Source organism: Chiloscyllium plagiosum, unplaced genomic scaffold, assembly GCF_037043375.1.
Source record: "Chiloscyllium plagiosum isolate Xiang-an unplaced genomic scaffold, Cpla_swu_hap1 HiC_scaffold_28, whole genome shotgun sequence".
NCBI lineage: Eukaryota > Metazoa > Chordata > Chondrichthyes > Orectolobiformes > Hemiscylliidae > Chiloscyllium > Chiloscyllium plagiosum.
Genome location: NW_028270166.1, coordinates 17,618,017 through 17,678,030, shown reverse-complemented (window position 1 = coordinate 17,678,030; position 60,014 = coordinate 17,618,017). Strand labels below are relative to the sequence as shown.

Sequence of the window (60,014 nt, the reverse complement as noted above, 5' to 3'; positions counted from 1 at the left end):
TGTCTGCACTGGCTCTCCAAAATGAACATCAGTATTAATTCAGAATAGTAATGGAAGGAAATAAAGAAACATTCTGGTTATCGAGAGATGGCTGTCTATCACTACCGCGAACCTGTTTAATGAGGGAAGGTGAAAAATTAAAAAGGCTGGGACACTAAGGGTAAACAGTGACCTGATTGAGTTTTTAATATTATGTAAAGATTTCATAAGACCTATGTAGAGAAGGTGTTGCCACTTCTCGGAGATACCAAAACTAGGGACCACAAGTATAAGATACTCATTGAATAAATCAGGAGGATAAATCAAAGCATAGACCTCACTACAGTTATGTACTATAGTTGGTGTATGGTATGTTAGGACAATATTCCTATAAGAGGTGAGTCATGTGAATGTTCAGACAGTGCTCACCAGCTTGTTCAAACTTGTATGAGCTTTTTCAGTGGTTTGGAATAAAAACCTCCCTATTTGTTGGACAGATTTTATGTTCTTAGTGCTGACTGGAGCCGACTAACTGCCAGAATGGGATAACTACAACATTAAGCAGTGAATTCGAAGGATATTTGATTGGTCTGGATGAGATGGTTCATGGTTGGAGCAAAAACACCAAATGGATATTTTTGGGCAATTGGTTAAATTGGCTTCTTTCAAAATATAAATATATTTGTTCTGAAAGGAAGACATCCAAAAAGGAAGGGATCCTTTTGAAACTTATCCTTTTGCAACCAACTGAAGGAGTGGAAGAAAGAAGGGAGCCAGTTTGTCTCTCCTCTTCTGCATGTTTGACAATCTGCGATATCCCATTTAAAACTGTATGAAATTGGGGAACCTCACTCAGGGACTGGTTATAATATGGCCAATGGCAAACATCAATTTTTAATGGCACCTCATTCCTAATGGTGGAACTGGAAGTGTGCATTGTTTCTGCTCTCTTGTTTCTTATTTTGACAGTACTGACACTCTAGGAGAAAATGAGGACTGCAGATGCTGGAGATCAGAGCTGAAAATGTGTTGCTGGAAAAGCGCAGCAGGTCAGGCAGCATCCAAGGATCGGGGAATCGACGTTTCGGGCATGAGCCCTTCTTCAGGACTCATGCCCGAAACGTCGATTCTCCTGCTCCTTGGAAGCTGCCTGACCTGCTGCGCTTTTCCAGCAACACATTTTCAGTACTGACACTCTGCCTTGGGCCTTTCAATTTCTTCTAATCACACCCAAGATGCCAGTCCCTTTCATTTTCACTTGTCCATGAACTGACTCCCACCCTCTTTCATCCCCTCTCCTTCATTCCCTGGTGCTGCTGATGTCCACCCTGAACAACTACTTCACTTGACCATAAGATATAGAAGCAGAGGTTTGAGAATTTGAGCTATAAGGAGAGGCTGAATAGGCTATTTTCCCTCGAGCGTCGGAGGCTGAGGGGGGACCTGATAGAGGTTTACAAAATCATGAGGGGCATGGATAGGGAAATTAGACATGGACTTTTCGCTGGGGTGGGGGAGTCCAGAACTAGAAGGCATAGATTTAGGATGTGGGGGGCAAGATTTAAAAGGGACCTAAGAGGCAACTTTTTCACCAGATGGTGGGGCATATATGGAATGCGATGCCAGTGGAAGTGGTGGAGACTGGTACAATTACAACATTTTAAAGGCATCTAGATGGGTATATGAATAGGAAGGGTTTAGAGGGATATGGGCCAAGTGCTGGCAAATGGGACTAGATTATGTTCGGATATCTAGTTGGCATGGACAAGTTGGACAGAAGGGTTTGTTTCCTTGCTGTACATCTCTATGACTCTAATTAGACCATTCAGCCCATTGAGTCTACTCTGCCAGTCAATCACAGCTGATTTGTTTCTCAGACCCATTCTCCCACTTTCTCCATGCAACCCCAGATTCCCCCTTACTAATGAACAATCCATTTATCTCTCTCTCAAATACATTAAATGATGTGGTCTCCACGGTCTTCTGTGGCAATGGGTTCCACAGAGTCACCACCCTCTGGCTGAAGAAATTGCTCCTCATCTCAGTTCTCAAGTGTCGTCTCTTCACTCTGAGGCTGTGCCCCTGAGTTTTATTCTCTCCTACTAGTGGAAACATGCTCTCCACATTCATTTTGTCCAGACTTGATGGACTTAAGCCTCTATATAAACAGCCATTCTTCTGCTTTCCATATAGATCGGTAAAGAAGACAGAGCTGCAGAAAGCTGACTGGTGCACACCACTTTTACAAATTCATGAACCTGGTACAATTCATTGCTGACTTTATCTTCAAGGCAGACTTTATAAGAAAAATGTTCTTCGTTAATTAGTGCTCATGATGTGCAAAAGATGCACCCATCACAGGCTGGCATGAGACCTCGCACACTTCAAACACAATACTGACCTTATCTCTGCGTCTCATCCCACTTTCAGGAAATTGAGATTTCACAACCCACCAAATTCAATCACTCTACATAATACCTTCATGCAGTTGCAGTTTCCATAAAATCCATGTCCCACTCAAATTGGTGTTCTCAAGGTGTGCCATTTTTCTCTTGGAAGAAAGAAGGCTGAGGATTGACCTAATTGATGAAAGTTTTGATGAACTGCTTGCACAGAGAGAAGATTTCCTTTTCTGGGGAAGATGGGGAAGCAAGGAGATCATGGTGGACCTCTATATAATGGTACATCCAGAGTACTGTGTGCAGTTATGGGAGCCACACTATAAGAAGGATGTGATTTCACTCGAGCTGCTGCAAAGGAGATTCACCAGGATGTTGTCTGAACTGGAGCAACTCAGCTATGAATAGACACTAAGTAGGGCTGGGACTGTTTTTCTAGCAGCTGGCCGAACTCTGTATGTGTGTATCCTGACTGAGACATACAAACTTATGAAGGGTGTAGATAGGATAGATAAGGATGTATTTCCCCTTAGGTAAGGGGTCAATAACCAGAAGGCACAGTTTGAAGTTGTGCAAGAGGAGATTTACAAAGGATTTGAGCAAAACATTTTCCACCCAGTGGATGTTGGGTATCAGGAACTCGATGCCTAAAAGGGTCGTAGAAGCAGGAACCATCAGAACATTTAAGAAGAATTTAATTGAGCACTTGAAATGTCATCGCATCCAAGCCAAAACAGGATTAGAATGGATAGATGCTTGATGAATGGCACAGACATGATGGGCTGAATAGTTTTCTTTGGTTGAAGAAAACAGTATGTATGCATTTGATGGAAAGCTGGACAAGCATTTGGCAAATATGGAATAGAAAACTGCACTGGCACATTATAAATGGTGAGAGGAGCCTCAAGTAGAGCAACAAACATCATGAACCCGTTGGGCCAAATGGCCTTTTTCTGAGCTAATCTTACATGAAATCTTTTTGACCCTGCCCAAGCAACAGGATTTCAAAGCCAGAATCCATCAACTACCCACTGATGTGGAAAATCAAAAGATTTGGACAAAATTAACAGAGGCTATTTCTCTGCAGTTAAAGGTATGATAAGTGATGGATTGGTGCTGTTAGTATAGCTGAGAGATTTCTCAGACATTTAGACGACATTAGAGATATAGGGAAAGGTGAGGCTATTGAAGGATCTTAGCATATGAATTAACATTGTAAATTTGACGTGTTTTTATATGGGGAGCCAGTGTAGGGCAGCAAGTACTGTGATGATGAATGAATGGGACCCGATGCAGAAGAGTCATAGAGTCACACAGCATAGAAACAGGCCCTTCAGCCCACCATGTCTCTGCCAACCAACAAATACCAAACCACACTAATCCCATTTACATGTATTTGGTCTGTGGTCTACTATTTAAGTACTCATTCAGATGCTTCTATAATGTTGTTAGAGTATCTGCCTCTATCACCCTCTCAGGCAGCGTGGTCCATATTTCGACCACCCTCTAGGTGTAAAAATTCTTTCTCAAGTCTCCTCTAAAGCATTTGCTCCTCATTTTAATTTTATGCCCTTTTGTCTTAGACACATTTACTATGGGGAGGAGATAATCATGATCCACTCCATCTATATCTGTTATAATCTTGCATATCTCAATCAAACCCCCCCTCAGCCTCCTCTGCTCAAAGGAAAACAAACCTAGTCTATCCAGTCTCTCCTCGTAAGTGTGAATTTTCATCTGGGACAGATCCTGATGAATCTCCTTTGCACCCTCTTCAATGCAATCCTGTCCTTCCGATGGTGTAGCGACCAGAACTCCATACAGGATTCAAACTGTGGACTAAACAATGTTTCATAAATTTGTAATGAGACTTCCTTGCTCCTATGTTCTACACCCCAGCTAATGAAGGCAAACATCCCATGTGCCATCTTCTTCCCAGTGTTACATGTGCTGATACCTTTAGGGATCTATAGACTTGTACACCAAGGTCCCTTTGTTCCTCAGTACTACCTGGGGACCTATCATTCACAGTGTATGTGCATCTCTTGTTGGCCCTCCCATTATGCATCACTTCACATTTATCAGGATTAAATTGCATCCATATTAAGAAAGTGAGGACTGCAGATGCTAGAGATCAGAATTGAGAGTTTGGTGCTGGAAAAGCACAACAGGTCAGGCAGGATCCGAGGAGCAGGAGAATCGATGTTTCGGGCATAAGCCCTTCATCAGGAATGAGGTTTGTGGGTCGGGGCTGAGAGATAAATGGGAGGTAGTTGGGGTTGGGGGAACGTAGCTAGGAAAGCGATAGATGAATGAAGGTGAGGGAGAAAGTGATAGGTCAGAGGGGGCAGTGATGGACGGGTCTGGAGGCCGGTGCCAAGTTGGAGGCTTGGGACTGAGATAATATGGGGGGGAGGGGAAATGAGGAAGCTGTTGAAATCCACATTTATCCCATGTGGTTGCAGGGTACCAAGGCGGAATCTGAGGCGTTCCTCCTCCAGGCGTTGGGCGGTAATTGTTTGGCTGTGGAGACAGCCACAGGTGGTGGGGTTGTTGGGTGCAGATGTCCCAGAGATGTTCTCGGAAACACCCACACTCACCAACCCCACCGCCCTGTGGCTGAACTCCGTCAAGGATATGCAGGTCCTGGGCCTCCTCCACCGCCAAACATTATCCCAGTCCCTAGCCCCTAACTCAGCACTGCCCTCTGGACCCGTCCATCACAGCTCCCTCTGACCTATCACCTTCTCCCTCACCTTCGTTCACCTATTGCTTTCCCAGCTACCTCTCCCCAACCCCACCCCCTCCCATTTATCTCTTAGGCCCGACCCACAAACCTCATTCCTGATGCAGGGTTTATGCTTCTCGGATGCTGCCTGACCTGCTGTGATTTTCTAGCACCACACTCTCGACTCCACCACTGATATGCCCCAATGTACCAGCAGATTAAAATCAAACTGTAGCCTGGGGCCATTTTCCTCAGTGTCAACAACCTCACCAATTTTTGTGTCAACTTGCTGCAAACTTACAATTATACCTTATACATTCACATCCAAGTCATTAATGTAAATGACAAACAGCAAGGATCCCATCACTGAATTCTGTGGTACATCACTGGTCATAGACTTCCAATTACAAAAGCAAACCTTCACACCTCTTTTTACCTCCTATTTGTAAGCCAATTTTGGATCAGGTTAGCCAACTTGCTTTAAATCTCATGGACTCTTACCGTTTGCACCTGCCTTCCATGGCCTTGAAGTCCATGTAAACAACATCAACAGTACTACCCTCATCAATATATTTTGTCACCTTTTCAAAAACCGCAATTAAATTAGATAGGATAACCCTCAAACAAATCTGTGCTAACTACCGATGGTCAATCCTTGCCATTCCAACAATTGATAAGTCATTGAGTCATAGAGATGTACAGCATGGAAACAGACCCTTCAGTTCAACCCATCCATGCCGACCAGATATTCCAACCCAATCTAGTCCCATCTGCCAGCACCTGGCCCATATCCCTCCAAACCCTTCCTATTCATATACCCATCCAAATGCCTCTTAAGTGTTGCAATTGTACCAGCCTCCATCACTTCCTCTGGCAGCTCATTCCATACACGTACCACCCTCTGTGTGAAAAAGTTGCCCCTTAGGTCTATTTTATATCTTTTCCCTCTCGCCCTAAACCTATGCCCTTTCATTCTGAACTCCCCTACCACAGGGAAAATACTTTGTCTATTTACCCTATACATGCCCCTCATAATCTTGTAAACCTCTATAAGGTCACAATTTCCCCAAAACTGACACCAGACTAACTGGCCTGGAATGACCTGGCTTATCCCTGCTCAGGAGAAAGTGAGGACTGCAGATGCTGGAGATCAGAGCTGAAAATGTGTTGCTGGAAAAGCGCAGCAGGTCAGGCAGCATCCAAGGAACAGGAGAATCGACGTTTTGGGCATTCCTGAAGAAGGGCTTATGCCCGAAACGTTGATTCTCCTGTTCCTTGGATGCTGCCTGACCTGCTGCGCTTTTCCAGCAACACATTTTCAGTGCTTATCCCTGCTCAGAACAGGGAACAATCTTAGAGGAAGAGCTAAGTTATACAAAATAGAATCAAGAAGCCGTTTTTCACACAAAGGGTTGTGCAAGTCTTGAATTTGCTCCATTTTTCAAGACAGTTTTTTTAGGCAGAGGGTATCAAGTGGCATGGATCAAAAGCAAGCAAGCTGTATGGAGGTACAGATCAACTATCATATAATTGAATGGCTGCTTGATGTCTTATGTCTATAAATGACCTGTGTTGATTTGTTGGTTGGTTGGAAGTAGACACATTACCTGAGGCATTGCCATAACTAATGCAATGGAGAACTATAAAACTCCTCAAGCATCATTTGAAATGTAGGATTCTTGGATTTTGTCCTGATATGTGCCAAAGGAAAAGCTTCAGTTACACATCTCCCTCTTCTCAAGTATATTCAATTATGCTTATGATGATGTGTTTAACACACTTGCTTTTCATGTTGATTTGGTTAGTTGAGTTGTCATGTTATACCAAACCCTTGCTGTTAGAACTTGATTTAATAGATATACATAAAGTATGTGGGTCAAATTATTTGCCTCATTTACAGGATATATGACACAAATCACAATTCTGCTCATATTAATAATATTGGAGTTACACATAACACTGAATAAAGATTTTACTGTACTCTGCCAGTCTTTGGAGCCCATTCAAGAATCACTGAGTTAGAATTTGATTTATCTCAGATGAGTTGATGAGTGAATTGCTTCTCATTTTGGGATATAAAATGGAGGTAGACCTTACTGTCTTTTTGGTACAATACTTGATTTTTCTCATCCACCGAAGCATTCCAACTCGAACATGAAAGTACACTTTTAAGATAGTACCTGCTATTTAAAAGGATCTGGCATGCTTCAGTACTAGATAGAATATACTTTGACAAACCTGAGATAATGACTAGATCTTTTGACTGGGACATGAGATGGAGTCAAAAGTACGAGCTTTCTGTTGAGGCCATTCCAGTTCAGCCTGCCACATTGCCAACATTTGCACATTTTTTTTCAAGAGCCCTTTGTCTTCAATATGTCTTATTCCTTGATGCAAAGAATCAAAGGAATTTGTTCTGAATGGCAAACATGTACATCTATACTTGTGTATGCCAAACATTCATCTTCTTCCAGTCATAGTTCAAGAAATTAAATATCTCACTAACCTGCCAAGTCTTTCTTACTTTTATGTAACCAATTTTTGTGTAAGGGACTGAAAAATTAAACACATTTCCGATTCATTTGCAACCCATTGCATTGGAATTGTCCGACATTGATAACTGTGCTGAGAGACTAGAATCCTTGGCTTGACTTTCAAAAGCTGCATTGTTCCTTTGGCCATTATAAAATGTTCCGTACTCTCCCTTTTGCTGTGGAAATTTCCAAATTTAGATTGACATATCACACATCTATTAATGGCTAATATGTAATGCTCCATACCTTATAAATTCAGCTTCATTTATATATTGTAAATAAATTACTGTACAAATAGGAGCAGATTTCACATAGCTCACAGCTAGTCACTTATTTTATAATGACAGAAATGTCACGTCACATAATGTACAAAGTATGATTCTGCTGTTAAAGTGGAACCGGGCTTCCTCTGGGCTAACTGATATTTATGATGACAAACATTAACTACTCTGAATGCTTGGGAGATATTAATATTGCAAGGGCAAACTTCCAGGTTACAGATGATTTTAAACCATACCTTTCCTCATCCATACACCGAGTATGGTTTAACCCATGAGGTGCCGGTCCCAATGTTCTGCTTGTGTGTCATTAGCCAGCACACCCTGAATTTAATGTTTATTGTAAAGTCATGATGTGGAGATGCTGATGAAAGAGCAGGGCTCCGAAAGCTACTACTTCCAAATTGTTTATGGTAAAGGGTGAGCAGTGACCAAGATGGACATGAGTGATCACAGAGCAAGAATTTGTCAAATCTACTGTCATATTGCAGCTCTGTGTGAGGTGTTTACAGGGTTATCAAAATAATAACTCACATCAGAAAGTTCACAAGACAGAAAATCCTGTAAGAATTCAACATCAGGATTCTCCAGCAGCAGAACTTCAAAAAAAGCACACAGCAGAAGGATTAAATCCTGGACATCCAGGTACAAATGAAATTGGTTGAAATCATAGCTAAATTCCATTATTAATCAAGTAGTAACTAAGTTGAGGCTTAACTTGCTTACTTGAGGGGTCCTATTTTAGTTGGTACATGCAATAAAGTTCAAGTTATGGTTTCAGTACATGATTATCTGTGAGATTCTTAACAAGTATCCAAAGTAAACATATCTTGTGCTAATTTAAACACAACAATTAGTATCCCCTGAGTGACCCACAATAAGGAGTGACCTTAGATTGCTCTAAAGTCAAAGCTACCAGCCTTGTATTCTCAAAAATCTAGCCTGAGCCTGCATTAAGACGGAAGTTGCCCCACGTGACGACGAGGATCCAAGTAGGTGGATTAGAATAGAGGTAATCGAACAAATACCTTTTCAGATTTCATTAGACCATTTAAATTTCTGTATAATTGAATTTTGCTTTGAAACTTTGCTGTGAAATCATGGCAGATAATCAACCTGAATGGGAGAACTTGACTAAGGAATATTTGAATAAGAAACTGCCAAAGTGGATTATGTATTGTGAAGCCTGTGATGTTATGAGTCCGGGTACATCAAATAATTCGTTAAGTCAGTTAGGAAGTCCTTAGGAAAGCCTGCAAACAAAGAGGATAGGCTGATAAAGGACTATTTGTTCAAAAGACAATGGAAAAGAGGATAGGGAGGGCCTATTTAAACCCTTTATCAGTGGCTCATTTATGGTAGAAGATGGTAAAGGAAGACAGGATGTAGCATTTATGTGGAAACCTGCCTTCTTGAACCACTCCAATCCATTTGGTGTAGGTACACCCACAATTTAGGGAGGGAGTTCCAGGATTTTGACCCAGCAACACTAACAGTTATATATTTTCAAGTCAGGATGGTGAGGGCTTACGGAAGAGCTTGCAGGAAATGGTGTTCACATATATCTGCTACACTTGTGCTTCCAGTTGGTTGTGGTCAAAGGCACCGCCTGAGGAATCTTGGTGCATTTCCCTCGATAGTGAGTACTCCCCTCTGTGATCTTCATCCCACCACATTTGCCTCCAGTATCCAGCAATGACCCTATGGTGGAGGCTTCAAATCAGTGTGTGGAACTTGCATTACCTACTGTAAATTGCAGTTTTTATCAGTTGACTTTTCATGTGGATGAATTATCTCATGCCCTATTTTAAGGAAGAGTAAAGTTTTTCCTCCTGGTATGCTGGGCAACATTTACATTTATTCCTCAACTAATATAACCGAAATAGATAATCTGGTCATCATCACACCACTCTTTGCAAGAGTTTGATTGGTTGTCACATATCCTGCGATTAAATGGTAACTATATTTCAAAAGTACTCTATTTGCTGTAAGGGGCTTTGGAATATCCTGAGACCATGAAATGAGTTATGTAAAAATACAAATCTTTCTTCTTTTTTGTTCTTAAAATGATCCTGTATATGGAACACAGACATTTATAGGGGAAATTAAACAAAATAAGGAAAAACCATTTACGTTTCCTCTCTAAAATAGGGTTCAGCTTCAGTCTTTATTAGTACAGAGTAATACAGTCAGTCTCCACTGCTAACATTGCTTTTCATTTGATCAGAGCTGTGTGCATTATTTATTTCTTTATTGGGGATCACATCAGAACAATAAATGTTACATGGTAACTTGGGTACTATTAGCTTTCACATAGTGGTCACTATTATCTGTTAATTCAAATGGTTGTGGGTTGAGGTCCCAATGCAGGGATGTGAATATATAAATCTAGCTAAAAATCACGCAACACTAGGTTATAGTCCATCAGGTTTATTTGGAAGCATTAGCTTTCAGAGCACTGCTCCTTCATCAGGTAGCTGTGGAGCAGGACCATAAGACACAATATTTGTAGCAAAAGGTTACAGTGTCATGCACCTGAAATTATATATTGAACAAACCTAGATTGCTGTTAAATCATTCATCTTTAAGAATGGGTTGCAGGTTTCAGTTCATTAATATGTGAATCACATAACTTCTTTTAAATCACATTCTCAAGATAACTTAAGGTTTTATTTTTAAAAAGTCATGATGTGGAGGAGACTGTTGAACTGGGGTGGACCAAGTTAAAAATCTCCATAGCTACCTGATGAAGGAGCAATGCTCTGAAAGCTAGTGCTTCCAAATGAATCTGTTGGACTATAACCTCATGTTGTGTGATTTTTAACGTAAAAAAGGTGATATCTCAGCTCAAAGGTGCGAAGTTAGAGTCTGTTTCCCAATCTTGTGTCAGACTGGTTCTATTTCCAAAGTGGAATTTATAAAATAATGCATGGATTGACTGCCTGCAGGTTGTGCGCTTTTTGAGCAAATGTAAGTTCACCACATAGACTTACGTGTGTGTGTGTGTGCATGAGAGAGAGAGAGAACGAGCGAGCAAACACATGAGTATCAGTGTGCCTGAGTGTGTTTGCGTGTGTTCATGCTTGGTAAAGTGCGTGTGTGTGATGGAGTATAAACCTGTGAGAGGGGGTGTATATGGGAGCGTGTGACTCTACCAGTCTGACTCAAGACTGGGATACATACAGCCTGTAAACTCACACCTTTAATGCAATGTCTGAGCTGAGATGTCACTTTTTTTAATAAAACCTTAAGTTATTTTGAGAATGTGACTTAAAAGAAGCTCTTACATATTAATGAACCGAAACCTGCAACCCATTCTAAAAGATTAAAGACTTAACAGCAATCTAGGTTTGTTAAATATCGTATATATTCAAGTAACAGTCGAATTTTTTCACTACTTTTTAAGATTAAATTATGGGATTGATTATTACATGGATACTACTTTTGAGGGTCTGAAATTCATGCCTGTCAAAATTCATACCGTATCATTAGCAGCCACACTGTAGGGAATCTAATCTAAAAGAAGCCCAACTGATCTGTAAATAAATAAACGAAATAAAAAGAATTACGGTAATTCCGTAAACCCGGAGCAGAACTCGACAGCCAGTGGACTGGAAGACTGGGAGTGGAGGAGAACAACTGGCAGACTGGAAAGCTGAAGCGGGACGTGATGGCCGGCATACTGACTCATTAACGTTGATGTGTTATCTGTGAAAAACTAGTGTCGATTTTTACACACGACGTATGGAAAATTCCAGGTTATTTGGACAAAAATAGGGGGTTGACTTTTACTCTGGTATATACGGTAAATTGTTTCAGTTGCATGACACTGTAAACTTTTGCTATAAATTCTGTGTTTTATGGTCCTGCTCAACAGCTACCTGATAAAGGAACAGCGCTCTGAAAGCTAGTGCTTCCAAATAAACTTGATGGACTATAACCTGATGTTATGTGATTTTTAACTTTGTCCACCCTAGTCCAACTCCAGCTGCTCCACATCATATATAAATCTAGGCTGACATTTCAGTGTAGTCTGAAAGTGGCAGAGGGTCTTCAGGATATATGTGCATAGAGGACAGATTGAGCAAACAATTAATAAAACACACTGTGTTCTAGGTTTTAGACACAAAATCATAAAATAACTACAAGAAGATAATTACGAACTCAGAAAACTAACTCTCAGCAATCCACTGAACTCTATCACTATATCTTGTTTGGAATTGCATCCTTTATTTTGCGTTATTTTTCATCATTCTTCTTGATAAATTGAATCATACTTCACACTTCTTAACTTCATGTCATGCGCCCATCCATTATGCCAGACTTCCAATGTGCTCTTGAAGTCTCCGGTATTATCTTTCTCATAGTGCACATTTTTCATAAATTTTGAAATTGTGTCCCGTACATCCAAGTCTAGGTCAGTAAAATTGATAAGAAAGGAATAGCTTTAACATTATACCCTTAAGAAACCCCAGTCTATATTTTATCTTTACAATTTGAAACAAAAACTTGTCTATACTGCTCATCTCGCTATTGATGATACAGGATTGATGAGAATGTTTTCAGCATTGAGTGGTAAATTGGAGAAACTAAGATTTATTTTCCTAAAGTAGACTGCAAAGACATTCCATAAGATTTTCAAAATCATAAGGGGTCTGGTCTGATGGTGGAAACTTGTTCCCATTTTCCAATAAGGGTGAGAACCATAGCCTACCAGTTTAAGGTGTGAAGCAACAGCAACATAGAGGACAAACCCTAGGGGTTATGATACTGTTCAAGAAGAAGATTTAATTACGGCTTTCCAATGAGAGTTGAATTTATTTGGAGAGAGCAAAATGTAGATACTACATGCAGAGAAAACACAACCGGGGAGTAGAACTAGGTGAGTTACTTTTGCAAAGTACCAGCATTTTCTGCAATTCCTATTCTATGACTTGAAGAATCAAATCAGACTTCAAACATTAATAGTTTCTCCCTCCATGAATGTTGAAACTCTCCAGTATTTTCTGTTTTGATTTCAAATATCCAATGCCCAAAGCAATTCACTGAAATCATAATAAAAATATAAGGATACTGGTAATCTTGTTTGTTCTTCACTCGTGAGTCATAGGCATAGCTGGCTTCCAGCGATGCCTGTCCCTAGTTGCCCTTTAGAAGGTAGTGGTGAGTTGTCTTTTTGAACTATTGCAGTACACATTCTGTAGATTGACTCACAATGCACTTAGGGACAGAATTCCAGAACTTTGACCCAGCAACAGTGAAAGAACGGTAATATATTTCCAAGTCAAGATGGTGAGTTGTTTGGAGGGGATCTTGTAGTTGGAAGTATTCTCATGTATTTGCTATCTTTGTCCTTCTAGATGGAAGTGGTCTTGAGTTTGGAAAGTGCTAAGGATCTTTGGTGAATTTCTGCAGTTCATCTTCTAGATAGTACACATTGCTGCTATTAAGCAATGGTGGAGGGAGTGTATGCTTGTGAGTGTGGTGCCAAGCAAGCAGGCTGTTTTGTTCTGAATGGTGTCAAGCTTCTTGAGTATTATTGGAGCACACATCCAGCCATGTCTGCTTAGAGTCGGTGGACTGGTCCATATTCAAGAACTCAAACAGCCAACCTAAACGTGCATGCCACTACCATCACAGACTTCATTAGTATGCGTGTAGAAGACTGTATGCTAAAGAAGTTAATCCCAATGTTCCCCAGCCAGAAACCATGGATGAACCAGGAGATCCACTCCCTACTGAAATCCAGGTCTGTGGCATACACATTGTGCAACCTTAACCTCTATAGAAAATCCAGATGCGTAATGAAATCAGAGATGCCAAGAAGCAATACCAAATTAAACTTGAGACCCAGACCAACCACACAGCTACCCGTTGTTTGTGGCAAGCTTACATGACATTACAGGCTATAAGGCGAAAGTCAGGACTGCAGATGTTGGAGATTAGAGTCAAGATTAGAGTGGTGCTGGAAAAGCACAGCAGGTCAGGCAGCATCTGAGGAGCAGGAAAATCAATATTTTGGGCAAAATCAGGAATGGCTCACATCAACTCCAGCCTACCATATTGCCTTGACACATTGCAATTTGCTTACCAGCACAATGGGTCTGCAGCAGACGCCATCTTCCTGGTCCTACACTCATTCCTGGAACATTTGGATAACAAGGATACCTATGTCAGGCTCCCTACTTATTGACTACAGTTCCACCTTCAACACCATAATTCCAAACAAACTCACTTCTAAACTCAGAGACTTAGATCTTGGCTCCTCACTCTGTTACTGGAACCTCAGCTCCTGATCCATAACAGTAACAATAGGTAATAGCATCTCCTCCATCATAATCCTCAACACCTGTTCCCTGCAAGGCTGCATACTTAGCCCCCTATTATAGTCCTTATACACTCATCATGGTGTGGCCACATTCCGCCTCAAATCCATTTACAAGCTTGCTGATGACATCACCATTGTAAGTCGGATCTCAAACAAAACCATGAGACAGAATAAAGGAAAGAGATTGAGGCTTAGTGTAAAGACAACAATCTCTCCATCAATGTCAGCAAAACGAAGAAGCTAGTCATTGACTTCAGGAAACAGAGTGGAGGGCACACGCCTATCTGTATCAATGGTGCTGAAGTGGAGATGGTTGAGTCTGTCAAGTTCCTGGGAGTGATGATCACCACCAATATGTCCTGGTCCACCCATAGTCAATGTGATAGTCAAGAAAGGACACAAGGACTCTTGCCAGCTTTTATAGATGCACCATTAGTATTCTATCTGGATGCATCACAGTGTGGTTTGGCAAATGCTCTTCCCAAAACCACAAGACACTAAAGAAAGTCATGAACATAGCTGAGTCCATCATGTAAATCAGCCTTCCATCCATTGCCACCATCTATACTTCCCACTGCCTCGCGAAACCAACCAACATAAATAAATACTTCTCCCACCCCAGTTATATTCTTTTCCACCCTCTTCCATTGGGCAGAAGATGTAAAAGTTTGAATACTTGAATGAATAGATTCAAGAACAGCTTCTTCCCCACTGTTACCAGACTTCTGAACGGGCCTCTCAAATGTTAACACTGATCTCTCTCTCTCTCTCTCTCTCTGCACCTTCTCTGCCAGTGAGCCTGACGTAGGTAGTGGGAAAGTTGTTGGAGGGAATCCTGAGGGACAGGATGTACATGTATTTGGAAAGACAAGGACTGATTAGGGATAGTCAACATGGCTTTGTGCATGGGAAATCATGTCTCACAAACTTGATTGAGTTTTTAGAAGAAGTAACAAAGAAGATTGATGAGGGCAGAGCAGAGGATTTGAGCTATAGGGAGAGGCTGAACAGGCTGGGGCTGTATTCCCTGGAGCGAGAGAGGCTGAGGGGTGACCTTAGAGAGGTTTACAAAATTATGAGGGGGATGGATCGGATAAATAGACAAAGTCTTTTCCCTGGGGTCAGGGAGTCCAGAATTAGAGGGCATAGATTTAGGGTGAGGGGGGAAAAGATATAAAAGAGATCTAAGGGGCAACGTTTTCACACAGTGGTGGTACAGGTATGAAACAAGCTGCCAGAGTAGGTGGTGGAGGCTGGTACAATTGCAACATTTAAGAGGCATTTGGATGAGTATATGAATAGGAAGGGTTGGAGGGATATGGGCCGGGTGCTGGCATATCTGGTTGGGTTGGGATATCTGGTCGGCATGGACGGGTTGGACCGAAGGGTCTGTTTCCATGCTGTACATCTCTATGACTCAATCAGGAAGAATTCCAACATACTCCTGACTTGTGCCTTGTACGTGATGGACAAGCTTTGAAGAATCAGGATGTGAATTACTCATTGCAGTATTCTTAGCCTCTGGTCTGCTATTGTAGCTACTGTGTTTATGTAGCATGTCCAGTTGAGTTTCTGGACAATGGTGTCCCCAGGCTGTTGATAGTGGGGGATTCAGCAAGGATAATGCCATTGACTATTAAGGAGCGGTGGTTAAATTGCCTCTTTTTTGAGATGATCATTGCCTAGCACTTGAATATTACTTGCCCAATCATGGATATTGTCCAGATCTTGTTGCATTTGAACTTGGACTGCTTCAGTATTTCAGGAGTCATGAATGGTACTGAACACTGTGAAATCATTGGCAAGCATCCCCACATCTGAGGGAAGACCATTAATGAAGCAGCTGAAGATAGCTGAGCCATCAGGAATAGTTCCCCCAAAAAATACTTGGATGTACTTAAAAAGGTAAAACAGCAACTGTGAAGAGTGCCACAGCTCCAAATTCAGGACTCTCCTGACCATAGGGTAGAACATATAAAATCATAGAATCACTGCAGGCCATTCAGCTAGAGTCCACACTGGCCGTCCAAAGAGCATCTCACCCAGAGCCACTCTCCTACCCTGTCCCTGCATTTCCCATGGCTAATCTACCTAGTCCGCACATCCCTGGACACCATGAACAATTTAGTGTGGCCAAACCATCTAACCTGAACTTGGAGAACCCAGAGAGAACTCACACAGACACAGGAAGAAATTGCAATCATTCTTGGGTCCCTGGTCTTATGAAGCAGAAGTGCTAACCACTGAGTCACCGTACCGCCCACCTCTTAACCTTTCGTAATTTAGTTCTTCTCCCTTCATAGATACTCCCTAAAATGTCGAACATTCCCAGCGGCACTGCCGGTTCCAACCACAACAATAGCGACAAACTTCTCGCTACGCATGCGCTGTAGCCCCAAAATAGATCGGGCTCCAGAGGTGACGGTTTATTTCAAAAACGTCCGTCCGCCGCGCTTGCGCACTGCCGAGAGTTGGAGTCGGGTACGGGGAAAGGAAAATCGATGCGTTGCGCCTGCGCACTGCTGGGAGTTTGTGTCTGTTCACGACGAGGGACTCGGAAATCAATACGCTGCGCCTGCGCACCGCTGGGAGTCTGTGTCTGCTCACGACGAGGGGCTCGGAAAGCAATACGCTGCGTCTGCGCACTTTTGAGCAAATAGAGCAGTCGAATTTTTTTTCTCTGCCTCCGCCTGTCTTGCTGTTTGCTTTGTAGTGAGTTGGCAAAGTCGGGTGCACAGGGAAAATAAAACATTTCGTGTGTCGTTGGTCGATAACATACGGTGAGTGAAGTTGCTGCCGGAGATATTTTGAAGTGAAGGAGGGTGAGGAGTTGGTGAAGGACTTCAGTGAGAACGTGAACTGATTAACTATTATTCGGAGAGGTCGTGGTCCCCAGAACGTGTTGTAAAGTTTTAATTTGTTTAAAGAGGCGGAACCTGAATAGCGTTTTGACAAGCTAGTGTCTAAATGTCGCTTCGGGGTGGGAGCTAGGAGTAAACATTTCAAGCCCGGCAGTTTCGGCTTACGTTTCTCCACTTGGTGTTTTTTGTGTGCGGCGCTAGGGTGGAAATGGCGGCGAGGTGGTAAAATGGCGGCCGCGGGCGGGGCCGTCTGCAGTTCCTTGAGAAGTCGCTGCTTTCGTGGTGCGCTCCTCCGCCTCCATCTTCTGTGGCGCAGTTGGAAACTAAGTCACTCCGTCCTGTCTCTCTCCGCTTCGCTCATCTCCTCTTTCCTGAGCCCGAGAGATGTACACCACCAAAACAGAACCTTCGTCCAACTCGTCCATGCCGACCAGATATTCTAACCTAATCTACTCCCGTTTGCCAGCACTTGGCCCATATCCCTCTAAACCCTTTCTATTGATATACCCATCCTGATGACTTTTAAATGTTGTAATTGTACCTGCTTCCACCACTTCCTCTGGCAGCTCATTCCTTACATGCACCACCCTCAGTGAAAAAGTTGCCCCTTAGGTCTCTTACATCTTTCTGCCTTCACTTATGCTGACTTGTTCTGGACTCCCCTACCCCATGGAAAATACCTTGTCTATTTATCCTAACCATGCCTCTCGTGATTTTATACGCCTCTTTCAGGTCACACTTCAGCTTTCGATGCTCCAAGGAAAACAGCCCCAGCCTGTTCAGCCTCTTCTTTTGGTTAAAATCCTCCAATCCTGGCAACATCCTTGTAAATCTTTTCTGAAAAGATTCCTGAAGAAGGGCTTCTGCCCGAAACGTCGATTCTCCTGTTCCTTGGATGCTGCCTGACCTGCTGCACTTTTCCAGCAACACATTTTCAGCTCTGATCTCCAGCTTCTGCAGCCCTCACTTTCTCTCAAATCTTTTCTGAACCCTTTCAAGTTTCACAACATCCTTCCGATAGGAAAGAGATCAGAATTGCCTGCAACATTCCAAAAGTGGTCTAAGCAATGTCCTGTACAGCCACAACATGACTTCTTTGCTCAATGCTGTGAACAAGAATGGAAGCACACCAAATGCTGCCTTCACTATCCTATTTACCTGTGACTCTACTTTCAAAGAAATATGAACCTGCACTCCAAGGTCTCTGTCAGCAACAATCCCCAGGACCTAACCATTCAGTGTACAAGTCCTGCTCTGGTTTGCTTTTTCAAAATGCAGCACCTTGCATTTATCTAAATTAAACTCCATCTGCCACTCTCCAGTCCATTGGCCCATCTGATTTAAGATCCTGTTGCACTCTAAAGTAACTTTCTTCGCTGTCCAGTACACTTTCAATTTTTATGTCATCTGCAAATTTACTAACTGTACCTCATGCTCACATCCAAATCATTTATATAAATGACAAAAAGCAGTGGACTCAGCACCAATCCTTGTGGCACTCCACTGGTCGCAGGCCTCCAGTCTGAAGAGCAACCCTGTTTTCTCCCTTCACCCAGTTCTGTATCCAAATGTCTACTTCTCTCTGTATTCCATGAGAACTAACCTTGCTAACCAGTCACCCATGAGGAACCGTGTCGAATGCCTTACTGAAATCCATATAGATAAGGTCCACTGCTCTGCCCTCATCAATCCTTTGTTGCTACTTCAAAAAAACTCAACAAGTTTGTGAGACATGATTTCCCATGCACAAAGCCATGCTGACTATTCCTAATCAGTCCTTTCCAAATACATGGAGAAAGTGAGGACTGCGGATGCTGGAGATCAGAGGTGAAAATGTGTTGCTGGAAAAGCGCAGCAGGTCAGGCAGCATCCAAGGAGCAGGAGAATCGACGTTTTGGGCATGAGCCCTTCTTCAGGCTCATTCCCGAAAAGTCGATTCTCCTGCTTCTTGGATGCTACCTGACCTGCTGGGCTTTTTCAGCAACACATTTTCAGCTCTTTCCAAATACATGTAAATCCTGTCCCTCAGAATTCCCTCCAACAACTTGCCCACCACCGATGTCTGGCTCACTGGTCTATAGTTCCCTGGCTTTTCCTTATCACCTTTCTTAATTGATGGCACCAAGTTAGCCAGCATCCCCTCTTCCACCACCTCTCCTGTGACTATCAATGATACAAATACCTCAGCAGGGGCTGTTCTCTCCCTTGTTACCTTTTGTCTATAATGTGTTTATAAAATCCCTTTCGGTTCTCCTTAACCTTATTTGCCAAAGCTATCTCATGTCCCCTTTTTGCCCTCCTGATTTCCCTCTTACCTACTTTCCTACTGCCTTTATACCCTTCTAAGGGTCCATTCAATCTCTCCTGTCTATACCTGACATATGTTTTCTTTTTTTTAACCAAAACCTCAATTTCTCTCGTCATCTCAGCATTTCAACCTACCAGCCTTTCCTTTCATCCTAACAGGAATATACTGTCTCTCTCTTTCCCCCTCCCTACTTCTGCCCATTGTACAATGCCTCCCAAAAATAGGGCTCAACCTTTTTACGACGTGAGGACTTCCCCACCTCTCGGCCATTGTGAAACAACTTCCGTCATTTGAGCGGGAGGTTCTGGAACCACTTATTAACGAATTCATGTTTGGTTGTGAACAGTATATGTGCAAGGTGCATATTGTCACTTTTCACTAATAATGACTAATGTGTTATAACTTGGACTTTCCAATGTATAAATGATTCTCCTTCCTTTTTACCTGAGTACTCTTTTTTTCTATTTAAGGATCAATTTAAAAGAGAAGAATATTACACACTATATTCTTTGATCCTGTCCAGGCTGCCAGTTAAAACATTCAAAATCATTAAATCTGCAAACTCAGACCTCTTAAAGGCATCTTTGTTTTAGTTTTTAATCTTTTATCCCACTGAAATAAAAATGGCATATGAAAGAGACCTGTCTCACAAGTCATCTGTTTTCATTTTGCCCACTAAGAGACATGTGAACTGTTTGTTTTTTGCAAACTTATCAACTGAAATGCTATGGCGGTATTCAAACATTGACTTTCTGCCAGGGAGTGTTGCTGAACAAAGAGATCTTGGAGTGCAGGTTCATAGTTTCTTGAAAGTAGAGTCTCACGTAGATAGGATAGTGAAGACGACGTTTGGTATGCTTTCCTTTTAGAGCATTGAGTATAGTAGTTGAGAGGTCATGTTGCAGCTGTATAGGACATTGGTTAGATCACTTTTGGAATGTTGCAGGCAATTCTGGTCTCTTTCCTATCAGAAGAATATTGTGAAACTTGAAAGAGTTCAGAAAAGATTTACAAGGATGTTGCCAGGGTTGGAGGATTTTAGCTACAGGGAGAGGCTGAGTAAGCTGGGGCTGTTTTCCCTGGAGTTGAGGGGTGACCTTAGAGGTTTATAAAATCATGAGGAGCATGGATAAGATATGATTTGGAGATGCCGGTATTGGACTGGGGTGCACAAAGTTAAAAATCACACAACACCAGGTTATAGTCCACCAGGTTTAATTGGAAGCACACTAGCTTTCGGAGCAAAGCTCCTGATGAAGGAGCGTCACTCCGAAAGCTAGTGTGCTTCCAATTAAATCTGGTGTTGTGTGATTTTTAACTATGGATAAGATAAATAGACAAGTCTTTTCCCTGGGGTGTGGGAGTCCAAAACTAGAGGGCATCGGTTTCGGGTGAGAGGGGAAAGATAAAAATGGGTTAGGTCCCTTTTTAGGGCACCTTTTTGACACAGAGGGTGGTGCGTGTATGCAGTGAACTGTCAGGAATTACTGGAGGCTGGTACAATTACAACATATACCGGGTGTGTATATGAATAGGAAAGGTTGAGGGATATGGGCCAATCTGGCAAATAGGACCAGATTAGTTTAGGGTATCTGGTTGGCATGAACGGGTTAGATTGATGAGTCTTGTTTCTATGCTGTACATCTGAGTCTGCTGCATTGCTAAATGCAAAAAATGTTATGTCTCCAAAAATGTTACAATTCAGCCTTCCAGTGCAACAGCAATCGCAGTACTTGGAAGCGTTAGCGTTTATATAAAAGAACTAAATGCGTTGTGACGTGACTATTAGAGTCATACCGCATGGAAACAGAGTCTTCAGTTGAACTCGTCCTTGCTGATCAAATAACTGAAACTGACCTTATTCCCATTTGCCATCATTTCGCCCATGTCCCTCTAAACTCTATTCATGTACCTATACAGATAACGTTTAGACATGTAATTGTACCTGCCTTTGGAGCTCATTCCATACATCCACCACTCTCTGTTTAAAAACTTTGCCACTTAGGTCCCCTTTTAAATCTTGCCCTTCTCACCTTAACTCTATGCCCTCTAGTTTTGGATGCCACTACCCTGGGAGAAAGACCTTAGCTATTCACTCTGTTCAAGCCCCTCATTATTTTATAGACTTCTATAAAGTCACCCCTCAGCCTGTAACCCTCTGGGGAATTAAAGCCCCAGCCTATTCAGACTCTCCCTATAGTTCAAACCTACCAGTCCTTGTAAATCTTGTCTGAGCCCTTTCAAGTTTAACAAATCTTTTCTGCAGGAGGCCTGCCAAAGTCATGCTTTTAAAAAGAAAAACCCTTCCAATTAAATTAATTTTCAGCATAGCTTCTCCCTTGTAAATTGCAGTTTAATCGTAGCAATATTTTTCATTCAGATTATAATTTTCATTGTCTTATGTGGTCTCTGTTCTCTCAAAGCACCATGTCTGATGAAGGAAAACTTTTTGTTGGTGGACTCAACTTTGACACAGATGAACAATCACTGGAGCAATTATTTTCCAAGTATGGGGAGGTTCGTGATGGTAAGCCTCCTGTGTGCACAGTATGTTTGATTGAAGATATTTTAATGTGGCCATTTTTTTTGACACTTTGTTACTGGTTGACAATATTTAGTGTATTGTCTAAAATAATAGTGTTGGAGGAGGGATAACCAGCACAGGAGCTGTCAAAGTTGGCTGTTATTTGTTGGCAAAAGCAAATGAAATATAGACGTGTTGAGGCAACAAGATTGTCAGCATTTTAAAAGATCAGATGTTAACTGTTTCAATTTCTTTGAAGAGGTAGATACTATTGAGGAATCATGTGCCAAAATTGTTTATTTTGAATTGATACCCAACAACTATAATTCTCTGCCATGTTTCTTTGAGCAAGGAGATTGTGGATCTGAGTCCTCCTCGAAGACTTGCATCCAGTTGAAGATGGTCTTCTTCCTACTTCAACTTTTTTTTGAATACAAGTGAGTTTCCTAGGTCAGTCAGCAGTGGACTTTGTGATCTAATTTAAAATTCCTTGAGAGCTATTGTAATTAGTCAAATCCCTAGCATGCTCCTGGGTTCTTGCTCGATTCAACATTTAAAGGGGGCAATGGCCTTGTGGTGTTAATGCTAAACTATTAATCTGGGGATATAGTTAATGTTCTGGGGACCTGAGTTTGAATCCTGCCATGACCGGTTGTGGTATTTGAATTCAGTAAAAGTCTGGAATGAAGAGTAATGATAATGTTTATTGTCGAGGAAACCCAATCTGGTTCACTGATGTCCTTTAGGGAAGGAAATTGTCGTTCTTACCTGGTGTGGCCTACATGTGGCACCAGATTCACAACAATGTGGTTGACTCTTAACTCCCTTCGAGGCAATTAGGGATGGACAGTAAATGCTGGCCTAGCTGACAATGTCCACATCCTTTGGATGAATTAGTAAAGAACTGAAAAATAGTGACTTGTTATTTATGCTGTAGAACCTAATTTATTGTGCTTTTGGTAGGGCTTGCGAGCGGAACAGAAGGGAAAAGAGAAGAAATATTAAGAGGGGGGTTAGATCGTGCTGGAAGAGATGGGTTTTCTGAAGGTATTTTTGGAAGTGTGTAGGCATGACATTCTGGGATGAAGAAGTCGAAAGAATATTTGGATGATCTACCAAAGAATAGTGGTATTTTAAAGGTGAGGATTCAGAGGATTGTGAGGTTCATTTCAAATTCAGTGTGTTGTGCTACAAACAACTAAATATATATTTTGGGCTCGGGGACTGACTAAGTTTTTATGTGGGACGCCAGATGTGCAGTTGAATTTTTAGGAACTTGGAATTGTTCTTAGACATGAAAAAGGAGATAGTTTTAAAAAATTACAAAATTGAGGGTGGGTGAAGGGTGAACCGAGAAATGGAATTGGATTTATGGGAAGCATTGCTCTAATTCAGACTTGACTCCAAGGGTTTTGGATGTGGGTTTGCTTAAGTAAATGACAAGAGAAGTGAATTGGCCGTAAACTAAATGCTGACAATTATTGTGCTGCTGCTGAAGGTTACCAAGTTTATTTGATGTCGAAAATGATTTCTGACAAGAAATGGTCACAGATCTTGCCTGAGACTCAGTCCTTTACTTTGAGCTGGTATTTTAAAACATAGAAATGCATTGTATTTTTCACCTGAATATTTAATTTTGATGCTTTTGTCTTTCTTGCCTATTTTTAGTCCTTGTGGTCAAAGATAAAGACACACACAAATCCAGAGGATTTGGTTTTGTTACTTTTGAAAATCCTGATGATGCAAGAGATGCCTTGGCCATGAATGGAAAGGTATACATTTCTAGATGAGGCTCTTCTAAAGCTTAGATGGTAGGCTTTTCTTTAAATAAATGGAACTTTTCATCTGGGGTATGCTGAAAATAATGAGTCTTCTGTACTGTAAGTGTTTTTCCAAAACTCCATTGTATACTATATAACTGCACCAAATTATGTATTTGATGTCTTTGAATTAACTTGGTTTCTTTGCTTAGTTACTGGTTTGACTAGTGGACTAATTATCTACCATTTGGTTAGCCTGGTGTTTGCAGATTATTTTTAATCAATTCTGGCAGGAGATCTGCTATCATGATATGCCAAGCTCATCCATCTTGCACAATCCGTGCACGTCCACTGTAACGTATCTACAACTATGGTGACATCCAAAATCCAACTCCACCTATGTTGACCCTTCTGTGCGTGCATGTCAGATGATAACTCTTGGCTATTACCAAAAGACTGACTTTTTCTGGATGTCACTTTGCATGTTTTTCTCTTGGAATTTCAAATGCCTCACTATTTCTGTAATGGCCTATGTATTTAATTTTTGTTCTTTACCCCACAGATATTTATTTATCACCCAGGTTTAAGCATACAAGGAATTAGATAGAAGGAGCAGGCCTTGTTATAAGCTTGAGTTTTCTTGTTAATGCATCCTTCATAGAAGTTACTACTGGCTATCTGTATTGTTTGCCTAACTTCCGCATTATATCTTTCAACTACTGATATTATTTCTCCTAAATAGACAGTTGTCTACAAAATCCAGTATGACATCATTCACTGTAAACTTCATACTGTTTTTCCAAATTTCTTACTACATTCGTCTTTCTGATGTTCATAATCGGTCCAAATTCCAAACTTTGATTTGACTCCATCTGTGATGTTTTGTTGGACCTCTTGGATTCTTCCAAGTTCTACCGATTTATGTTCCCTCCAAATTCTTCAATTCCTGAAAATAAATCTGATTGTGAATATTTAATATGTAAAGAATGAATCGTTTTGAATATGCTATGCAGTCGTGTATTCTTCTCTTCACTTGTTAGTTTTCTAGTCTTCCTTCAGCACAAATAACTTAGCCTCCAGTGAGGCAGTTATATAAAAGCTGAAAATGTTAACAGAAACTTATCATACCAGAATAAAACATTTCTGGGGATGATAGGTGATATGCCCACTACAACGTCTGCCATGCCAGCAGTGCCTGTCTGCTACGTCATCCTGGAAACCCATGTGGAAGTAACCATGGAAAACAGTTTGGAGTTGGGCACTGCGACCTACCTCCACAGCTGCTGCCTGTCCTATTAATGGCCCTCTTGGTCAGGTGATCAAGTAGGACCTCTAAATCCTGTTGTTGCCATCAGCATGGAAAGCCATGTATCAGAAACGGTCCTTTTAACTAAACAGATGCTGCAAAAGAAGGCAGTCTTAAGTAAATGTGATACACTATTTCCTCCAGGCTGCCACTACATGTGGTCTCACACTCTGTGAACCTACTCATCTGTTCAGAGCCCTCCACTCTGGATCTGGGCATTTAAAAAAAAATTTGATCCTGTTTATCACCAAAAATTACACAAGTGTTCCTGAAATATGACATTGATAGTAAACTTTGAAATTTATCCAAAGCCAAACAAAGACCAATGCGTCAGAGTAAAAACAGGATAGTTTGAAGTGTGCAGTCACGATTGGGATGAACTGTCTCCCAGATTGTCCAGAACTTGCCATTATATACTTATAGTTGTGAAGATTGTTTTTGCTGTGAATATTTTCCCTCCTGTTCTTGTTCCAAGTCTACATCCAGATTGCATTAAACCAATTTCTGCTTCAAATGTTAAACCAAAAAAACTGCGGTCGCTGGAAATCAGGAACACAACAGAAGAAATTTCCAGAAAAGTTCAGCAGGTCTGGCAGTATCTGTGGAGAGAAGTTGGAATTAACATTTCGGGTTACTCTTCAGTAGGTTCTGAAGAAGGGTCACTAGACCTAAAATGTTAACTCTGATTTCTGTTCACAGACCTGAGTTTTTCCAGCAATTTCTGTTTCTACTTCAAATGTGTGTTGTATCTCTTTCAGACGATTGTGGAAATCATGATAGAATTAAATGACTTGTTATTAAGCTTGGATTTAAAATGATTGCATGCAGTTGCTTTATAGTTCTTGGGTAACTTGATGAATAGTGCCTCAAGCCACTCTATATCTTTTGGTATACATTTGATTACAAACTTCTATTACTCTTTACTTAGATTAAGAAACAGATTTACTTAAGTGAAAGAAGTTCATTTTAAATTCAATATATAAGGAAAGCAAATTTTAAGTACTGTAACTTCAACTCAGTTGATATTACCAGTACTACTCAGCTATGACAATTGGTCTTTTTTTTTCTGTCACTTTCAGTCAATTGATGGTCGGCAAATTAGAGTAGACCAGGCAGGAAAAGGCTCTGGGGGACGAGCTAGGAATTACCAAAGTGGACAGTCGCGAAGTTATGGATTCCGTGGTGGGAGAAGTGGTCGTGGATTTTACAGAGGTGATCTATAATGATGGAAACTGGTTTTGCTGATTTATGAATATAATAGTGGTTGCAAATTCAAAGAATTCCTAGTGTGTGCACAGAGTCGATTTCGGCGATTGAATCACACTGACTCTCCAAACAGCATGCCATCCAGCCCCAGCCCCCTAACCTATCCCTGTAACCCTGCATTTTCCAAGGCTGATCCGCCTAGCCTGCACATCCCTGGACACTATGAGCAACTTAGCATGGCAAGTCCACCTAACCTGCATATCTTTGCAGTGTGGGAAGAAACTGGAGCACTTGGAAGAAACACAATGCACAAACTCCACAAAGACAGAGGCTCTAATCAATCCCAGGTTCCTGGCACTGAGCCACCGTGCCATCCAACGTTAATTTATTCTCTTGTGTTGGTAACCATGGAACGAGATAACATCGTACCATTGCGAGATATTGTTTGTCCTGGCATACATATGTGCCAGTTTCTGCATAGACACTGAGTAACAAGTGCAGCTTTGCTAATGTTCAGCAATAAAGCTTTTATATCAGTGATATACCAAACGTTCAGCAGATAAGCATATTGCAGATCCGTGTCGTTTCACTCACCATTGTAAGAACTGCATTAATTCATATGTATAAGAAGAAAATTTTAAAATATTTAAGATGCTAACTTACGACTTTCAACCTGCTTCAACGCTCTTAAAGGCTAACTTGCTGAATCTTTCAATAGATGGTGACAGAAGTGGGCGAAGCAATTACAGAAATGACTACTATAATAGGTAAATATATTGCTTTGCCACATATCAGTAAGTCTGTTTTGTATTACATGTCGGTAAGCTCTTTATTTTTATTTCAGGAGTCAAAATTCGAGCAGCTATGGCTATAACAGTTCAGTTGGAAGGTCGTACCGAGATGATTATGATAGTTATGGTAAGTATGTGCATAGGGACTAGAAGGTTGAAAATCATTCAGCTTAAGATAGTTTGTTATGTAACTTAACCATTTAATCATGTATTTTAAAAACTTCATAGCTCATCAGAGTCTAGAAATGTGGTACAGTGGGAGAGGGACTCACTAAGATTCTTGTAGAGAGAGGAGGAGAACTTCTCCAAGGTAGGCCTCCTTGGAAGAGGCTTTGCAATAAAGCTAAAATCAACTAGTGGACAGTACGGACTGGAGATCAGAGTCGGGGGGGGGGGGGGTGTATGGTGCTGGGAAAACTCAGCAGGTCAGGCAGTATCCAAGGAGCAGGGGAAATCAATTTTTCGGGCATAAGGCCTTTATCAGTCATTCCTGATGAAGATCTTATGCCCAAAACGTCGATTCACCTGCTCCTCAGAGGGTCAGGCAGCATCCGTGCTTTTCCAGCACCATGCTCTCAACTCTGATCTCCAGCATCTGCAGTCCTCACTTTCTACTATATAAGGGAGAGATGTCAATTCTGGTGGTGTGAGCAAAAGTTATATTTGTTTTGAATCTTATTTCATGTTAATGTAATTTAGTTTTTACAGCAATAATATTTCATTTTTAAAACTTTTCTTTCTTAAACCTATTTTGTAAAATTTCATGTCTAATAGACTTCAATCTTTCCAAAAAAATGTTTGGGCTTGTGATTATGTAACAGGTTAACTCTACAGACTTACTTTAGATTCAAAATATGAAATCTAAAATTTAGATTGGATAATTGGGATTTTATGCATCTAAATTTTCCATTATCTCTTTCCTATTTGGTCATCTAAGTTCACTTCTAACAACTGGCTAAATGGAGCGCTCCTAGTTGCAGGAAAAAAAACGCTCATCTCACTTTCCTAGAGTAATCTTTCTGCAGTTTTGTAAACTAAATAACACAAGTTCAGAAAATTGTATAGCATCAGCTTGAAGTTTACTTGGAGTTTTGTTTTTCAACTGTCCTCCGGGCTGAAGAAATTATTAATATGAACCTATTGCTTGTCTTGATGACAGATTTTGAAGCATCATTTTCTCATGAATTATACTTGAGACCACTGCTTCTGCCATTAGTGGCTGAACTCCCGCAATGTGCTTTTTCAGTCAGCATTAATTGAAGGGAGAGGAAGATGATTCTGTGAAATCTTTTCTGCTTCATGTTTCATGGTGCTTTAGGAATGGGTCTACCAGTCCTATCAATGAATTGCCTGTATATAAACAGCAAAGCACTTTGCTGACTTTTTTTATACGGGCATTATTAGTGCTGTAGCAGTAACAACCCTCCACCTCGACTGAGGTCCGGAAGCTCGAGATTATCCATACCTAGCGTATGGCATCACTAATGAGCTCAAAAGGCATTCGTTTCGCCCTTATTTTCTGGAAGCAACATTATTGGAGATCATTCAGCTTTGTTTCTCTCGGTATCTCAGTTTCTATCGTCATATATTTCTGTCTACAACTTCACTGTAATGAAAGAAAATTATTTTGGTTGTGGAAGTTGGCTTAGAATCTTTCAGTGGCCTTCTCTATCAAGATTTAAGAGGTGGGTGCTAGCTTTTCTTCCTTTGCCTCCTTTTACCCGTTTTGACTTTTTTTTTAACTGTAACCCCAAGAAAAAGATACTAGGAATAAAATGTTCATCCAATATTTGGCAAACATATGATCTTGTCAGTTGAAATAGAATGAGTCCTAATTTGGAATTGGAATTTTGCGCTGCCTGTCCAGTTGCTTGTTTTGAATCTATTTAAGTTTGTGCTTTACTTGTACTAGCACTTCATGCATTTTGTGCTTAGAGTGAATGGTATTAAAGAAGGAAGTGTGTGCTAATCAGTTACTATTGTTACAATCTGATAGTATGTGGAGAAGCTGAATTGAAAATGTATTACAAATTCTTTACATTGTGCCTGCTTCTCCTCCTCCAGCTACAAACGAATAATCAATCTCCTTGAATCAAGATCATCCTCCTTTTGGCCCTTGAGTTTTGGAACTACAGAAAGCAGTTGTCTTCTGAACTTGTTGTCTGTTTTAATATTATCAAAATTGACAGTCTGATAGTTTCTGACTTGAATGTGCATTTACTTTTAGGTCAAAAAAGACCTATTCAGCCTATTTATTTTGAAAGGTTTTCACTTTCAGGTCTAAACCTGTAAAGAACAGACTTGCTCTAACTTTCATCTTGTTGAAATCCTCAATCAGTTTTGCTCTCAGTCCTGCAGATTTTTTTTGCAGTTTTGTGATATTTCTCTTTTTCTTCCCCTCTAGCCACAAAAAAACCCACCAATTTGAGCTAGATCACAAAAGCTATGCATGCTGCAGAGTATTGACTTTTCAAGCTAATTTTGAAATACAATTATATGCAGATTGATTTCCTGATGGTAAATCAGCATTCAGTCATTCTGCCTGTCATTTAAAAAGTAACTTGCAGTGGAATGTTCAAACTGCTGGATCTTGAATATTTTGTACTTGAGTCTGTTAACATACAATTTACAGAAAAACATTCATTTTCGATCTAATATAGGAGGCTTGTTTTTGAAAGATTATATACTGGTAAAGTTGGCCATTTGTTCGTGCTGTATTTCGTGTGCAAGGATGCAACAATTTTTTTGTATAAACTTGGCTTTTTGGAAACTGATTAAAGAACCTTGCCCAAAGATCTCTTGTTGCGTTTAATCAACCATAAGTGTTACAGTGAACCCTGTTAACTGAAGTTCATCCAATTTGGATAAAATGCAGCAACTGGAATTGGATATTGAGTGCTCCATTTTAAACATGGCATTGTGATTATTGTATCTTGTCTTAATACTGAATACGTGCGGTGAAAATTCCGATTTTCGATTTTGAACTAAGTAACTCCCACAAACTGCATAGTTTAGCACAAACATTTGGAAGCTGCATGTAATGAAAGTTGCCATGCAAACAATGGCTGTGTTTCCTGGACAACTTTTTACCTATCAATAAAAATGCTTCTGGAATCAATATTTTAAAAAGAAATCCAAATGATTGGACCTCTGTAATGCATCAACCTTATGTGTTTAAAGATGCAATGAAATGACTGACACCATACCTGTTCTGTGAAGTGTTCTACATTTGAAGTTGCTAAGTTTTTTTTAATATTCTATATTTTTAAACATTGAACTAATTAAAAGGGTGGGAGAAGTATGGTGGACTCTTGATTCATAGTCTTGGAAAGATGGATTGCCATTGATCCTGTTCATGTTCGGGGATTTCTCCCTTTCTTCCAACCCTCTCTTTCAGTATTTCCTTTCGTTGACCCAACAAGCCAGTTTCCTTTTGCGTGATGAGTGTTGATTTATCTTTAGACTATTTTCTGAAAATGCGTGGTAAAGGCTTATAAAGCAGCTAACAATTCTGGTACCTCTGACAGTTGGGAGTCTTTTAGGATTCTACAATGGAAAACCAAGCAAAAGATTGAGGGTGAATAGTGAGAGAATATGCTAGACAAAAATCTTCTATAGGTATAAAAAAAGTCTATTTATAATGGGGAAGAAGTGAATTGCAGAGACACTGAACCCATGCTTCAAGTTTGTCTTCATGGAGGAGAATATTGGAAGCCTTCTAGAAATAATTGAGAATCTATGGCAAATATAAAAGAGGAACTGTGACATGAATTAGTTGTTTTTAAAAACATATTAGAGAAAAGGACTTGAAGTCGATAAATTCCTGCAACTTATAATCTACATCCCAATGTTGAAAGAGGTAGCTGTTGTAAGTAGCAACAACATTGATTATTTCTCAAATTTCTGCAGTCTGGAATGGTCCAATTAGGCTATTATCAGCTGTATAAAAAATACTAGAATCTCTAATAAATGATGCAATAACAGTACAATTAAAAATAATAGGATTAGGCAATGCCATTAGATTTATCAAAAGGGAAGTCTTGTTTTAAGCGAGTAATTTGCAGAATGGAAGAATGTAGCATACTTAGATTTTCAAAAGGCTTGTGACTATGCTGCATTTGTAAGCCAAATTGGAGCACAAAAGATTTGGGGGAATATACTGGCATGGATTCAAAAAAACAAAAGCAAAGGCAATTTTCAGCTTGGCAAGCTGTGATTAGATGGATGTGCAAGAATCTGGTTGGTGTCCCAACCATTCACAATTATTTAGACATGAGGATTAAAAGTAATATATCCTAGTTTGCAGATGACCCACAAGTAGATGGGAGTAAGATTAATAAGTAGGGTGGAAAGCTGCTTTGAAGGCTTACTGGATAAAGTTTGGCAGGTGGAATACAATGTTGGCAATGAGAGGTTATCCACTTTTGGTAGGAAAAGAAATACAAAGTATTTGTGGTGAGACACAGCTATTGAAGTTCAGGGCAGTTTGTTTCCTTTGTAAATTACTGAATATACAGATGCAGCAAACAATTAGTATTTATTTTGTAAATGCCTAATTATGTGAAAATGGAATTTTGTGTTGAAATTGCCATGTTTCTTTCAGTAGGGAAAGCTAGTTTACTTGGATTGAAACATGTCTGATTTACTTAGCTATCCCAAGTAAATTCCAAAGAGGAGACTAAATGAAATTCTTGCATCTTAGAATTGGGTTATGGGGGGAATTGAGTCAGTGATTAAGTTACAACCCGAAAGGCAGTCGTTTTCTTAAAGAATTTATGTGGAATGCAAGTTCTTCTGTTCCCCTCTTTCTTGCTACCTAAATATTACAACAGGCTTTTAAATAAAACCTTTTCTCAGACTATCGTATCTGAAAGTATACCCTACTTAGTTGTTTTGTCCTTTAATATTCAAAACTTGTGCAACAATTACAGAATTAAGGTAACAGCCCATACTATCTGCCTGTCAAAGATTTCATATACTTTACAATATCAAGATTTTTGCTAGCTTTGCTGAAGGTAGTGACATTGAAGAATGACGTGTTCCTCCTGCAAGGAAACTTCAGCTGGTTATGGCTAATGCGTCAGTGGACATAATCATAGCCTTGAGGTAACTCATTTTGCTCTCGTACAATGTCCACTTTCCCATTTCGTTAAGCTGATCTATTTTAAATGTTCTGGCAATGTACTTGGAATAAATTTGAGTGAATTTCCTCCTTGGTCTCCTTTAATATGCAGATTGATTTTTAATCAGTTCAAGCAAACTGCAATCCTCATTTTGTAAAATGCACGCAAGTCAAGTTGCCTTGTTGCCATTGGATGAAAAGATCAATGAAAGGCTATTGAAGTGACCATGTCCACTTAATATCCTAGACCTTAACTTACCAAACTCCTGCAATAAGTATATTAAGGTCAACCAATAAATGAAAGGAAGAGAAATTGTGCTTTCAGCAATTTTATCAATATCCCAGTTCTTCATAACAGGTTATTCCTAATACTGTACAGCATGCATTTCTAAACTGGAGGATTGCAAGGTCCTCAGATTTCCGTCTGGGATCCAGCATACCGCAAGCAACAACTCCAGTTTTTTTTCTTGGTATTTAATTTAGTAGCATATTTGTCATTGAATCTTTTTCTGCACTTAACAATTATGGTTTGCTAATTTCACCTGGAAGATGGAATGGAGGATCTCTTGGGATTTGAAATACCTGCAGAGTCCCCATACAATTTGGAAATATAGCAGATTGTGTTGATTTTAATTCAACTCTCAAATTGGAAAATACACATTTAGTGTTTAACCTTTCATAATGAATTATACTTGTAAATATGCCCAAATTTCTCAATTTGCAAATAGTGCTTGAATTTTTTTGGATTTGCTAAGCGACGTTTGGAAAGCAAGGACTATAGAAAATGTTGGAGTAGCTTTCTGCTGACTTATTCAAACTTTTTTTTGCTGAAGTAGAATGTTATGCTTAGGTAAAGAATTAATAAATGGATTAATATTAAAATGACATGTAAGAAAGGAATAACTTGGTGACTTCTTCTGTTACAGAATGAAGAAACAGAATTAAGAAGATTGTTATTTAAATTTTGAATGGAGGTGAATTCTCTCAAAATGCAATGTACTGTAAGTATTTGCAATAATTTTAAACATCTAGCCAGTGTAAGCTTGACATTAAATCTGAATTAAATTTTTGTGCACAACTGCATTTGAAGGCCGTAGAACTAGGGAATGAGGCATAGTCTAAGAATTAGGGCCAGGCCGTTCAGGAGATGTTAAAAAGCACTTTTGTGCACACGCGCACAGTAGTGAAGGCTAGGAACTCTTCAAATGGCGGTCGATGCTAATTCGCAAGGATATTAAGGGAGATGGGCTCAAGGCAGGCATACAGAGTTCGAACAAATATCAACCATTCACTTATTGAATAGTGGAGCAGGCTGAATGGCCTTCTGCTCCTACGTTCAGAATAGAACAGAAAATTGGAGAAAGAGCATTTTTGAAAAATCTGTTTGCTGTTCTAATTGTGAAACTAGCATCCTAGTTTTAAATGTCAACACTTTATCACCTGTCAGTTTTTCCTTTTCCATGGAATATGTTGACTGTGTAGATAGTGTCAAATCATATTTGGGAGTCCATCATTTTGGTGCTGATCTTTGGTGTATTTGATAAGATAACTTGTATTTCCATATGTTTGTGTGGTTTTAATCTATCCTGACTGCAATTATCAGCAATTTTGTCACTGGTGTAAACTAATCGGATGGGGAAGAAGAAGAGAAACTTCTTCATTTTGGAAATGTGATGTTTTGTTTATATCTCAACCTTCCTTTCAAGTAATGAATAGATATGTTCCTTTCACCCAATTCAAGATTTTGAATGCTTCTGAGTACACATGTTCATGTTCTAATTGGTAAAACATGGGTGTTCATTCTTTTCCGAATCTTCCCACTTCTGTTAACTCATTGTTTGTACTGTTCTAGTATACTATGTCATGAGTTGATCCTTGATTGGTTTCGTCAAGCTATAAGATTTGTACAGCATTCCACTTAATAGTAAAGTGTAATTTGAGTTTACGTAAAATCGAGATCCACTCATGTTTAGTTCTTCAATATTTGAAAGCCTGGATTAATTTAATTACTACCTCGTATCAATTTTTTGAAAATATGTTAACAATTTCTTGGATCTGGCTCTTAAGTACTTTTGATTGAAAACCTTTGTTTTTGCTGTGTTAGCTAATTTCAGGTTGATCCTACTATTGGGAAAAAGACAGCAAGAAAAAGACAAAGTACTTTTATCATAGATACAGGTAACTTGACATGACTTTGCTTGAACTAAATTTTTTATATCTAGTATGTGATTTCTTTTTCCCTCCTATTTCATTAGACATCAAATCTGTGGAGATACAATTTCTTTTTTCAGAATGGTAGTTAGTATCGAGTTCACCAAGTCCTCATCCCGATCTAAGAAAAGTTAGTGCAAATCTATGTACAATTTGCTGATCTCTAACTAAGTGTATGCGTACTTTTTAAAAATTAAGGTGAATTTTCCTTCATTCTCTGCACCAATCCCTGGGCAAAGATCTGCCAATTGGTTGAATACTATTAAACCAATTCTGACTTGACATCCCTGGAATATTGTATATGAAGACTTTTTTTACTGCAAAAATAAAATGGAAATGTATTCAGAACTGTCAATTAAATGTTTTAAATTTAGTTGAATTTAGTTAGTGTTTTCATTGACAGTTAAGTGATCAGACGCAATTGTTGTAATGAAATGTCCACTAAGTTTCTGCAAAAAAAAATCTTAACTAGAATAGTAGCATCTGGATGATTATAATATTTCCGGACATCTAAAAGCCAAATTATCTGAATTAACATCAGATTTATTTTGTTACACACGATTGCACTGTTAGCATAATTATTTCTAAAGTACTTTGGTTCCAGGTAAATGTCGTACTCGGTGAGAATTACTACTTACAATGTTTATGATAGCTAATATTATTGCATATCTTTTTTAAACTGACCAAAGCTGGCACCTGCCAATGTTCTAATTGAGAAAACTTTGACTTTGTGTGTGTGTATGTATAATAAAAACACTTGAAAGAAGTTGGTTGCAACTAAATACCATGTCTGTTCTGTATTTGAAATAGTATTGTTAGTTATGTAATGCTTTTCTGTTTGATTTTCTGAAAGTGGTATTCCTTACTTGTATATAAATAGGATAATGCTTATAAAGAAGAGAAAGTAATTTTTCAGCTGTTTAGTTAGTTTGACATGACATTTACTTGATAATGCTCGTCTGCTTTTGTTATCCCTGAATTGCAAGTCTTTTTGTTTAAGAAATGATCCAAACTCTGCTAGCTTTCCAACAGAAATATTAAAAAGTGTACTTTGACGTTCGTGTTTAAGAAATTATACATTTATTTTTGTGAAATGATTTTTAAAATAGGTGCAACATGAAGTTAGGAAAGTGAATGGGATGTTCTGTTTATAGTGAAGCGAATTTAATACAAAATCGGGACGGTTATGCTTCAGTTATACGTGACACTGGTGAGATCACGAGTAATGTATACAGTACTGTTATCCTTTTTAAGGAAATATGTAAATGCAAAAATTGTTCTGAGAAGGTTTATGTGATGAACACATGGAGTGTTTGGATTGCATTGTGAGGCAAGGTTAGGCTAGGCTAAACTGATATCCACTGGGAGTGAGGCGATTTAGTTGAAATGACACAGAGACACCCTGACAGGTTGGATATGGAAAGGATGTTTCCTCTTGTGGGATAATCTGGGCTAGCAGTCACTGGTCTTAAATGGAAATTTTTAAACATTGAGAATTCTTCATCCAAAGGCAGTGAAGCAGAGTCTCTTGAATATTTAAAGCAAAGGTCGAGAATTTTTGGTAAGCAAGGGAGTGAAAGGCTATCAGGGGTAGATGGGGATTTGAAGTTAGTCAGATTTTATTAAATGAGCAGTCTTTAAGAGGCAAAAATGGCCACTTCTGTTCTCAGTGCAGATGTTATATGTATGTTGGTTCGCCTTTTCTATTCTTTGCTTCTGAAATAATACTGTCATGCTGCAACTCTGTTTGCAAGTACAGGTTGTATTTCGCTAATCTGGCACCCTCTGATCTGTCAACTTCTCTGTTTCAGTGCCGGCAATATGGTTCCAGTTCTGGTCTGTGTAAAGTTTCAGTTTGGGTGACAAGTATGGAGTAGGACTGGCCAGTCTCCATCTGCATTTATTTTGGTGAAGTGATTTCTTTTCCTGTCTGGAATAATTAAGATCATAATTTATGGACCTTTCCATAAAATTACTTAATGGTTCACAACTTGGTGTAGGAGGCACTAAAATGTTTCAACCTTTCTTGGGAACAAATGCCTCCTATTATAACAACTCCTGCACTGACTGACCACTTGACCTTCTTTGACTTCATCAAGTTTTCCATCCTTTGCTTTCTTTGCTAGAAAAACTGGCCTGAAAGTGGATAAATCACCAGGATCCGATGGTCTACACCCCATAGTTCTAAGAGAGATAGCTGAAGAGATAATGGAAGCATTAGTGGTGATATTTCAGAATCACAAGAATCAGGGAGAGTCCCAAAGGACTGGAAAATCATGAACATGACACACCTGTTTAAAAAGAGACTAAGGCAATGGTTGGAAAATTACAGACCGATAAGCCTAACCTTGGTTGTGGGTAAGATCCTGGAATCCATTGTGAAGGATGAGATTTCTAAATGCTTGGAATTGGTAAAATATGGTAAAGTCGGCATGGTTTCATCAAGGGGAGGTCATGCCTAACAAATCTGCTAGAATTGTTCGAGGAAGTAACGAGTAGGTTAGACCAAGGACAGCCAATGGATGCTATCTACCTGACTTGAAGAGCACCTTTGACAAGGTGCAGCACAAGAGGCTACTGAGTAAGATGGTGTTAGAGGCAAGATGCTAAAGTGGATAGAAGGTTGCCTATCTTGGCAGAGAGTGGGGGTAAAAGGGTCCTTAGGATGGCAACCTAAGTGGTTTTCCGCAAGGCTTGGTGTTGGGACCACAACTTTTCATTTTATACAGTAATGATCTAGATGAAGGAACTGGGGGCATTCTGGCTAATTTGCGGATTATACAAAGATAGATAGAGGGATGGTTAGCATTGGAGAGGCTACAGAAGGATTTGGACAAGTTTGGAGAGTGGGCAAAAGAGTGATATATGAATACAATGTGGGAAGGTGTGAGGTCATGCACTTTGGTATGAAGACCAAAGGTATAGACTAATTTATAAATGAGAAAATTCAGCTGTCTGAAGTGCAAAGAGACTTGGGAGTTCTGGTCCACGATTCTCTCAAGGTAAACTTGCAGGTTTGGTAATTGGTTGGAAGGCAAATGCAATGATGGCATTTATTTTGAGGGGACTTGAATATAATAGCAGGAATGTACTTCCGAGGCTCTGTAAGGTTATGATCAGCCCACATTTGCAGTTTTGGGCCCCATATCTCAGGAAGGATGTACTGACCCTGGAGCGTGTTCAGAGAAGGTTCACAAGAATGGTCCCAGCAAATTAAAGCTTAATTTTGAGGATTCTGGGTCTATACTCGATGGAGTTTAGAAGGATGAGTGGGGGGATCTAATTGAAACATACATAATACTGAATGGCCTGGGCAGAGTGGATGTTGGGAAGATGTTTCCATTGGTAGGAGAGACTAGGACCCGAGGCCACAGCTTTAGTGTAATGGGAAGACCTACTAGAATGGAGATAAGCAGCAACTACTTCAAGCAGAGTGGTGTGAATCTATGAAATTCACTGCCATAGAAGGCTGTGGAGGCCAGGTCATTGTGTGTATTTAAGACTGAAATAGATTCTGGATTGTCATGGGGATCAAGGGTTACGGGGGGGAAGGCTGGAGAATGAGGATGAGAAATTTAAGCCATGATTTAATGGCGGAACAGACTCGGTGGGCTGAATGGGCTAACTTCTGCTCCTATGTCTTATGGTCTTCCAATCACAAGGTTGCCATATTAAGGAGACAGATCTGACTAAAGGTTTATAAAATCATGAGCGGCATAGATCGTTTCCCTAGGCTTGGAGAGTTTAAAATTATGGGCATATTTTTAAGGTGAGAGGAGAAAGATTTATAAAGAATATGAGGGGCAACGTTTTACACTGTTTCATGTGTGAAATGAATTGCCAGAGAAAGTAGATGCAGGTACAATTAGTATTCAGAAGACATTTTGATAAGGTTATCAGTAGGAACTGTTTGGAAGGATATGGGCCAAGCGCAGGCAAGTGGGACTAGTGTAGTTTAGGAACTTGGTTAGCGTGGACCAGTTGGTTCAAAGGGTCTGCTTCCATACTGTATTACTCTTACTGGTTGATAGAAAGGAATCCTGCAGGCTTCAAGGGGTAAGATATTTGTAGGATCAAAGCATAGTGTTACGACACTGGGTAAACCCTCCTGATTAATTTAGCCCAGCAACACACAAGATTTATTCTGTGCAGTAATCTGTGAAAATTCGATAGGCTAAGAACTAGTTAAAGGAAAAATTAACAACTCTATTTCTTAACGTATAACAGCATAATTAACTAACAACTATTTATAATTTCTTCCTCTAACGTATCTTTTACTTTCCCTTCTGTAATACTAGTCCAATAAAACTCCCAATTAAGATTTACAAAACAACACTTATCTTAAAACCAGGCAGCTTTCAGTTTTGTCTGAATTTCTGCTGTCTTTTCTTCTTGGGGAGTCTGCTTCACAGCTATATTTCAGGCAGTCTTTTTACATGCTAGTGGCTTAGCAGTTCTCCTCTCAACTGTTCAGTTTTCCCCAGTTTTGTACCCCAAAGCATTGGATTGTCATTGGCTTTTAAGATTGTCAATATACTAAATTCAAACTGGATTGAAGTTTGGTATTTTTCAGGGTATAATTTAAACTGGCCTAATTCAAATCTGTTTTGTCATTTCCAGACAACTAGCTAATTTAACTTTCGACCAAATGTTACATTGTTACCTTATTGAGAACACTTGGTGCTGTCAGGTAGCTCTACCAGCTTTCTTAAAGGTACATACATCCACATCTTCATCACACAGTAATCATTTTGAGGTCAGGATTGACGAAAGCTAGATTTTCACGTGAAAGTTTTAGACTGACTTATAGTAACTCTTTACTTAGTACTGCAGTTTTATATAAAATTTTAAATGTCAAAATATCTGCAGTTTGAGAGGCTGTGTGTACAAGGGCCAAGCACATTAGGATTGGTCTGATGGGACAACTGAATTGGTAATAAGAAGGATGCACTGAATACTTGCAGATTCTGGTTTCTGCCATGACGTGACAAAAGTAAATCCCCTGTTATGGTGGAAGTAACATGGTAACTAGACTCGACATCCAGCGATCTAACCTAATTTTTAGGGAAAATGTATTTATATCCCCCTACACCTAATTGAAGTCTAAATTTGATCAATAAATCTAGAGTTAAAACTAGTCTCAGTAATGGTTACCGCAACTACAATTGTTGCAAAAGTCCAACTAGTTCAGGAAATCTTTTATGGAAGAAAATCTGTCATCTTCACCTGCTCTGGCTTATGTGTAACTGCAGATCCATGATGCTTTCTTAACTGCCTTCTGAAAGTACCTTGTTTGCCACTCTGTTCAAGGATTGTTAGGAATGTTGAATAATTTCTGGTTTGCTAGTGAGACAGGGGGAAGAAATATGCCTGCCATAATTTTTACAATGAATTTTCATTTCCAGCTTATTCAGAAATTGTTTTCAGCTGAGCCTAGCATTGGAGCTAAACATGGAATTGAACAGCTGTGTTGAGAATCTCCTTCTCTTTATGTATCCATGTGATTTAGTCAACAGTCAAAAGCTTTTTGTAAAAATGACAGTTTCGCTATTTGGTTTGATTATGATGTGATTCAGTGTCAATTTCGTACTTTCTACTTGCCTAAATTGAAAATAAATGTATCTCTTTAAACTGTTAAAAGTAATTTTGCAAGAAGTGAGTCTGACCCAAATGTATCAACCTGCTACTTATTTCTGTACTGTATACGGATTTGAGAGATATCCTGTGAAAATTGCTGTTTGTCATGAACTAGTTTGGAAGGGTAACTGAACACACTCCCTTTCTAATATTATTACACAGAATTGCAGCATGAAGGATATTGCTTATTACATCTTGTCTTATTATTTTAATATTTCCCTGATTGCATTAAAAGGCTAGTTGAAATATGGAGCTATAGTAGGATTATAAAACAAGAGTTTGCTATTTATTCCCTCAACTGTTTTGTCCCCATCTGCTCTATAATAACCAATAATCTGCATACTGTGATGCTGTTACCAAACTTGGCTTTCTATAAGAAGACAAAGAATCACATTGTGTATGCGCTTAAAACACTTAAATTTCCAAAATTGTCAATTGAAACAATTTGACTTGACACAATACGAAAGGTGTCCTGTATTTGTAAAAATCATGCAAAATGGCTGACTGCTTACCTTGCAGGTGGTGCCTGATGTAAAATTTCTTTTGGGAAAATTGAAGTCTGTGGCACAGAAATTGCTACTTTAAAACCAGATTTCTTCTAGGCTGTTGGCAAAATCCATTGCTTTGCAGAGCAAAGTCTGGGTCATTGACAAAAGCTTTAAAATGGAGAAGATTAGTCACTATCCTCAATTTTGGAAATTTTGTTTGTTTTCCTTTTTTCACATCTTGTAATATTTGCTGTATTAAAGCTGTGAGTGCTACATTTTTCAAATTTATTGGTCTTACTCCTAGGGCTATTTGACATGGTTTGCATGCTATAGTGAAGAATTGCTGTCTTGATTTGGTAATCAGAGGCTTAGTCAAGGAGGCAGGATTTAAATAACCCTAAAATTGAAGCCAGGTGTTAAGGTTTAGGGAGGAGATGCTAACATCTTACAAATTGGACAAGATGTAGCTAAATGGAGATGTAAGTTGAAGGCAAACGCCAGAAACTTTGGTAAAATATTGCTCCCTCACATCTTGCTGGATCAAGCATAGAAGCCGTGAAGGAAAGGGTGCATATCATGTTGACTGGGCTTCGTGTGTATGTTGGATAACAAGTGTCAACCAATTTTCACTCAAACTATGAAAGTCTTGTTCACTAAAGTTTGTAACTTCAGCCCATGTTTGATTATCAGATGAAACACGTACCAATCCCAGTGTTGGTGTTTGAGCATGGTGGTTCACTTAGTGTCTTGAGAATGCTGACCATGATTTGGCAGACCTGTCCACACTGACCAGACATCCCAATCTAATCTAGGCACACTTGCCAGCATTTGTCCCATATCCCTCTAAACCCTTCCCATTCAGATGCTTTTTAAGTGTAATTGTACCAGCCTCCACCACTTCCTCGTGCAGCTCATTCCATACACGCACTACCCTTTGCATGAAAAAGTTGCCCCTTAGGTCCCCTTTAAATTATTCCCCCTCACCTTAAACTTATAACCTCTAGTTCTAGACTCCCCCCAACCCAGGGAAAAAGACCTTGTCTACTCAGTGGTGCTGGAAGAGCACAGCAATTCAGGCAGCATCCGACGAGCAGCAAAATCGACGTTTCGGGCAAAAGCCCTTCATCAGGAATAAAGGCAGAGAGCCTAAAGCGTGGAGAGATAAGCTAGAGGGGGGTGGGGAGAAAGTAGCATAGAGTACAATAGGTGAGTGGGGGAGGAGATGAAGGTGATAGGTCAGGGAGGAGAGGGTGGAGTGGATAGGTGGAAAAGGAGCTAGGCAGGTCGGACAAGTCAAGGGGACAGTGTGGAGCTGGAAGTTTGAAACTAGGATGAGGTGGGGGAAGGGGAAATAAGGAAGCTGTTGAAGTCCACATTGATGCCCTGGGGTTGAAATGTTCCGAGGCGGAAGATGAGGCGTTCTTCCTCCAGGCATCTGGTGGTGAGGGAGCGGCGGTGAAGGAGGCCCAGGGCCTCCATGTCCTCGGCAGAGTGGGAGGGGGGGTTGAAATGTTGGGTCACGGGGCGGTTTGGTTGATTGGTGCGAGTGTCTTGTAGATGTTCCCTAAAGCGCTCTGCTAGGAGGCGTCCAGTCTCCACAATGTAATCTCCTAACATCCTCCTCACGTTTCACCCAGCTTAGTATCATCAGCAAATTTGCTAATGTTATTACTAATACCATCTTCTATATCATTAACATATATTGTAAAAAGCTGCGGTCCCAGCACTGATCCCTGTGGTACCCCACTGGTCACTGCCTGTCATTCCAGGTAAACCAGCCCCAGCCTAATCAGCCTATACCTACAGCTTAAACCCTCCAACCCTGAGGGGGGCAGCAGAAATTGATCTTTTTTACATTTTCAGAAAGCTTTTGATTAAGGTCCCACGTGAGGTTACTAAGCAAAAGTAGAGCACTTGGCATTGGGGGGAATTTGCTGGTGTGGATGATGAACTGGTTAACAAACAGGAAACAGACTAGGAATAAATTGATCATTTTTTTAAGTTGACAGGTTGTGTCTCATGAGGTACTGTAGGATCAGTGTTTGAGCCCCAGCTTTTGGGCAGCACAGTGACTCTGGTTAATCTCAAAGTGCCAAGGACCTAGGTTTGATTCCACCCTCTGGCAACTGTGTGGAGTTTGTACATTCCCAAAGTGTCTAGTTTCCCCCAGGTTCTCTGATTTCCTCGCACAATCCGAAGATGTGCATGTGGATCTGGGTGGGATGCTCTTCTGAGGTTCAGTGGTAACTTGATGGGCTAAACAGCCCGCTTGAACACTGTAGGGATTATGTGCATTCTATTCTCAAAGTATCAATTGTATGTATAAGGGAGTTAATGGTGGTTTTTGTTGGATGGCAAAATTTAGGTGGAAGTAATTTCAGCTTGGAATCACACTTAAAAAGAATTTTGGAGTGAGTCTGCAAAGATTTAGTATCTGGAACACTGAAGAAATTAAGTAATTTGTATATCCAAAGCAGCTAGAGAATTTGTTAAATAGAAAGACAACTTTAAGTTCAAAGGAATTTGACCTTTTAATTTAAAGGATTGCAGCTAGAAGCAAGGATACTTTGCTTGGAGTGCACCTGGGCTGTTGTGTACAATTTTTATCCTTGTCTCTGGGAAAACAGAGGTCATAAGAGGTTCACCAGAATAATTCCTGGGGTCAAAGGTCTTCACCCCACAGGTTGAAAACAAGCTAACTAACAGTAATACTGGAAAATTAATGGATATCCATTTTGAAATGTACAAGTTAATTTGAAGCAGAAGTCTCACTAGTTTTACTGGGTATTCTGTTAGACTGTGAGGACAGTTTGGTTTACTAAGGCAGTTGAATCTCTTGTCAAGAGGAAGAAGGCGGCTTAGGGCGCTTGAGAGTTACATGTTAGCCAGGGAAGACCTAAAGAGAGAGCTAAGAAAACCCAGGAGGGTACATGAGAAGTCATTGGCAGGTAGAATCAAGAAAAACCCCAAAGCTTTCTATTGATATATCAGGAATAAAGGAATGACTAGAGAAAGAGTTAAGGCCAATCAAGGATAGTAATGGGAAGTTGTGTGTGGAGTCTGAGGAAAAAGGGAAGTGCTAAATGAATATTTAGTGGTGTTTGTCATTTTTATAAATGACTTAGATGAGGGAATAGAAGGAAGGGTTAGTAAATTTGCAGATGACAGGTCGGTGGAGTTGTGGATAGTGCCGAAGGATGTTGCAGGTTAGAGATAAGCTGCAGAGCTGGGCTGAGAGGTGGCAAATGAAGTTTAATGTTGAAAAGTGTGAGGTGATTCATGTTGGAAGGTGCAACAGGACTAGAGTACTGACTGGGCTGATGGTAAGATTCTTGTTAGTGTCGAGCAGAGAGATGTTGGTGTCCATATACGTAGATCCCTAAAAGTTGCCACCCAGGTTGATAGGGTTGTTAAGAAGGCATACGGTGTGTTAGCTTTTATTGGCAAAAGGATTGAGTTTTGGAAACATGAGGTCATGCAGTAGCTGTACAAAACTCTGATGCGGCCGCACTTGGAGTATTGCATACAGTTTTGGTCAGCTCATTTTAAGAAGGATGTGGAAGTTTTGGAAAGGGTTCAGAGGAGATGTATGAGGATGTTACCTGGTGTAGAGGTGAGATCTTGGATGGAACAGTTGAGGGACTTAAAGACTTCATTCGAGAGAAGGTTGTGAGGTGTCTTACTTGAGACATACAACATAATCCAGGATTAGATAGGATAGACAGTGAGAGCCTTTTTCCTCAGATGGTGATGGCTAGCACAAGAGGACATAGCTTTTAATTGACCTGAGATAGATGTAGGACAGATGTCAAAGATAATTTCTTTACTCAGCTGTAGGGGTGTGGAACGCACTGCCTGCAACAGTAGTAGACTCACCAACTTCAAAGGCATTTAAATCGTCATTGGATAGACATATGGATGAAAATGGAGTAGTGTAGAATAGATGGGCTTCAGATCGTTGCACCGACCTGTAGAACCATCGACGGCCGAAGGATCTGTACTGTGCTGGAATGTTCTAAGGGTTAAATAGATTGGAACTATACTGCTGGAGCTCAGAACAATAAGAGGTACTTTTTTGAAAACAAGGAATGATAGTATCTAGAAATAGGAGTCTGAACCTGAGCCTCCAGTGGTACGTTGATTTTTCTTTTGCAGGTAGTGAAATTTTTTTAGTTCTCAGCTCCTTGGTAATGTGGAGGTCGAAATGGAAATGTATAGGTTTAAGAATTGATTCCTGTCGTCTTACACGTTTTTAAGCATACGAAAATTGTTAAAGACGTTGGTAACTTTGAATAGCGGAGCGAGTTTGAAGAGCTGAGAGTGAGTGGCTGTTTGTTAAACCTCCCACCCCGCAAAATGCTTTGGGCTGTTAACATCTTTCGTGTTATTTTCTAGTTGTCGAGAAGAGAAAGGAGACCTCCTTTGTTGCAACTGAATTGTTAGCTGTAAATAAAGTTGTTAAATTGGCGCTTTGCTTGTCGTCTCCCTCGTTTGTAACCTGGAAGGATGTTGGCAGTAGCTATGAAGAGGTTTCATTCAGTAAAAGGAAATAGAGAGAAAGGGGTGAGCGGATGCGCAGAGCAACTGAATCCGGGGTATTGCAGGGGGTGGGGGTGGGTGGGCAGTAATAAATAGCAGCCCTCGCGCCGTGCTCTCATTTCGACCCGGAGCTCTGAGCCGCTTTGTGTGTAACTCTGTTGAAGTCAGTTGAAGGCCGCTGCGGGGCTTTGTGCTCGCTCACTTTCGACGTTGAGTGAATCGCGCTAACGGTTAGGGTCAAACCCGGCTGACAGGGTGGGATGGCGGTCCGTTATTGCCGCAGGGCGGGGGAATCGCTAACGACCGGGAATTCCGTGTAAATGTGCGCCATCAGCTTCAATCCCGAATGGAAGTGGGGCGCGCAAACCACCGTCGTCTTTGAAGCTAAAATACGCTTGGATGAGAAACGTGCGGCGAGTAGTGCAGGGATTAGTGTGGCGGGGTGTGAAGTTGGGGGTGGTCAGAATTGGTGAAGCGGTTTGGAGGTGTTTCTGTTGGTTATAACTGATGAAGGTTGGTGGAGTGTGTAAAATGGCGGCCCCACAAAGCCAGGCCGGCCGGAGATGGCCACTGCCTGGGACCCGGATCGTGCCGCACTGCGGCACTCTCTCTCTCTGCCTGCGAGATGGGGAGAAACCGAGCTGGCTTTAGATCTGCTGGGTGGGTCGGGGGAGGAAAGTGTTCCATGTGCCGCAAACCATTTACTAAAGCAGAAAACTGAGGCTATTTCCCATCCCCCCCCTACAAACTCTCCATCCAATCGACTCCTTTTACACCACCACCATACAAAAGAAGACCTAATTTTACTCTTCACTTACTCCCCACATAGGTAAAGCAAGATGTCTGACGAAGGAAAGCTTTTTGTGGGTGGTCTTAACTTTGACACGAACGAACAGTCCCTGGAATCCGTCTTCTCCAAATATGGGCAGATCTCCGAAGGTTAGTATCTGGTGTGGGGCAGCTAAATATAATTGCACTGTGTTGACAGCACTTAAGTGGGATCTGGTTTCGAATGGACGTCTTTGGAAGCTTGTTAGAAGTGGATTTTTTTTTTCTTTACATTCTTCATCTTCAGTATAGAATGAAACAGTGAAATTTTTTAAAGTGCATGCATCCCCCACGGCATTGATGCCTTAATTTTAAAGTTTTAAACAGGCTGATCATTTCTCTGTTGACTGGTGCTGAGGCAGGTAATTGAAGAAGGGCAGCAGTAAATGAGTTATTGTGGGAGGGTGCAGTATGTGTACTGAGAAAAACCTTTTATATTGCTGTAAGTACTGACATAAGTAGTTTGAGCCAAATGGCTTGTTTCTATAATTTGATGTAATTCTGTGATAGTCTGTAAATGTTTTTAAGCTGTTTCAGTCATAAGGTGGCGTTTCGTAACTTGAACTGTTTTTCTCCAACTGCTTTAGTTATTGTAATTAAGGACCGCGAGACACAGAGGTCAAGAGGGTTTGGTTTCGTCACCTTTGAAAATCCTGATGATGCAAAGGATGCTATGTTAGCTATGAATGGAAAGGTACATTTAAATACCCATTGTTTCTGCAAACTTTACAATTAAGGTGTCATAAGTGGTATATCTGCTATTTTAGCATAGGAAATGGATTCATGCTATTCTCTGTCCCACTATTCCAGAGACCTGAGCACATAATCCAGGGTGACTCTTCAGTATAATATGCAGAGAGCAATATCAAAGGTGCTGTGTCTAGGATCAGATGTTAAAGAATACCCTGTCTGACCCCATAGGTGGATAAGATGGTGCTTTTTGAACTTAAATAGGAGAGTAAGGATTCCTTAGTTAAACATTTATTACCCATTGGCATTACTAAGGAAAATTTCTGTTCCCTGGCCATTTGGTCACACTTCCTAGAAACTGTCTCTAGTTTAACCAGGCATTACAAGTTTGTGTCCTGTTTGATGCTCAGCTTTGAATCCTGTATCTATTATAAAATACTTCCACCTCTAATGCCCCACCAACTCTACCCATTCCTTGACCCACTTGGTAAAATCATCTCCAGAATCTGTTACCTGATGTTTTTACTTATAGACTCTGATTTTCCAGATTGCCAGCATCTAAAATATTTTGTTCTAGTTTTCCAATGCTGTCCTGATCATTCCCCTATCTTCCTCCTCTGAACTTGCTCCATCTGTTGTCAATTTTTGTCTTATTGCAATTCAAGTGCCTTTGGATTTCTATTATAATAGTGTTAATGTTTTTCAATAATTACAAGCCATCTGTTGTAATTCCCTGTCATGTGGTAATGATTGCACTTTTTAAACAAGAAAAAACACTCAGTCATAACTTGATGTAAAGAAGGTCATACTCGTACAGTATAGAAATAAGCCCTTTGGTCCACCACTGCTATGCTAACCAACAAAGATCAAACTATACTAAATCCCATTTGTCTGCACTGGGTCCAATTAGATTCTTAAATGTAGCGAGAGTACCTATTTCCACCACCCCCTCAGGCAGCACATTCTATATTTCTACCACTCTGTGCGTGAACTATGCCCTCTAAACCACATTTTCCTTGCCATAAACTTATGCTCTCTAGTCTTCGATTCATCTGGCATGTGGAAAAGGTTCTCATAATCTACACTGTTTGTGCCTTTCATAATTTGGTTTACTTGATTAGATATATTTCAACTTTTTCTGCTCCAGGGAAAACAAACCCAGCGCATTCAGTTTTTCCTCATAACTAAGATTTTCATCTCAAGCAATATCCTGGTCAATCTCCTCTGCATCCTGTCCAGTTCATTCACATCCTTCCAATAGTGGAGTGACCAGAACTGCGTACGCTATAAAACACTGGTTAGGCCGCAAATGGAACAAGGGTGTAACAAGACCTCTTGTTCATACATTCTACAGCTTGGCTGGTGAAGGCAAGTATGTCTTCACCACCTTGTCTACCCATGCTGACATCTTCAAGGATCATAGGTATACAGTTTTGAACCAAAACCAAGAAAGCAGCATGTATTCTAAATTCCTTAAGCATTGAGAGTATGTTTACCATACTTTTACGTATTAGTTATGAGATTGCATTTACTTCAGAAGTACAGATGCCATAAACATCAAGGTCCCTTTTTACCTCCGTATTCCTAGGGACCTTTCATTCATTACCTTCCTTAATAGACCTCCCAACATGCATGTCCTTCCTTAATAGACCTCCCAACATGCATGTCCTTCCTTAATAGACCTCCCAACATGCATGCCCTCATACTTAACAAGATTAAATTCCATTTGCCATTGTTCTGTCCAATTTACCAGACGATCAGTATCGGACCATAGCCTGACACTGTCCTCGCTACCTGCAATCATACCTTCAAACTCCTATCCCAAGTTGGTAACGTACGGGCGGCACGGTGGCTCAGTGGTTAGCACTGCTGCCTCACAGCACCAGGGTCCCAGGTTCGATTGTAGCCTCGGGGTGACTGTCTATGTGGAGTTTGCACATTCTCCCTGTGTCTGCGTGGGTTTCCTCCGGGTGCTCCGGTTTCCTCCCACAGTCCAAAGATGTGCAGGTCAGATGAATTGGCCCATTGTGTTAGGTGCATTAGTGAGAGGGAAATGGGACTGGGTGGTTTACTCTTCAGAGGGTTGGTGTGGACTTGTTGGGCCGAAGGGCCTGTTTCCACACTGTATGGAATCTTAATCTAATCCAATCATAACAAGCAGCAAGGGTCCCAGCACTGATCCCAAGGTCTTAAAGAGATCCAGTGGCTCACTTTTGCTGTTGACTGCTTTGTGCTCTCACAGCACTTCAGGGTATCCTGAACATTGTGAAAAATGCAGGAACTTCCATAAGTGGTGCCATTTGACATTTAATAATTAAGTTGTCACTTTTCTTTGCAGTCTGTTGATGGGCGTCAGATTAGGGTAGATCAAGCTGGAAAATCCTCTGGAGAACGGTCCAGAGGCTACAGGGGTGGAAGTGCAAGTAGTCGTGGATTTTTCCGTGGAGGATCTGGGCGTAGAGCCCGTGGGTTTTCTAGAGGTATGAAACATTAACAATTATACTTTTAAAAGAATTTCACCACTTCAGTGACTACATTCAGCTAATCTTGAAAAGACTGCTGTGTAGACATTTTGCTGCTCCCTTCATCTGTTACATTATTGAATTTTTATAATAAAGAAGTTACTGTATTTCTGGTCAATGTATAGCAGTTTTAGAATAACTTATTTTCAGCTCATAGTGACCATTTGGTTATGTTTAATGTGGTTTGAAATGAATGTTTAATTAAATTCATCATTATTTGGATCCTTATGCAGGTGGAGGAGATAGAGGGTACATGGCACGATATGATTCAAGAAGTGGTTATTCTGGGTCAAGAGACTACTATAACAGAGATAGGTGAAGATGTTTCTTTGTTATTTGTTTTAGATATTTTCAACTCATCCTGTTACTATGTACCTCTGGAACAGATGGGACTTGGACTCAGGCGTTCCCGTCCAGAGGTTGGGACATTACCACAGCCACAAGACCCCATGATTGGCTGAATATTTTTATAAATAACTATTTGCTCTGAATACTGTCTTCAGTTCTGATCTCCCCACCGTCAGAAATATTTTGTTAAACTTGAAAGGGTGCAGAAAATATTTACAAAGATGTTGCCAGAAGGTTTGAGCTACAGGAAAAGGCTCAATAGGCTGGGGCTGTTTTCCCTGGAGCGTTGGAGGTGACCTTGGAGGTTTACACAATCATGAGGGGCATGGATAGGGTAAACAGCCAAGGTCTTTTTCTTGGGGTGGGCGAGTCAAAAACTGGAGGGCATAGGTTTAAGATGCTGTACTGTACAACTCAATAACTATGGCAATAAATGATCTGGAAAACACTACAGGGATTTTTGTTTGTCCCTAGGAGTCAAGGGAGCTATGGCGGCGGTGGTTCCTACAGGGATAGTTATGACAGTTAAGGTAGGTGCCACTAAAAATGAAAATTTTTAAGTGAAAATTTATTGGGTTGGGGTTACACTTCATATCTTCTGGTATGATGTAGTTATTTTGGTAAGCAGTCTATTTGCACTGTGCAGTGCAGTAGTGCATTTCAGCATTGTCCACACAATTTGAATTATAGAACCATAATCTCTATACTGAAAGCTCAGTACAATGTAATATTGATTCTTCATGTTGTACCACTCAACAGTGCATCTCCTGGGGTGGAAAGTTTTACTAATGGTAGGTTCTGGCCTTGCAGGTTGAAAGAACAGGTTCTTGGTCTGTGCTATACCATAGTACTCAATCCCTGCTACTAGGTTGTATAAATTAACTGCAGTAGCACAATATTTGTCAAACTGGTTCATACTGCCATAGTTTAGTGCATTCTTTTCCATTTTGACCCTGGCCTTTTAAACTTTTTAGCTCCTAATCTGCATGCCATTCTTATTGCCATCTGTTCAGGTAACTTAACAGATTTGTCCTCCCATCTAATCATAGGCACTACAGTCTTGAACTAAAACCAAGAAAGCAGCATGTATTCTAAATCTCTAAAGCATTGAGTATCTTTACCATACTTTTATGTAGTTCAAAAATCTCAGATCCAGTCCCCTGTTATCTTCCCATAATGTATTAATTGTGAGATTGAATTTACTTTGGAAGTACAAATGCCATAAACTTCAAACGTCATAATCTTCGGGTAATGTTCTACTGTGCCTGATAGCTCTAAAAGATGATCCAATTCAGTCCATAACACTGATCTAGCAATAGGAAGAGGAAGCTATGATTACTATTGCAGTCTTTTTACATTGTACCTGCTTCTTGTTCTCAGCTACACACAACGAATAAATAAATCTTCCTGACTCAAGATCGTCCTTCCTATGGCTGTATTTATAAAGATTTTCGGAGCTTCGTGGATTCGTATTGTGTGCTTGTATTCTCACTGACTTGTAGTAATTCAGTTTGGCCTTGTTAATCACAGCCTGACAGCTTCTGACATGAGGATGCACACTAAGTGTTGGCTTGGTAATATTGGAATTAAACAATGAAATAATAAGCATTCTCAGGCAGATGGCAGAGCCCTCAATATTTTTCTTAGTAATATTTTGAGGTTTTCATTTTACTTTAGAACCATCTTGTTTTTGTCTTTGCTCAAATACTTCCTGTAAAGTCTAGTTATTTTGGAAATGAAGTTGCGGGGTTGACTGGAATTCTAGTAAAACAAACATGTAAAAGGGGCTTATAGTGTGTTCTCAATCTATTTTTATGCTAAGCAAACTGATGTTTTATAGAAGCTGAACAAGCTGTGGTCTTTATTTCAAAATAAAGGCTTTTATAGCCACTTATTCTTGTTGCATTTTAAAAAACAAATGTCATCTGAAACGTTCCTTTAGTGTAGCAGGGTAGGAAAGCAACATTGGAACGGAAGATGTCCTCTGTCTCACAAATCGTCTTGATACTGCTGAAGATAAAAGGCTTCATTTTTAACTTGTAATTGGACTTTTGTGCATCTTTCAGTAGTTTCAAGAGTTCTGTACACTGTAAATAATCAGTTAATCATGTTCCAAATTCTTCAAAATTTACAAATGAAGTCCTGAGCAATGTACCTTTATAAGTTGACATGTATTGGATGAGAAATATTTGAAAATGGCTTTCTTTGTGTTGTATGTTCAAGTGGTTTAGAGTTGACCTTTTGTACTGAAACAGGCTTCACGAAGCCTCATTAAACAAAATACGTGACTCATAACCCTGATCTTTCTGTAGTTGGATTCTTATGGGATGGGATGTAGTAGAAAGGGTATAGGTATAGATTAATTTTGCAATCCTGTAATGTTAAAAGTAGTTGGAAAGTCAATTTTAAAAATTGGTGATATTAGGAGCTAATTTGAGCAAGCAACGAAGTCTTTAATTGCTATTCAATTATAAATGTAAAACCACAGTTGATGCCCTTCTTAGTTTGAAAGTTAATTGATGAGATGATTGCCAGTTTAGGATTGAGCAACCTGTGGCAAAGGCTTTTTCAGATACTCTATATTATAATGTTTATATTGTATAGTATATAACACACCGTCAAAAGGTGTGTTGACCTAAATTGAAATCAGAATGGTCCCTTTTCAACAGTTGTAGGCATTCTAATTATTACTACAGTACCAGTTTTCCCATGTAACTGGCATGCCTGAGGTAATTGCCAGGTATATTGGTTATTTGAAATTATTCCTTAGGTTGGATGCTGAATCTGTTGTACTTGCCTTTCATTTTAGATCATTGTTTTCAAAGCAGGGTTATGAGGAAAAGTGCAGTTGAGGATAATCAGATTAGCCATGATCTCGTTGGCAGAGCAGACTCCAATTGAATGGTCTACTTCTGCTCCCTTGTCTTATGGTCTTATAAATAGCTTAAGTTTGTAGTGCTAATTTTCTTCATTACTTTATGCAAAAGGGTAAATTCTGAATGGGGGATATTGCCATATTAGTTTGAAAAGAGCTACTTCTGGTGCCAGCTATCAAAAGGCTGTCTTAGTGTTGAAGAATTTTGGGTTTTTTAATCTTTTTTCCCTTTTCATGTTTCTCAAAAACTGGTAGCTTTATTGTGACCTACTTGCATTGAGTAATTGATTACCAAATGGAAAAGTTCCATTCCAAAACTTGCTACTTTATGGCTGACATGATAATACTACTACTAGCGGCTGGCTGATGTATGAAAGTTTCTTTTTTTAAGAGTTCAGTTATCAGAAGCATCAGGATAAAAGTTATCAACATTTCACAAACTGTCTCTGTTGCTATAAAATTGGACACAGCTAAATTAGGTGAAAATGTCTGTTCAGAAAGGTATTCAAGTCCATTTAAAGATTTTTATAACGCTTCACAACTTCTAAGGATCTTTGCTAACATTTGGAAAGAAATGGCCATGGAGAACGAAGTGCTGTGCCTTCTTCAATGAAACCTGAGATGAAAACAGCACATGGCTAAGTGCATATGTGGATATAGTCCTAGATTTGAGGTAACTCTTTTACTCTCATAGGCAGTTTCTGTTGACTGTTCATTCAAAAGACTGAAATAATGTGCTTGTGAAATTTCATTTATTTTATTGGGTTAGTTCTTTAGCAGAATCCAATTCATAAAATTGAACACCACGCCAAACCTTACTATAAAGCTTTATTCCTTGATCTATTCATTCAGTTGCTTGCGGTATTCTATTCCATTGACATATAACAGTGAGTACTCAAAAAAAATCCCTTTAAAAGAAATTGGACGTTATAACATTAGTGGCACAATTTGTTCCTTTAACTAGGATTTGCCTTGTGACTTTTTTCTGAAAATTGTTAAAAATTACATTAAATTGTTAAGCCTGAAAGTTTCATTTTGTTGAGTTGTTCTAAATGTCCAAACATAACTAATAGTCTCTCTTCATATTGCAGAATGAATCTGCGTGATTTCAAGTGAATAATGATGTTGATTGCCCCTTGACACTGAAGGCAGAGGAAAGCATGTGGGGGTAAGTTTGATTCACATTTTCACTAAGTTGCATATGTAATTGTATGTTAAGTTTGAGACAGGTTGATTAAATGTTTTGACTCCTAAATTGTCTGTCTACTTTTACTTCCATTGAAGTAAGGCTTAAACTAGTGCCGTTGTCCCTTGGTCAACTTAGCACTTTTAGGTTTCTTCTCCGTAAAGAGCAAATTGTCTTGCCATGTTGAGCCAAGTAAATAAAATTGGTGATTTAAGGAAAATTACCATGAGGCTCAAGATGGTTAGAGGCACACTTTAAATGCATCAGAGACTGGTGTGTACTTTATACTAGTATTAAATATATTAGAAGAGCACTTCCAGAGTCTCCCTCTGTCAAGGCAGCCATTGAATTCACATTTTATGTTGATCTTTGTAGTACCTCCTTGTCAAATGAAAAATATACATTACAGTTAAAGTTTGTTATGTCCATAGGTGATCCAAGATAATAATATATATGAAAGATCAACTTTGTGGATATTATCAAACAACTGGATGTATAAATGTTTGATTTTATTATTGAGGTAAGATTCTGAGCTGAATGAAAAAGTCCTATTGTATAAAAAGTAAAACATTAAGTAGAGCTCTGATGAAGAGTCACTGTGCAAAATTGGAATGGTAGTAAACAGTGTGAAGGTTGCCTCAGTGTATAAAGAGCTCTTGATAAAATGGGCCAGTGGGCTGAGGAGTGGTCGTTGGAGTTTAATTTAGATAAAGGTGATGTTCTGCATGTCGGAAAGGCAAAATAGAGGAGACTTGTACACTTAATGGAAAGGTCCAGGGGAGTGTTGTTGAACAAAAAGGCCTTGGAGTGTAGGTTCGTCATTCCTTGCATGTGGAGTTGGAGGTAGATAGGATAATGAAGAAGGTATCTGGTATGCTTTCCTTTATTGGTCAAAGCATTGGGAATAGGATTTGGGAGATCATGTTGAGGCTATACAGGACATTGGTTAGGCCACTGTTGGAATATTTAGTGCAGTTCTGGTCTCCTTGCTATAGGAAAGATGTTGTGAAACTTGAAAAGATTTACAGGTATTTTGCCAGGGTTTTAGCTATAGGGAGAGGTTGAATATGTTGGGGTGGTTTTCCCTGGAGTGTTGGAGACTGAACGGTGACTCAGTGGTTAGCACTGCTGCCTCTCAGCGCCAGAGACCTGGGTTCCATTCCCGCCTCAGGCTACTGTCTGTGTGGAGTTTGCACATTCTCCCCGTGTCTGCGTGGGTTTCCTTCGGGTCCTTCAGTTTCCTCCCACAGTCCAAAAATGTGCAAGTTAGGTGAATTGGCCATGCTAAATTGCCCGTAGTGTTAGGTGAAGGGGTAAATGTAGGGGAATGGGTCTGGGTGGGTTGCGCTTCGGTGGGTCGGTGTGGACCTGTTGGGCCGAAGGGCCTGTTTCCACACTGTAAGTAATCTAATCTAATCCTAAATTGACTGGGGCCATTTTCCCTGGGGCTTTGGAGGTTGAGAGCTTTGAAAGGGACCTGAGGGGCAACATTTTCATGGAGATGGTAGTGTGTATATGGAATGAGCTACCAGAGGAAGTGATGGATGCTTGTACAATTATAACATTCGAAAGGCATCTGAATGGGTACAAGATTAGCAAGGGTTTAGATAGATGTGGGGCTATTGTTGGCAAATGGGACTAGATTTATTTAGGATATCTGGTTGGCATGGATGAATTGGACCAAAGGGTTGATTTCCGTGCTGTACATGTCTAAGTTTTGTAGTTGTAGAGATATGGTAACCTAACTCGTGCAGATCCTAACAGTATTTTCTAATATTCTTCAGTGTATCATATTAAAACAGTGGTGTTGAACCTGCAGTACATTGTGATCATATTTTTAAAGCATAATCCTCTGTTGTAGCGTCTAGTGTCTTAAATGGTATTATCATCCTGTTCCATTATGTTGACTTGTTTTAAATGTGAAATGTCTATGGTCTAACATTTTCCCTTTCAATCCAGTTTTCTTATTTCTTGTCTTGTTAAAACTTTTAATCCTTTTTTAGGTACAGTCTCACAGTGATGGTCATTCTTCAATGATTTATCCAATTCATCCATCAAGTTGAGTGAAAATAGTTGAAAATCTTTTCCCAGAAGGCTGTGGAGACAGAATCATTGAATATTTTGAAGGCCAAGACGGATTAATTTTGGAACTTTGAACTTTATGGGAGCCTAAGATTATGGGAAATTGGCAGGAATGTGGAATGTGAGACTTAAGATCAAATTAGTCATGATGTTGTTAAATGGTGATGCATACCTGAGAGGTTGACTTACTTTTGGTACTCCTATTTCTTATCCTGAACGGCAGCTAACCTTTTACACGGAGATTATTGCTTACAGACATTGACTATCAGCATGCAGCACAGACCTGGCTGATCTGCATTAACCTCAAGAACATTGACACTTGTGGTAGAAATCTGCACACGTGTTTTTCCAATTTTTATTGTTCAGTATCTTGTTTGTTCTAACTTCATGATAAAATATGTACTTGATCTGAAGGTTGGTGATTGCAGGCAGAGGATACTGTAAAAATACTAAGTCTGAAAGGGTGGCACTGGAAAACAGCAGGTCAGGCAGGATCAGAGAAGCAGGAGAGTTGACATTTCAGACGTAAGTCTAATGAAGGGCTTATGCCCAAAACTTCGACTCTCCAGCTCTTCTGATGTTGCCTGTCATGCTATGCTTTTCCAGTGCCACCCTTTCCGACTCTGATTTTCCAGTATCTTCAGTCCTCACTTTGTCCTAGTTGGAAAAAACTACTGCAAAACTAACTGCTGGAGCCAAAGGAAATAATGGAAGATTGTGCAATTACAAACTACTATTCCTTTTACAGTGTTCAATAAAATATTTGAAACAAAGCTACCTGTTTATGATTTGAAATGTCTAAAACTTGATATTTACCTCCTCATAATTCCAGCCAACACAATGTTGAAATTCAAGTGACAGGTTGGACTATGTAGCATCTGATAACTTAATAGATTGATACTTTAAAGTTGTGCATTTTTAGAATTAGTACTTGCGTGAATCAGATGTTTGCAAATATATTGTGCTGTGGGAACACAAGTAGTTGAGGTTATTTTGGCTTCGGTTGGATGGTTAAATAATAGCTCTTGAGAATTCTTGCCAGCATGCATGACTGGTTTCTGACAGACACTAATCTTCTCCAGTTTGTGCCAGCTTGGAGCTCACCTGAGGAAAATCATACACAACAAGCAATTACAATGGATAGTCTTGCGAACAATGCCATGATCATCTTTCAGATTCTTGTACCCTGTAAAGGATTGCAATATCAAATGTTAACATACTTTATTCCCCCTAGGCATATTCATTGAGTGTTGTTCTGGACAGTATAGCAATATGAGTTAGATTTTTGAGGTAGAAGAAGGACCACCTATCAATTGTCAAGTATGCTGTCTTATGATGAAATAGCGAAACCCATGATGTTGCCAGTATGTAACTGTTGGTTGCTCTTCAATATCAAATGACATTGAAGGAAAATTATTTCCTCCTGAGAAAAATATGTATTTTGGTTAACAGCTGTGTAGGATGATAGTGAACTCATTGTCGTTTGGTGGTTGGAAAACAAATGTTTCCAAAAGTGTATTTTGTCATGTTGACAGCAGTATTATCTTTCCAAGATTATTTTCACAGACTTTAAAATTTTTAACAAAAATAAAATCTGAAGTGGGTATTTTCTCGGATTATTTTACATTTTGAGTTATGAGGAATTACCCACTCATGTTTACAGATAACTGAAGTACTTTAATGCTTGAAGAGTCCAGCAATTCAACCAGGGATTCACCTTTTTAAAAATGATTTGATCAACCTTTTATTACTACTTGTCGCTCATGAGCTAGAAACAAAATAATTAAAACCTCTTAATGTAATATGCCCAAACAAATTGAAAGTAATTTATGTTCTCTGTGTGTAATTGGCAAAAAATCATTAATATTGCCTTTCAAATACGTATATCGCATACAATTTTTTGATTAGCTTGCACTTGCCCTAACATTTGGACGTTTGCATATGGGAAAATTTACTACTGAATGAAGTAATATTGGAAAAAACTGGTAGCTTTGATTTGATTGTATAAACCAGATTGGAGACAGGTGAATAATGTAGGTAATTTTGAAAAAGAATTATTGCATGATCATGTCAACCATATTGTCAGTGTATGAAGTTTTGGTGGTACTTGTGTTATCAACAGCTGTTTTGAGCTGATAGGGATTTATGAAAGTTTTGGGAGTAAGTAATAGTGATTTGTTTCATTCAAATCTATATGAAAGTCTTGGGTTTTCATAACATTGCATTAACCCTTAATGAAATGTACAGGTTTGTCTGATTGTAAAATGTTATGTATTCGAAATGTTAATTTTTTTGCGTGCTTCACTAAATTGTTTTTTCATGGAATCTCTACAGTTGCCCTTCAGCCAAACAAGTCCACACCGACCTTCCGAAGAGCAACCCACCCAGATCCATTCTCCTACCCGATATTTACCCCTGACTAATGCACTTAACCTACACATCCCTGAACACTACGTGCAATTTATTATGACCAATTTACCTAACCTGTGCATCTTTAGATTGTGGGAGGAAACCGGAGCACCCAGAAGGAACCCACGCAGACAGTGGGAGAATGTGCAAACTCTGCACAGACACTTGCTAGTGGTTGGAATTGAACCTGTGTCCCTGGTGCTGTGAGGCAGCAGTTCTAACTACCGCCACACAGACACACACACCACCACCACCCACCCCCCACCCCATTATAAAGTCTAAGATGTGACCAGCTTAGAATACTGAAGCTGGTTACTATAACTACTGCCAGCTCATTGCAGTAAGAAAGGAATTTTGCCAAACTGATAGCTTTGAGGTAATAGCTTCAATTGGTAACTGATCTGTTAAGCTTTCCATCAAAATAATTTTGTTGCTTTTTTTAGCAAGTTGATGTCAAGTTAGCAATGTGGGTGACTTGATTAGATCATTGTTTCATTTCATAGTCATAGAGGTGGACAGCACAGAAACAGATCCTTCAGTCCAACGTGTCCATACCAACCAGCTATCCTAACCTAATCTAGTCCCACTTGCCAGTACTTGACTCATACTCCTCTAAACCTTTCTTATTCATATACCCATCCAGATGCCTTTTAAATGCTTTAACTTCACCCGCCTCCCACTTCTGGCAGCTCATTTCATATACGCACCACTCTCTTTATTTGAAAATGTTGCCCTTTAGGTCCCTTTATATCTTTACCCCCTCAGCTCTAAACTTATGCCGTCTAGTTCTGGACTCTCCCATCCCAGGGAAAAGGCCTTCTCTATTTTTCCTATCCATGCTCGTCATGATTTTTATAAACGTCTATAAGGTCACCCCTCAGCCTCCAACGATTGAGGAAAAACAGCTCCAGCCTATTCGGCTTCTCCCTGTAGCTCAAATCCTCCAACCCTGGTAACATCATTGTAAATATTTTCTGAAACCTTTCGAGTTTCACAACATCCTTCCGATAGGCAGGAGACCAGAATTGCAATCAATATTCCAAAAGTTGGCCTAACATTGGCCTGTACAGATTAGAACCAAAATTGTGTAGCATTTTCTGCTTGCATCAGACAGTGGAAATTTTCAGACTGTCATTCCACTGGAGGGTTTTTAATAAGAAGCACTGATTAGAGTGAAATTGTAGTCTTCCCCTTTATCCTCTTGCAATCCTGCCACTGCCAGAATTGTTGGGTACTTGTTTTCCCAATAATAGGAACTCGCTACACACTGGAACGACATGGTATCATCTTTGAGTTTATTGCAGAAGCATGGCAGTTATGTGGCTCATATGTGCAATAAATGACAGCTTCATAGGTGGTATAAGGTAACTTGAGCAATTCCATGTGTCCAATTTGCCATCTTGGGACATGATAACGTATTACACTAACCCATCTATTTGTGTAATTCAGTACCACAACCATAACAATCGCAATCACTATACGCTAAATTATAAGTTTCCAATTATCATTTGGCATAATCATGCATTTCTTTGAGGGCAGTAAACATTGCTGAGGAATGACTGTCACCCCTATTATAATATCAGTATATGCTATTTTTAATAACTTGTTCTGCAAGTTATACAAAGATTAATGTTCAGTTGAACCTAATAATGGAAGGCATTAGGGAGTAGAAGATGGATACAAATGACAAAAGCTAACTAGCTCACCTTTCCAGAAAAAAAAACCCTCAACTCCATTATGGCATCAAAGTGTTTTGTAAATGCCCCCAAGAATTCTTGCATCTTAGCTTTTATGAAAATCTAAATCAATTTGTTTACTGTGGAGCTTGGTAATTCACAGACCTAACATAGTGACAGTTTAAGATACTTAAGATGGAGCTTGTCCTGTCCATCTATTTCCTTTTGCTTTTTTTGCGTTTATTTTTTCATTCTCTCTTCCGTCTTCCCCAGCCATGGTCTCCGTGCAAACCCAATGGGCCTGATAGGGTGGTCTTTCAATGGTACATACTCGGTCCTACATGGCCTCAGCATGGGTTTTTGGTGTCGAGGGGGATTTCTTGAAGTGTGGTCCCACCA

The 60,014-nt window shown here is 39.9% G+C and overlaps 2 protein-coding genes across 14 annotated transcripts; both read left to right on the top strand.

Annotated features, from left to right (window-relative positions):
- Nucleotides 1-16,869: 16,869 nt before the first annotated feature.
- On the top strand, nt 16,870-29,795 carry LOC122565363 (cold-inducible RNA-binding protein B-like). Its single transcript, XM_043721250.2, has 7 exons — nt 16,870-17,026; nt 21,839-21,942; nt 23,608-23,711; nt 26,085-26,217; nt 26,930-26,978; nt 27,056-27,129; nt 29,067-29,795. The coding sequence occupies exons 2-7, from the start codon at nt 21,843-21,845 to the stop codon at nt 29,078-29,080; spliced, it is 474 nt and encodes a 157-aa protein (XP_043577185.1). The 5' UTR covers nt 16,870-17,026; nt 21,839-21,842; the 3' UTR covers nt 29,081-29,795.
- Nucleotides 29,796-29,946: 151 nt separating this feature from the next.
- LOC122565364 (cold-inducible RNA-binding protein-like) lies at nt 29,947-56,303 on the top strand. 13 transcript variants are annotated; one of them, XM_043721257.2, is made up of 10 exons: nt 29,947-33,125; nt 34,229-34,302; nt 45,829-45,938; nt 46,415-46,521; nt 48,856-48,997; nt 49,273-49,354; nt 49,862-49,917; nt 50,768-53,430; nt 53,880-53,968; nt 55,452-56,303. In XM_043721257.2, the coding sequence occupies exons 3-7, from the start codon at nt 45,839-45,841 to the stop codon at nt 49,914-49,916; spliced, it is 486 nt and encodes a 161-aa protein (XP_043577192.1). In that variant the 5' UTR covers nt 29,947-33,125; nt 34,229-34,302; nt 45,829-45,838; the 3' UTR covers nt 49,917; nt 50,768-53,430; nt 53,880-53,968; nt 55,452-56,303. The 13 variants fall into 13 exon arrangements, with proteins under 13 accessions (XP_043577192.1, XP_043577190.1, XP_043577194.1 ...); XM_043721255.2 differs by lacking the exons at nt 29,947-33,125; nt 34,229-34,302 and adding an exon at nt 45,114-45,229 and having other exon boundaries at nt 50,768-52,935; nt 53,354-53,430; XM_043721259.2 differs by lacking the exons at nt 29,947-33,125; nt 34,229-34,302 and adding an exon at nt 45,114-45,208.
- The last annotated feature ends 3,711 nt before the right edge of the window (nt 56,304-60,014 follow it).

Coding starts and splice junctions, on each gene's coding strand:
- LOC122565363 (XM_043721250.2), top strand. CDS start 21,843: ATGTCTGATGAAGGAAAACTTTTTGTTGGTGGACTCAACTTTGACACA. Junction 23,712..26,084: donor CCTTGGCCATGAATGGAAAG/GTATACATTTCT, acceptor TGTCACTTTCAG/TCAATTGATGGTCGGCAAAT. Junction 26,979..27,055: donor AGAAATGACTACTATAATAG/GTAAATATATTG, acceptor TTTTTATTTCAG/GAGTCAAAATTCGAGCAGCT.
- LOC122565364 (XM_043721257.2), top strand. CDS start 45,839: ATGTCTGACGAAGGAAAGCTTTTTGTGGGTGGTCTTAACTTTGACACG. Junction 46,522..48,855: donor TGTTAGCTATGAATGGAAAG/GTACATTTAAAT, acceptor TTTTCTTTGCAG/TCTGTTGATGGGCGTCAGAT. Junction 49,355..49,861: donor GACTACTATAACAGAGATAG/GTGAAGATGTTT, acceptor GTTTGTCCCTAG/GAGTCAAGGGAGCTATGGCG.